The 62396-nt window shown below is 42.3% G+C and overlaps 1 protein-coding gene across 1 annotated transcript; it reads right to left on the bottom strand.

Annotated features, from left to right (window-relative positions):
* Positions 1 to 3118: 3118 nt before the first annotated feature.
* On the bottom strand, positions 3119 to 24044 carry GPR26 (G protein-coupled receptor 26). Its single transcript, XM_081005317.1, has 3 exons — positions 22940 to 24044; positions 11290 to 11403; positions 3119 to 5451 (listed from the first exon to the last, which is right to left on the bottom strand). The coding sequence occupies exons 1-3, from the start codon at positions 23656 to 23658 to the stop codon at positions 5220 to 5222; spliced, it is 1065 nt and encodes a 354-aa protein (XP_080861443.1). The 5' UTR covers positions 23659 to 24044; the 3' UTR covers positions 3119 to 5219.
* Positions 24045 to 62396: the final 38352 nt, after the last annotated feature.

Below are 62396 nucleotides of genomic sequence, written 5' to 3'. Positions count from 1 at the left end.
GACAGGCAGCTATAAGTACATGTTGAGCTCCTACAAGCACGAGCCAGTGGCAGGACACTAGAGCACATTTGTGCGACTTCAAAGTGGCCACACAGATGCAAGAAGACATCACAGACCCTCCAAGTGTCCCTGTTTTCCAGGGACGTTCCTGGTTGAGAGAAGCCATCCCGGTTTTTGGTTTGATCCAGAAATGCCCCACTTTTTATTAGGATGTCCCTATTTTTAGTGAAGAAATGTTGGAGGGTACGAAGTTATCTGAACCCTGAGCCATCTGACAGCAGTCCGGTATAGGGAAGTTTTTTTAAAAAACGTTTAATGTTCTTTTTTATATGTTGGAAGTTGCCCAGAGTGGCTGAATCAACCCAGTAAGGTGTGTGGGGTATAAATAGTAAAATTATCATTATGGAGGGTATGACATCATGTTATTAAGTGTGAGTGTAAGCACACCCATAGGTTCTTTTCCGTTCTCTGATAAGTCTTTCAATTATTTGTAAATCATCTCACCTCAGATAGAAGGTCCTCCAGTAAAGAATCAGAGCATGATGGTTCCTCAGAATACAGAATTCCAAATGACAGATCCTGGGCAATGCAATTGAAGAGGGTGATGTCATCACATAGCAGAGGGTGAAGTTCACCACTCCCTGACATGGCTATAATGCTGTACATGAACCAGGAATTCCATCGGCATGCCATTATCCATGAAGGCCCAGTTTTTGTGATTCTTCCCCTTGTTTTCTTTGGCCACCAGGACTTTAACAAAAATGAAACCCAGCTAATATATATGTATATTCTGGACATGATTCAAAAATCATTGATTAAATTAACTGTGATCAATTTTTGGATCCGGTTTCTCTGAGGTCAGTGTTAGCAGTAGCAACAACCATTTTGGAATACTCAGCTGATCACAAACAAATAACATGGTTAAAACATTAAGGGAATGTTTGGGGACTGTATTCAACTAAGCTCTGCTCAGAGTATACCCATAGAAGTTAGTTGATATAAGTAACTTAGGCCCATTAATTTCCATGGATGTACTCAGAGTAGAACTTAGTTGGATACAACCATTTGACTTTGCACAATTTAGGAAGCATTTTTATACCACCTAGTTCAAAATTAGGGTTTAAGGACTGTCTAGTCCTCTTAGTTTCTAAATCAACGTCTTACAGTTCAGCCAAAGTTAGTTTTGGCTCGGCTTGAGATCCTGTACTTAGCTGTGAATGCCGCAGCTCAGAAAACAATCGTATGCAGGACATTCCCCCCATAAGTTATTTTAACTCATTGGGATTTGTTCATGAGTAAACATAAAAGCCATTCCTTCTAGGTGCTGCTACCAAGCTTTACACATGGAACAAAACCATGTGCTAAAATCAAGTGTTTTCTTATGTGCTAAGATGCTTTTTGTTTTACTCCAAAGGCTGCCTTTCTGTTTCAGTAGAAGAAACTGCTCTGAATAGGTCCTTCTTTGAACCCATGAATTTAGTCCCCACTCCATGAAATTAAAGGGGCACATTTAACAGCTTTATATGTACAGTGGTATACATACAGGATTCTGAACTGAGGCATTAATAAGCAACAATTCTATCCCAATAAGCTTAACAAAACATAGTATCAGTCATACATCTCCTCCCAGTATAGGTCTCATTGTTTCAGTGCTGAGGGTCTGGCTGACAAAACCCTATTCTTCCTTTATATTTATCTGTGGACCCCAATCAGAATAAACATTTTCAGTGTTGTGAACTTGAAAAATAGTTTAGGGGAAGTATTTCAGCAGTGTTTTGTTTGCCACATGCTATCTTTTCTTAGGTATACATGCAATTCATCAAACATACTAAAACCAAAGCAAAATGTTAGTTTTCTGGAACACAGAAAGTACAGAAACCAGGATCCAGCCTAAGTGATACACTTCTAATGTCATTTTGATTTCACTGGGATATCATTAAATGGGCCCTGAAAGGGCTTCACTTTAGCTGGATCAAAAATTCCCAATATTATTTCTTGAATCTCATATCTTTATTCACTTTTACGTTTCTCACTATGCCAGATTTGAAGGTTTGTAAACCACATCCTAATGTTATAACAGGCAAAGCCTGGGGAAATGATTGGCCTATTTAATGTTATTATCCTTTGATCTTGGTAGCAGACAATTTGGGTGAGTGGCACAAAGGGTAAATTCGAGAAGGAGGAGAAGAAGAAGGAGAAGAAGAAGAGGAGGAGGAAGTACGTCTCTCAAGAAATTGTACTGTGGCAGATTGTTGAAACCAAAAGGTTTTGCAGTGGAATCCTATGTATGTCTCCAGAGTAAATACAGGACTGGATTCTTCGATTATTATCTGGAACCGACCACAGCAAAAATGATTTGCTCAAAAGTGCTATCCTTGGGCTTTCCCCTACTTCTGTATGACTTTTTGGCTTGTATTGAGTGCTATTAATAAGCTACAGCATCAAAATAATCAGTGAAGCTACTTTTGTATGAATCACTGGAAGATGGCCTTGTAGGTCAAATATATAAAACCATTTAATTATGAAGTGGTAAGTATGCTAAACAAATACTGAAAGAAAAACGGGATTTACATGGTGGAATATTAAATTAACAGTAGGCAGTACTTGTTTTGATCAAATACTAAGTTGGTTGCAAGAGAACATTTAAGAAATCTTGTTACTAGTATCTTTAGCAGTTTAGCATTAGAAGCAACTTATAACACCAATGAAATCAATTATTCATTTACAACCATCCTCTTACCTACTTTCATTGAAGCTGGAGATATCCCCATGACAGGCTCAGAGATTTGAATTCAGCTTACAGTTGGTAATTAATTGAACAGCTTTGAAAGTGACCACAATAAAACACTTCCATCCACAGCACTGCCATTGTGCTCACAATTCATTTCAAAGGAAAAAGATCATTGTGCCAATAAACGGGGCAATCTATGTTTGCAAACGCTTCTTTGAGCCCTGCAGTTTGTAGGAGTTGTGGACTGAGGCAACATTTTTCAGATCAGACTTCAGCAGTTGAACGATGCATTTTGGAGAAAAGAAATTCATAAACGTTCATGGAAATTATTTAGGTGCATCAGTTCAGATCAGGACATTCATATGTACAGTTTGTGTGTGTGTGTGTGTGTGTGTGTGCGCACACACACACACACACACACACAATGCCACTGAAGAATATACTTAGTATCTCCCTTGAAATCAATTATGGATTAAGAAAAAATAGCCCACACAATTGCCGTTTGTCTAATTCTAAGAGAAAATGATTTTCTTCCTTCCAACTCAGCACAAAGCATAAAGGCAAATAGCCTGTGCATCTTTGACAGAGAAGTCCCTTGTACGCTAATGCTTGAAAAAATCAATAGGAAATATGGGTACTAAACAAAAACAGCAGAACTAGAAAATGGAAGGGAAACTCTCTTACAAATCCTATAGCATTTTTATAGGGTTATTTGCTTGCTTTAAATTAAATTGTCCATCATGGTTACAGAAGGCATAGAAGGTAATCAGAGGCTTTTTTTTTAGGCGTAGTGTTTTTATTTCATCTGAGGCCTGACCCAGCCCCTTCTTTATACACACCACTGGGTACACAAAGCAATATGTGTACAGGAGTGGGATCAGTAATTAAGGGGATTCTCACACTAAAAGCAAACTATGCACAAGAGGAAAGAGAAGATGGGGCTGGTGCCTGAATTGTCCCTTTTCCTTCGGCATTTCTCAAAACTGAGTTTCTATTTTAGAAACTAACTTTTAGAAAAGTAATTCCCAGCATTCTTTAGTTTTGGAGTACTGCGTTCACTGGAAACAAAATATTTCCAGAGATTTTTCAAAAAAATAAATTTGGCTATAAGTGTCATACTTATTATTTTTATAACAAGCATTTTTTTAAACAAACAAACAAACTTCTTACGTAAGTCTTTCTTCCTTTAAAAAAAATAGATTTAGCTAATCCTATCCTTATGGCATCTGTGCATACACTTATATCTAGTTCTGAGCATTGATTAAAACCTATGCAACATTTCTGTACACGTTCTTGAAGCAACCAACCAGGGCGTAACGATCAGACAGAAAACAAAGTTAGCTATTGCATTGTGAAGAGCATTACATTCTAGACTGCCAGCAGCCTATGCTAGCCAGAGCACTGCAGACATTAGACACTGACACTTTAAATGCAACAACACTTTAGGTATTTTCACAGTCAGAAAACCATTACAACATGGAAACATTTTGGGCAAAATGAGACACAGCTTGCTACTGTTTTGTTATAGTTTTGTTAACACACAACTGAGGAGGATCAGAAGTGTCTTGTGAAAAGACTTGTACTCCTTCTGCAAGTATATCCCATTTCCCCCCAAACAGATGCAGACTATGGACTATATCATCTAATCTATTGGTAGTCAACCATTTGGATGGTGGGTCACCAAGACCCATAAGTCTGCAGACGGGAAGCAGTGCAATCAGTAGCTGAAAGTAAGAGTCACCCAGCTGTGTCTCTTTTGATGTATGAAAGCAATTGTTCTGAAGCCTACCACAAGCAAGAGCGTCATTTGACAAATGTAAACGCAGCCATGGCTCAATAGTAGTTTCCTTCTGCACATAGAAAACCAGTGCAAACCTAGAGGGTCTGGATGAAACACCAACATTGCAATCCTATGTATCACTACTCGGAAATAAATCCTATTATGTTCAGTGGGACTTACTCCCAGGTAAGTGTGTATAGGATTGCAGCCTAAGAGTTTTATCTTAACAGGTTTATGTGTAATTAGGTATGTGTGACTAAGTAGGGGCAATCTCAGGAAAAACTAGGAGTGATTGTCTTCACCTGATCACATAGTTGGCATGGTCACAGATGTCAATTTGCTGCCACACATCAAAACTGGCACAAATATTATCCAGTTTTTTGTTTGTTTGGGTGGTGGTGGGGAAATATGTAAACACAATCTCTTATCATTATCCATATCTAAACCCCCTTGAGGTTAGAATGTTGCTTTTCCCACACATTTTGTGAAATTGGTGGGGATCTTTGCAAACAAGATACTATCAGTACTAAAGATATCAGTACTAAAAGGCAGCCAACTTTGCTATGAAATTCGTTACCTAAGTTGCTGAAGACTTAAAAGGCAGGCTTTCCAAAATATTGTCAGCTGATCATCCTAATGGCACCAGCTATTGTTCCTCGACTGTTCCAGTATTAGGCTACATTGAATAAATAGTTTAACCTCAGCTCTTCAATCAGTTGCTTGCAAAATGTTTCGACTCTGTGATTCACTTGTGAGGGCTGATGAATTTATTGAGCTTCTTTTCAGCATCTTGTTTATTATGTCCTTCCATGTCTTCTTGTACTGGTGTCGTAACAAAGAGTACACAAAGGGATCTGAAACAGCTTTGCTATAAGCCAGACACTTGGAAATAACTCCCCAGTGTGCGTTGATGGGGACTATGGATGATAATTCTACCAGTCTGTCAAGAAAAGAGTAAATATGATTGTCAGATAAGCATATCAAGGACTAGAACCTCCTAATTAGACCAAAATTCAAACATTCTATTCCCACCAGCATTAAAGCCTCTGAGAATACTACAATTGTCCATAGTTATTGCTTGTCCACAGCATCTGGTATATAATAATAATAATAATAATAATAATAATAATAATAATAATAATATACTACTTATACCCCGCCCGTCTGGCTGGCTGGCTGGTTGGCTTCTGGGCGGCTTCCAAGACGATATGAAAAGCACAATAAAAGATCAAACATTAAAAATTTCCCTAAACAAGGCTGCCTTCATATGTCTTCTATAAGTCAGATAGTTGTTTATTTCCTTGACAGCTGATGGCAGGGCATTCCACAGGGAGGGCGCCGATACCGAGAAAGCCGTTTGCCTGGTTCCCTGTAACCTCACTTCTCTCAGGGAGGGAACCACCAGAAGGCCCTCGGAGCTGGACCTCAATGTCTGGGCTGAATGATGGGGGTGGAGATGCTCCTTCAGGTATACTGGGCCAAGGCTATTTTGGGGTTTAAGGGTCAGCACCAACACTTTGAATTGTGCTTGTAAATGTACTGGGAGCCAATGTACTGGTAGGTCTTTCAGGACTGGTGTTATATGGTCTCGGCAGCCACTCCCAGTCACCAGTCTACCTAAATTGCTTCTGAAAATACAGGAGACACCCCCAACGTGGTGCCCTTTGGATGCTTTGGACTACAATTCCCTTAATCCCTGACTATTTGCCATACCATCTGGGTTTTGATGGGACTCAACAACTGGAGGACATGAGGTTGTGGAAAGCTGACATAGAGGTTCCCATTAATTAACTTGACTGTATATGTATAGATACAAAAAACCAAAAAACCACCCATACTTTTATATCTGAATACCTATATCATCAACATGATATAGTTAGCACATACAAACAAATTGTGCTTATTGTCTCTGTATCTACTCAAGTACACAACTGCAGAGGAAAACCATACTAGGGACTGGCAATTTTAAGCCATCTCTATAAATGTACCTTTCCTTATTTCAAGAAAAAGATTATCCAGAGAAATGGGTATAGCTGACTCAATTGCATTTGAAATAATTCCCATGTGAAGGAGCACATTTATTATTCATTTAAAATATGCTGCTTATCTTTGTAAAACCAAGACAGCTTCAGTTAATTAAAACACTATACAAGATACCAAAAACATATAATAAAAATGAGACTAAAACAAAACAATTTCTGTTGGAGATGGGGGGGGGGGTTCCTTGTCTCTGAAAAGGCAAGCTAGCACGAAGAGCAGTGAATTTCAGAAATGGTATTTTGAAACTGGTAATCCATATGCAATTTTCAGGATTGGCTTCAGGACCTGTGGGGAAGCAGGTATTTGAACCCCCCCCCCACCTCCTAATACTTCCTAAAAAATCCCCATAGCAATGTTGTCTGTGTGACATATATATGTTACTCAAGGAATAATTCTGAGGACCCTCTGAACTGGATAATGTTCTCAATCCTGGGCTGACCTAGTGAATTGCTGGAGTGTGCACTTGCCTACATAAACTACAGTGGCCAGATACAAACAAGGACAGGGTTCTGCTGTTTTTATAGTTTGTATGGCAAGGTACGCCTGTTAAATTTCTTCTTCTTCACAAGCATTAAAGGGGTGGGAGCCTGATGCTTTCCCCCCTATCTTGTCATCTTAATATAAACTGCGAGTGGGGAGGAGAGATGAAAACAGGATACTTTTGAACCCTTGTGGATCCTTCCCCCACATAGATGTTTCACCTGTGTAGGGAAGAGTCATGCCCTAGGTGAACACTAGTCCCCTTGCACACCATTACTGCTAGTGCAGAGGTAAATCAGAATGGACGCAGGAGCTGAGCTTATTTATAGGCACTGTTACCCAAGGGGAACATTTGAAGGTAATGGTATACTATTGATTTTAAAGTGAACAATTAGTTCCACTTTCTTATAATTACTTTCTGTCAGGTTCCAGATGGGATTTTTCTGTCACATGCTATGAGTGCCACTCTTGTGTGTAAGATCTCCATTAAGAAGCATTTCAATTTATGCAGGCCATTCTGTGGTTTTTTTTTCTAGAAAGGCTTTCACTGAATAGGTTAAGGAAGTCACAATGTAGGAAAAAGCATAATTCATACTCTCATTGCTATCTGAATACTTTCCCCGCTCGAAAGGTAGAGTTATTGATATTCTGATGGAAGTTGATGAAAGCTCTGTGAATACCCTGAAACACTAAGATGCAAAGTGGTTTATATCTTACTTGCTATCAATCAATGTTATGAATTCCAACTAACCTTTTATAAAAGAACATCAAGAAGAAATGGCCTTCAAAGGGGAGGGGGAGTTTAGACACTTATTACTACATTTCCTTGAGTGCCCTTCCTTTCCCCTCAAATTTTCATACCATACAACACTTGGAAATACAAGTAATAATGTTTTCATTTTTAAATTGTGCCTGTGTCTTATATCCCACTGGATATAATTTATATATTTGCACTCTAATTGAGATAATTAGCTCTACGTGCACAAGCATATGCTCATGGACTTAAATTAGATGCTTATCCAAATGCAGTTGTCATTTACGGAACCAGGCACAGTGTGCCCAGGCCATCAGGATGGGGAGAGGAAATGAGAGATAAGGAGAAATAATGACAAGGGATCACAAGCACGGGATCAAAATGGCCCCAACATTGTTGATTGCAGATATCAGTAGGTTTTGGCATAAGCATTGGGTGTATATCCTGAACCAGCTAACCCACTTGTTGGTGATTTCCCTTCAGGGTCAATCCCTATGGTGCTAATCAATTCTGGGTAATCCCTCTGGAACGCAAATTTGGGGAGTTCTATGGCCCATTAGCCCTTGTCTGGGCATTTGGACAGAATACATCCCCCTGGACTCTTTTAACTGGGTATCCTGAAACTTTGACCAATGAAACGGGGGTTAATGAAATGGGGCTGAATGAAGCCAGGTTTGGGGAGGCTTCTCCCAGGTCTGCCCTGACCTTCCCACCCCTAAACTTGCCTGCAGTTGGGCAATTAAAATTTTAAAGTTTCACGGTGGGACCTGCCCTCCCATGCAACCAGTGGAGGAGTTTCGTGGGCTGTCAGGTCTTGTGAGGGCAAGCAGATGCCGCTCTGACATACCTGCGGCCACACTGGGCCACAACTGACACACACACACACACACACACACACACAGACACACACTTGTTGGAACTGGTAAGCAGGCTTTATTCACCCTATATTGTTTTCAGTCGGGTGTATGCTCAGATCCACATCAAAATGCACATTTCCATCCATATTCTGATGCAATTGATCCTGTATGACTCCAGCTGAATGACTCCAGTTGAATTGTGAAATATCCCTATTTTCCCCATACATCCATACAAACAGTTTTTAAAGCAGTTTTTCAGCTAATAGTAGATTTGGGGCAGGTTCATTGCTCAATGGTAGAGAATCTGCCTTGCATGCAGAAGGTTTTAAGTTTAGTCCCTGGCATCTCCAGGTAGGGCTTTTAAAAATGCTTTTTAAAACAAACATTTTGAAAAATACATTGAAATTGCCATAACTCACCGTTGCCATCTAGTGTCACATTTGTATGCTGCAGTTTACAACAAACTTAAAACGTTTTATTTGCAGCTGTATAGCTGAGTCCTCAGTTCTGGCACCTCTCAGGTGACCGCCATTTCCATTATAAGAGAACAAGGGAAGCATTGTTGGTGAGTTCCGGTACCTCTTTTTCTAGAAAAATGGCACTGCATATATGTATTGGATTTCACTACCAGTAACACTACCTAGCTTGTAAAATCAGTAGCAACTTACATGTAAATTTAAAGGTGGCTGACATTTAATAAACACTTATTTAATAAGCACCTATAACACTGACGTTTAACAATGGATTGCACGGGGTGGGCAGTCTTTCACACTGGAATCAATGGACCTTGAATGTGGACATATTAAGCATATATTGAGTCAGACTGTGAGTTCATCTAACCCAGTATCGTCTATACTGCCTACAATGACTGTCAGTGGCTGTTTAGGGTCTCAGACAGGGATCTTTCTTAGCCCAACCTGAAGATACCAAAGATTGAATCTAGGTCCTCTTGGGTACAAAGCATTATTATTTATTAAATTGTTTATTAAAAGTGTTAGCTGCTTTATCTTGCCCAAGGCAACCCAAAGCTCTTTCAACCAGACAAGCACATGCTGTATTGCTGAACTACATCCCCCCTCCAAGTATTTGATTTTTATTTAATAAGCACTTCTGAGTATCCATCCACTAAAATAAAAATAAAAAATGGAAGTGGAAGTGGAAGAAAGGTGAGTGACAAGCTTCCTACAGTCTTGACTTTTATCAGGGCACTGAACATTGCTGTTAATCCCACTCCAAGTTTAATGGGTGCCAAGATATTATCATTTTTTCCATGAAGCGCTTGGTCAAAAATAAATCAACACATTCCAAATGTTCAGAGAAGCTAACATAGCTTTTTAGCTCATTCCCTCTTATGTTGCTTCTGAAGCACAGTAATCCACATTTCAATAATTCATTTCCACCAGGCCAGTTTTGAGTGAGGTTTATAAATGCAGAGGGTTGGTTTTTTTTCCTTTTTGCTTCTTCCTAGCGACATAGCAACAAAGCAGGGGTTTCTGTGAACCTCTCTGATACTGGATGCAAAAATGTTCATAATTCAATAAGGAATGTCATAATATCTATTATTTATTTATTTCACAATTGTCATTCAAAATTAACATTGTTGTGCATCTTCTAGCACTTATTAATCAGGAATAAGCTGTGAACAGCAATACTGCTTTTGTAGCTCCAGGTCTGAAAAACTGTGATATGACCTGTTTGTGGTGAACTTTTCCCATAAGACTGATGCATCTTAAGAATATGGAGAGGCAACCTCAAATGTTATTCCACAATGGCTTCTAAATGTTGGGGTGGTGTGCCAAAAAATGGGTATCACCAGTTATAGCTGAAGGGGGCCAAGAAACATTGTGGAAGAGAGCAGATACAGTAAATGACAAAATTCAAAGGGCTCTTGGATATTATCAGAATTAAATTGTCCAAACAGTCTTTTCTGTGCATGGGTGTTTTTTTAAAGAAAAATGTGTTGGGATTACATTTTTCTACCTCGTAGTAATCAGATACCGTGGGTCCTGAATGAAAACCCATGCAGTAAGCTCTTCTCCTATTCAGTATATTCCATCCATCCATCCATCATATACTGTGGAACAAGTCATTAGTATTCTGTCACTACTAAGGGCATTTTGGGCTGTTTTTGTACTTTGGCAAAACTTGGAGTTTCTTTAAACTGATGATATCTCCCCCTTATGCATGGAGGATGCCATTTTGATAATAAGGACCAGGACTCAGTAACTGCTGGCAGTCCCTTCATTCAAATGCTCGCTGTAAACTTGGCACATCTGTGTGCATTAATTTAAAGTAGCCACCATGTGTCCCAGAACATCTGCTCTGCATCGCACAGCACAACATACCCACTGAAATGTGCGGACAACATTCTGAATTCTATGTGATCTTCTTTGATGAGAGTCTCACTGTATTCTCCTTAATCCATATCAAAGACTTTCCCATTGGGATGCTGGATTTGATCCTTTTCACTAACAAATCTTTGGCCACAGTGGGGACCATAAAATGTGGGCACCCAAGATGGCAACGCTTCTCAGCACAGTGAAAAATGCTTAGCATAATTTTGACAAGCAGAAGTTTAATCGTCTGCTGATACAAATAACAGGAGTGCGTTGCAGATGGAAATGAGAAAAGACGAGCTTAAACCTACCTTGTGATTACATATGGCGCAAAACAGAGTATAAAAGTGCCAATGAATGTACTGATCTTCTTGGTTGCTCGTTGTCTCCGCCTCTTCTGTTCTTCTAGGCATCGCTCTCTTACACTGTTTTTTGACATAAAAACATGAACGCAAATTATCATTTCAAACAGCATTTCATCACCTTGACTTAGAAGCGTTGACTCAGGCGTTTGCCTGAAGATGCACAAAAACAAAGAGCCATGACGCGGTAAAAGGGGCTGAGGGGGAGCAAAGTAGCTGTGAGCTCCTTTTTGGGAGCCCACATACTCACATGGCCTTGCTGAGTCAGGGGTGGGGAAAACCAAGCCTGAAAGCTGACTGTAACCCTCCAGACTTCTCTGTCTCATCCTTGGAATTCTTCCCAAGCCACACCATTCATTGGCCCTGCTTGGTGCCCCAAATGTGTTTGCCTTACTGGAATGTGTCCTTGAACTCTGATAATGCCTCTTTCTGGCCTGCATGGGGGAAAGGTTGGGGTGTGCAGGTGTGTGTAGAAGACATGCCTGTAAGCATAGTAGAGGGCTCCTCCATAAGCAGCCCAAGGGGAGGATTAGCTATAGCATGCCCCACCCTGGGTGCTTGCCTTGCACCACGCCAGGGCTCAGTGCTGGGTTATTCACATGGAGAGGGCCTGGGTACCTCCCTGACAGAGTGTCATTCCATTATCAATGGCTGGTGGAATAAGGAACAGGATCCTCACCCTACTGCCATGCCAACTCTGGTTTCTACCATAGTCATAAAGATTTGGCCTGATTTTTACCCAACCCTGCATCCCACCTTAGTTCTTTCACTGGGCCACAGAATGTGCCTGCCTGGGCAATCCACCTTTGTGATGGATTGGGGCCTAACGTTGCCAACTACTATGGCAATTAGCCTCATGGATTTGTAGTGAAATGATTATTTGCTTTAGATTAGAGGAATTCAATGCTCTTTTAAAACGTGACACTCAGCTGGGACATAGAAAATGCATTGATACAAGCCCTTTTGTAGAATTACGTAGTTTGGGGAAAATTTTCACCTAACTCAGATAGAAGAATCTTTTGAGCAGTAACATATTCATCTCTTAATATAAAGCAATGCTTTCAAACTATACCTTTTCAATAAGCAGGCTTCTAGTAAGTAAACCGAACATTTGACATACTAAGGAAAAGATCATATTTTGGAACATTATTAATACATTCTTATAGTTGTAATTCAGTTAAAAACATAGGTGAAAGAGTTTTGAAATCTGAATCTGATGTAACTCAAAGAATTTCAGCCGGGGAGCTCAAGATCCAGATAGAAGGATGCCACAAGAAGTTTGGCACTGGGCATTGCATAGTGGACTTTCAAAATTAACTTGGCTTAATCCAACAGAAAATGTATCTAAATTCGGTACTGGTGACAAGAGATGCTTCCTTCCCAGGGCTAGTAACTTCTTTAATTGGTATGAGGGGGAATTGGCATACCCTCCATGTGTCCTTATTTTCCAGGGACAATCCCGGAATCATGAAAGGCATCCTGGCTTCTGATTTGACCATGGAATGTCCCTATTCCCCCTTCCAGTACCACCTCCAAGCTCAAAGAGAAGGATGAGCCAGTGGCACCAGAAGTGGCGGCTACAAGCTGCCCACCTTCTCTCTTGGACAGCTCATAGGACCATAGGAATGGGGTGCGGTGGGGGCGGGTCACCCCAGGTGTCACCACTGAGGGGGGTGACAAAATGCCGGGCAGCACTCACCACGGGGCCTGCAGCGCACCCAAGCCACACGTCTCTCCTGGGAGTGATGCAGTGGCTTGGGCACCTGCAGGCTCCATGCTGCCCCAAACGGTCCGCCTGCTGCCTCCTCGTCAGCTGTAGGGTAGCCAGGAGGAGGCAGGCAGACTCCTCGGAGGCCCTGCAGGGTGTCCTGCCCCGGCTGGCCCCACCCCTGGGTGCAGGGCACGCATGCCGCCCCAGGCGCCCAATCATCTTGCTCCGCCGCTGGCCAGCTCTGAGGTATAGGCAGAGAGCAGGGTTGCCCTGGGCAGGAAGAAAGGGAAGTGTAGCCCAAGGAGTCTTTATTTATTCATCTATTTATTTTTTTAAAAAATCCTTTGTAAACTTTCCCCTTTCTAAAATTTATTTATTGGTATGTGTTTTTCTTTTTGTAAATCTACCATAGGATAAAATAATAATAATAATAATAATAATAATAATAATAATAATAATAATAATAAATAAATAAATAAATAAAAACGGGATTAAGGGGTTTTCTCGGGGTGGTGTGTTGTTTCCCATTGGTGAGGTGGTGGTGGAAATGCTCTGTAAGGTGGGGGAGAGAAAAAATGGGGGGTTGAGGAGGGTCAGTTGCAGGAATGAGGGAGAAATGTCCCTATTTTCATCCAAGGAATGTTGGAGGGTATGCAATGACGGTACCTTTGCATCGAGGGAAAGGGATAAATCGACCTGGCCTACATACTGTGGTTCTGCTCCCCTCATCTCATGACTGCTATTTAAAGAATAAAAACATGCACTTTAAAAACTCACACACATTTAACGTCACATGAATTTTGACCTTAACGCAAAGTATTGAATGAGGTTAGGGGTTAAAGATGTGGAGACCATAACCCCAACCAGCCATATTTTGTGCTGTCCTTGCCTACATGCTTGCTTTGCAGTCTGCAAAATCTGAACATTTATCCAGCTCCCCTCAGGCTGTCATACATAGCTGGAAGGCCCTGGCCAGGTTGATAGGTTAGAAATTGCACAGGCCTGACAAAAGAAGAGACTTGGCTGTGAGCAGAGCACTGTGGATTTTGAATACTTAAATAATAAATGATCATATATTATTGTGCTGTCCAAATGAACTGGGTTTTTTAATGCTTTCATTTAATATTTCTGTTAATAATTGCTAAATGAACACTACCATGTCTGATTTCTTTCTTTGGGATGTTATTTGAAGAGCCATGAGGGGCAAAAACACCTTGGAGATTGAATAGTGTATATGATTTCTATGTTGCTACATTTGGTGCAGGAATATTGAATATACATGGCATGCAATTGGCCTGAGGTGGTCCAGAGTTGAGCCAATTCTGGGCTGTTTTCAGCCATGTGAAAAGCTATTAGGGTCTTAAAATAGCCACGATGTCCTGATAAAACACTTGGCTGAAATCAGTGCTATTTCTGTACGCAGAGTAGAAAGGTAGCTGAAGAGAAACAAGCCTCTTAGTTCAGGTTGCCTTTGACATTTAAATAGGGTTAAATGCAACTCTTTAAATCAGTCACACGTATTACATTAGTCATTTCTTTAGGTGTGATGTCATAATAGATTGCTGCCCCCGAGCTGCTCCTTTCAGAATTGGATCTCAGTACATTTTGAGTAGGTTTGCAGGAAGACTGTGGACACTTGCAACATATGTCTGGGCAATGTGTAGGGCCAAAATCTTACTCTGCTGATTAAATCAAGAAATGTCTACATGACTGATGATGCACATTGATGATGCACATTGATGGAAAGAGGTAGAAAAAAATATATGCTATGCTTATTATTCCCAAGCCAGTCTCTATGCAATAGATAATTTAACAGATCACATTTTGCCTGATTGACGTAGCTTTTCTTGGAATGAGCTGGAACAGACTTGTTAGTTTTGGGTAAATTATGAATGCTTGGGCCAGGTTTAAGAGCAGATGACCCAGGCGTTACCTGTTTCAGAATATGACTCCTGTAAACATGTATATATTGCTCCTGAAAGGGACATGCCTGCATAGATGATTTGGTTCGCTATTTACTATTTTGTCCATAGCAAAAATATTTGTTCAAAGCAAATGTGTGCCTGCAATATTGACTGGGCGGTTCATATAGGATATAGTGGTTCATATTCTGAGGAATCTAAGCATAGATCTTGCCAAGCTGCCTTATTTGCAAGTATCTTGCCCATGCAATGGACTCATGGGAAAAATAGCTGTCCCATGAGCCCTTGCAAAAGGAAGGGAAAGACTATATAAGGCTGCTTCCTCTGGTGCTCAGGGCCATGTTGCCTTGAGAGCTTCCTGCCCACCTCCCCTCGAGCTAGAGCCTTCCCAGAACAATTTTGGGTTGCCGGTTGTCAGGGCCAGAAAGGATTTGTTTTCCCTCTCAACCTGATTGGCACCTCCATGCTTGGTTTGGGGTATCTACCTGGTTGGAATCTGCACCTTGGTCGCCCAGTGAGACCTTGCTTTTTTGGCGTACGTTTTGGCAAGGTTCAGCACTGGCCAACTCCAATGGAATGTGGGTGGCGCTGTGGGTTAAACCACAGAGCCTAGGACTTGCCGATCAGAAGGTCGGCGGTTCGAATCCCCGCGACGGGGTGAGCTCCCGTTGCTCGGTCCCTGCTTCTGCCAACCTAGCAGTTCAAAAGCACGTCAAAGTGCAAGTAAATAAATTGGTCTCTGGTGGGAAGGTAAATGACGTTTCCGTGCACTGCTCTAGTTCTCCAGAAGCAGCTTAGTCATGCTGGCCACATGACCCTAAAGCTGTACGCCGGCTCCCTCGGCCAATAAAGCGAGATGAGCACCGCAACCCCAGAGTCGGTCACGACTGGACCTAATGGTCGGGGGTCCCTTTACCTTTACCTTTGGCAAGGTTCAGCACTGGCCAACTCCAATGGAACGGGTTTGGGGTGGTGCAAGCCTAGCGGACCCATCAATGTGGGTTTTGTGGAATGATGAACCAATCCTGGCCTCAATGCCATGCCAACCTATGCCTGATCCAGCAGGTTTATGACTTCTTATGAGAAAGACCAGAGATTGCATGATCTCCAATGCACTTTCAGTGAGTGCAGCAGCTCCCATCTCTACACCAGTAGAACGCTGTGAAGGTGCCCTCAACTAACTCCAAGCAGCCGCACAGATCAGGGGTTAGGGTTGTTCTGCACCTCTCTAAAGAGCGATGCAACCATTTTCATTTTTTCCTGCATCTCCTTGAAATCTATGCTGCGTAAATGTGCAAAGGGGGGTAAGGTTCATAGACTTTCCTTTTTAGGCCTGGAATAGTTTAAGATCCTATCATCTCTTGGACCAATAGGTCTGTGTAACAAAAATAAAATGAACCTTTGAGATGGCCACAGATTTCTTTTTTCCTGTCTAAAATAGGAAGTACAAAATGCAGAAGAGCTGTTGTGGCAGCTGAGGTCACTTGGCTAGCCGGAGCACACTGAAAACTCCGATAAATGAAGTTAGTTCAAGAAGGAGGTTACAAGATCATGGCAATTAGCATCCATGTTTTGCTCCTTAGACTGGCTAGAGAACATAATCTTGTTAATATGTGACATTTCTTTCCTTTTGCTCTGCTCAAGCTGCACAAAATGTCTGTATTTTGGCAGTGCCGTAAACATAACTAGAAAAAGAAAAAGAAAACCACACAAGTGTTTATTGGATAGCCAAGTCTTTGCAGGTGTTTTCCTCGCAAGAACTCTTAGTGACCGGGCATAACATGTTTAAATATTGTGCAATTGGCTTCAACACCCAGTTAGAACTACTGTAATGTGCTCTCTGTGGGCCTGCCCTTTAAGACAGCTTGTAAACTGCTGGTGGAAAGCAAGACAAGGCTCCTGTGCCTTTCATAGTTGCGTAGCACAAAGAATTTCATCAGGTGTAATGAAAGTGCCTCGTTGAACAAAAGTGAGTGTATACATGGTAAAGTCTGCATGTGGCTGCTGTGTCTTCAGCTAGCTTTTATGTATGAGAGATTGTTTAACACAGGAACCACACCCATGAAGGCTTTCATTGGTGCCTCTGGGCAAGTGCCCAGACCTCAGACCCAGGACTCAGTACACAGCAGCAAATACAACATCTTAGATGTGTTGTAAAGTGCAGTGTACAAATGTGACACTAGATGGCGAAAGTGAGCTATGGAAAATTCAATGTATTTTTCAAAACGTTTTTTAAAAAAGCATTTTCACAGCGTTCAGATCAACTGTTAGTTCTCTGTTTCATATCATGAATGAATTTAGTTCTCTGGCTTCTGGTAAAACTAAATCCTCAACTTCTCATTTGGCCAGCTGGAAAGTTCATTCGCAGGAGATAACGAGTAATTGCTTCTGTTTCATGAACTACTTCTATCAAGAAAATTCTGAGTTTCGTACACAGCTCTAGCATTACATCTCCAGCATAAATTCTCTGGGCACCTAATGAAGTTTTATAAAGTAATCTTTACAGCTGCATTGGAACTATTTTTGCTTGTTTATACATATGGATTATTTTGCTTGCTTGCTTGCTTATAAATTATTATTATTCTTACATATAGATTATTTATTTATTTACTTTTGTATGGAACTGTTTTTAATTGTTTCTATACTTTTCTTGTTTTGTAACAGTTTTACTTCATTATTTCTTTTATAATGATATATTTTATTTTTGTAACCTGCTCTGGGATCTTATGGCTAAGGATGGTAAGAAATAAAATAAATAAATAAATAAATAAGAACGCAGGAACATAACAAGAACCTGCTGCATCAGTCCAAAGACCCATTTAGTCCAGCACTCTGTTCTTACAGTGACCACCCAAGATATCCATGGGAAGAAGCTTTCAGGTAACAGACTTTCCCAACCCTATACAGACACATCACGAAATTGAACCTAGGATCTATTCATAAGCAAAACATGTCCTCTACTATTGAGCCACAGCCCTTTTCTGAAGCTCGCTGCTTTTCAACATTACCCAAGTTCTTTTCCAGACATATTGGAAGAGCCCAGGATCTTTTATCCTTGAACCATTCTGAAGGCTTGGAAAAGCTACCTCCTGCTTTCTTCCATTCTTTCTACCCACCCCTAAGTTGTTCCCTTAGCATTGGAGTACAAAGCATCTGCAGGGGCAAAATAAGAGGGTAGGTAAAGTCTAGCTCAAACAGTTTCTCCCGCTTAGATTTCTTTGAAAAAAGAAGAAAGAAAATGCAAAATCTAACAGATTAGCCAAATTGAGTTACTCCATAAGATTGTGTGTGTGTGTGTGTGTGTGTGTGTGTAAAAGACCAGATGGAAACAAATTCCAGGGGAAGTAGATGCTCACCACTTATGGAGGACCCTCACAAGTGGGCTTCCCCACACCATCAGATTTTGCTCAGATGCAAATCTAATAGATTCAAACTATTGCTTTATTTAAATACCGCAGAACTTCTACTGTTCAAAACCATGTTTATCTGAATTCATGGTGTTCCTTATGTATAATCCTTATAATTAGCTGTCTTTACAGTTCTGTGTCTGCATGTTCCTGTGAAATCAAAGCTCCCGTTTGAACAAACTTTAGATAGTGTTATTGAACGCCTCCCAAATCATATGGAGAAGGAAGTCTGCATTATACTGCAAAATGTCAATGATCCAATCCAACCTTTGCAAAACCTAAATCCATAAGGGTTTTTTTATTTCTCAGTTATCTCATTTATATACTTTGTTCTCACTTCCCTTCTAGGTGTGGACCGAAAATGTGCCTAAGAGGCACAGAAATGCTGTGAAATATGATTGGTTATGAAAAACATATGGATTTCAGTGGCATTTATGCCACCACATAACAAAGAAGGTTAGTCCTACTGATCAGCTTTGATTTAAGCTTCATAATGTGGAGGGGGTACAGAAGGTGGAGACAACTAGTGCTTTTTTCTGGGGGTACACATACCCCTAAACATTTTGTGAATCTAAGTTTGGCCTCATTGAGGAGCAGTATTTCAATATGAGTAGGAAAATGAGAGTACCCCTAAACTTTTTTTAAAAAAGCAAAAAAAAAAGCACTGGAGACAACCCAAGTCCATTTAAACCCCACCTGTCCAAACTTGCTAGCTTGATGAAGTGAGTATTGGAAAGCAAAAATAAGGGCATAATCATCTAAGACTTGTGTACGTGGGCCCATACACACTGATGAGCACTGTGGCTTTGTTGACTTTTGTGCAGCGTGGGCTATGGAGTCATGCATTCAGAGGACAACTAACCTGCTTATCCTTAATGTGATCACTAAAGACCCCATGCTATGGCTGAGGAAGACCATAAGTAAGGCTTCACTCATCTGGTGCCTTCTATATGTTTTGGGCTCCAACACCCATCAGCCCCAACCAGCGTGGCCACTGGGCAGGGATGATGGGAGTTGTAGTCCCTAATGTCTGATGGGCACTAGGCTGGAAAGGGTTGATATAGGAGTTTTTGAAAAGGTGATGCCGTCGAGCTTAGCTGCAAAGCTACAAGTGAGAGAGATCTGAGTTTGGAAAGTCAGAAGGATCAGTTTTCTTCCATTTCCCTCTGATCATAAACCAAAGAGTGGGAGACAGAAGTGTTGAGTGAACCTAGATCTGCCTGAGTCCTTCCATATGCCTCCCAGTCATACTGAACGGAACTCCTTTGACCATTCCAATTTAAGGCACCATAAGGCATCTTCCTACTTAACATTGCTCAACTGCCGGTTGCTGCATAGCCCTAAACAAAAGGCTTGTAAATGACTTTGCACCATGATGTACAACCAATTCTGGAGGCGGGGCAGGGGGAGACATATCCTGACATCTGGCGTAACATCATTCATTCTGGCTGCACAAATTTGGTCAATGTTTCCTTTATAAAAACGACTTTTGGGAAGGATTTACAACTTACCTTAGGTGGTATGCAGGGAGTCTGGTATTACAGAAAGACTATAATTAAGGACATTTACGATGATATAGTGCATATTAACAAGAGAAGGAATATAAAATTTATAACACCTGGAATTAACCATGGTTACCAGAAGTCACACTTTGAGCTGAATGCTACACTTCAAAAATAAACTCCCATTATCCATGTAAAAATAAGATCCACTAGGAAATTAGCATAAGGAATGATTTGGTTTTTCAGAGACTTGATTATTTATCACTTTGCTCTATCCATTTGCTGTTTTGATACTGACTGGTCACAGAACACCCAGTTTTATTTTCAAGCTAAATGAAATATATGTCAAATATCAGTGAATGTATTTGATATATATTCGATATCAGCTCTTTAAAAAGTACAATCTGATATGCATTTACTAAAAAATAAGCTCCTCTCTTCCTCTAGTGCAGCCAGAGGGGGCGGATTTAGAAGCTTACACTTCTACTTTAGACTAGCTGCACCTATGTGCTATTTCTGAATCCAGGCAAATTGCAGTTTGTCCTATGGTTAGTTGAAACATGCTATTGTCCTGATTTAAATTGGCAACTGCTTTTAGCCACAGTGAAGACAGGTGCTCATATTAATTTGTAGCTTTCATTCCCTCTCCCTCAGTGAGGCTAATAGTGATTGAAACTGGAGAAATGACCCTGAAGGGATGGATACAACTACCCCCTGCTGTGCTACAGCGTTTGTATCTCACCTCTGCCCTTTTAAGCCCCCACAGCTATTTCCAAGTAAATTTGAATCCATTCACTGGTCTGCAATGCCATGCATAGATGGGCCATAAGATACTGGGATATGGATAAAGCAACTCCCAGTTTGCATCTCATCTCTGTCACAAACTCACTACAGTGGTACCTCGGGTTACAGACAGCTCGGGTTACAGACGCTTCAGGTTACAGACTATGCTAACCTGGAAGTAGTACCTCGAGTTGAGAACTTTACCTCAGGATGAGAACAGAAATCGTGCGGCGGCGGCGCAACGGCAGCGGGAGGCCCCATTAGCTAAAGTGGTACCTCAGGTTAAGAATGGTTTCAGGTTAAGAACAGACCTCCAGAACAAATTAAGTTCAGTAGCCCAAAGTTGAAAATGAGCACAGTTGCTCTCTGCGCACTCCTGATTACCAGCTCCTGGTATCCAGAGACATGATAATATAGCCATTACGACTAGTAGCCCTTGGTAGCTTTATCCTCCAACAATTTGCTGAATCCCCCTTTAAAGCAAATCTAAGTTAGTGGACTTGTCTACTTCATGTGATAGTTTAACCATGTGCTAGTTGAAGAAGTACTTCCATCTGTCCATGCCAAATCTCCCATAATTCTTGTTCAGTGGATGACTCTGGGTTCTAGTATTATGAAATAAGGATAAATACTTATCTCTATTCACTTTCTCTATACCTTCACTGTATACTTTTCAACGCCTGCTGAAGAAATTCTTATTTAGGCAAGCTTATTCAGATGTTTCAAAAGTTTGTATGAGCTTATTTAAAAAAAAAATAGACTACTGTATTCTGGTTTCAACTTTCTGTATGCTTCAAATTATGGCTGTATTCTTTTTTAGTGATGGTTTTATTGTTTCATCTTATTGTGCACTGCTTTGAGGGGTTTTTTTTTGTACAATCAAGTGGTATGTAAATTTTATGAAATAAAAAGAAAAGAAAATAGCATGCAAAATTATATATATTCCCATCAAGTCCTTGCCTCCCCGCCTCCTCTCCCTTGACCAGCTGCTATTACTCACAGTGAAGGGAAAAGATAGGCAGCTACATTACTTTGTTCCTGTCTTCCACAGGTTCTAAATGATCGAAATTTAACTCAGCCTTTTTAGGAAGCCACCACACCGCATTACTATTGCCTCATCAATGTATAGATACAGAGAGGGGGGTGGGGGAGACAGAGAGAAAAATTATGAGTAGCTGCGTAGCTGGGACCTTCATTAAACCCATCTCTCTTTCCTATATTCTTCCAGTGAGGTTTCCCCCCCACCCCCCACATCCATGCATTCCCACTCACACCGGAATCCTTTTTTCTCCCTGTCACATACTTGGTTACACTTCTCCCTTCTTTTTTCTCCCCCAACTGAAAATCTCAACAAACTCATTGTACCTTCATCTCCCACAAGCAAAATCTACTCTAGCGAAGTCAGTCAGATGACATTCCACCTGTCAAATCTTCTCACATCTGATATCTAAACCTCCACTACAAAGATCCCCTGGTTATATTTCTTCTTCATTCTCTGTGTCATTCCCTTTTGTACCTCCCCCTAGTTATCCCTCCCCATCCTAGTCATTGCTTGCTTCCTCTCCCCTCCCTTGTCTTGAGACTCCCATACCTAGAAAATATGGGTTGATTTAAGGTCTCTCGAACAAGTCTCAAGTCTCCTTTGCTTGTCAGTACTAATTTGAATCTCAATGCTATTTTGGATGTATTTGTACCTAGTTGGTTGCTCATGCTTCTTTTGGAAATATTATTTCTCTGGGCATCCTTCCTTCAAGGAAAATAAAGTTATTGACTCCAAAGTGACATTCACAAAGTCACAGAAAGCAGAATGGTATTCAGTGTGCTATCTCCCCACTGCAGTTTTAAGGAACACAAGGAATTTCAGCCTGAACCAGTTCATCAAACACCCATGGACGTTACTGATTAACTTTAATGAACAGGCATGATGCATCTGTTCATGGTAAGTGAAAACAGCAAAGATTCAAGCACACTACCTGAAAGGACATGTATGCACATGCAAACCTTTTAATTCCACTATAGCCCTCAAACACAGCCAAGGATTCCTAGATGACATATTTTGCTCTTTGCAGGATATAATTGGCAATTAATTTTGTAGCTACAAGGAGACCTGAGAATATAAGCATGCAGATTAGAATTAGGCAAGTGCTACATTTAAAAAAATAATAATTACAGATGGATGGCAATTGAGTCTGATAATAAACATAATCTTGCCTCTCCGCAGGTATCCTCAGAAGTGTGTGCCCTTGGCAGTCAAGGACACAGGTATCTCCTTACCTGGGATGGATGTCCACCAGCAGCACGAGGGTCTGCATAGTGATCACGTCAATCCTTTTACAGTGAAAGCGTGCCACCTTCAGCACTTTTAGATATGTGAAACACAAGACTACGAGGGAGAGGAGGAAGCTGAGAGAATGAAAGACCCCTGTGAAAACCACAAACTGTGTTCTGTCCTCCAGTTTCTTGTTGTAGAGGGTGCAGGAGGCATAAAGGTGATGGAAACCCACCCAAGAAAGAGAAGTTGCCACTATAGGAAAAGACACTGAATGCAACCATGTATAGCTCAGTATGAGAGCAGCATCTTTGTAACGCATCTTGGAATGGTAGTTGAGAGGAAACACCACCGCTATCCACCTGTCTATGCTTAGAGCTGCCATGCTCAGCATGGAGCTGGTGGTCAAGAAAGTCTCTAAAAAACCCATGATGTGGCAGAGCTGGTCTCCTCCAGGCGGCTTCTTGTAAATGATCCCAGCCAGGGTCAGGGGCATGTTCAAAACAGTCATCAACAAGTTGCAGAAGGTCAGGTTGAGGATAAACAATCCTGGGACTTGCTTGCGGATATCTGCGCTGTACAGAAAGCAGATCAGCACCAGCACGTTGGACAGCAGTGAGACAAGGATGAGTACCACAATCAAGAAAGCCAGGATCACTTCCCAAATGTTCATGGTGCCTCCATTCACAGGAGGAACATTTCCAAAACTGCACCCAGCTGGCATCCAGAAAACATGGTGTGAGGCACTCTCACACCCTCCTCCTCCCCAGCCTGCTCACACTCCTGCATGCCCTCAGTATTTTTAGAAGAGCTGCAGTTTTTTCCTCTCTGCTGCTGCTGCTACTGCTACTGCTGCTGCTTCTTTCCACGTCAACGCTTTTTAGAGACATGCACAAAAAGCATTGGGAATGCCTATCAAACTATGAGGAGGGTTTTAAAAAATATGTATCTCAGCAGCACCAAGCCACAGTCTCCTTCTAAAGAAAGCAGGATGTTCACAGGAGCAGTTCGTCCGAGATCCCTGATTATTGGTCCTAAAGCTTCCCAGCAATTCAACCAGTGTATTTATTCTCTTTACCTCTTTTCCTCTGTCTCTCTCTTGCTCTCTCCACGCTCTCTCTCTCCCCCTCCCACCTACACGCTTCCAGGCTGACTAACCTGCTTTTATGATCACAGATAAATCCCCCATTAATGGATTAAAGCATGCACGCTGCTGGTGATTTGCTGGTGTGATTGACATACCAGCTTCCTTTCCCTTTCCCCTTTTGCATCCCTCAGATGATATCCCCCTGATATCTGGGGATCTTGGAAGTCTGAAAAAAAATCCCACCCATCCATTTGATATCTTTAGCAGTTACTTTTCAAATAACAGATGCTAAAGCCCCATCTTTCAGCCTTTTTTATATTTTTAAAAATATATTTCAGTGCATCCTTAACAGGAATGATTCTTCTTTTATTTATGTTGACTAGCTTGGGTCCGGAGGATGGTGTTATTTTATCTTATTCATTTATGTTTACAGGATTTCTATTATGTGAATTTGAAAGTTTTCTCAGACTCCTTTAGAGAATGAAAGAAAGAAAACACAAATATTCAGAGAATAAATATACTTTCTTTGTAACTCCCCAGCCCAGCCCAAAGTCTGAAATAAAGAGAATCCATTTACAGTCCTCTTATATACATGCAGATTAATATGTATTTGCTTTATTTGCACGTATGAATGGTTTCACAGAAATCAGCATCTTTTGTGAAGGACTGTGGTTATGGAGGAGATAAAAGAACATCAGGTTCGAGGGAAGAGAAGAAAAGGAAGATACAAGTGCATAAGGTGAGGGGAACATCAAAAACATTGGGGAAGGAAAGAGGATATAGGGTTGCTTTCTAGCCTCCACCATCCACACTTCTGGAAGTCCTGTTGAAAGTCTCCTGTTGACTCACACTCTAGTAAATACTTTGTGGTCCATAACATTTTTTGCAGCCACAAGGAACTATCATCTTGATTTTTAAAAACTTGCAGACTCCAGATTTTGCAACTTTCACAGCTTCTTCAGGTATTCTTCAGCTCCTATTAATGAACTGGTTTGGGGGTGAAAATGCTGGATGCCTCCTCCAGTTCATAATGGTTTTAAACATTCAGAATTTCAAAGGAGTAAATTATGTGTACATTGTCTAGTTTCTTCTCCCAAAATCACCAGCCTACATTTACTCTGAAAGTTGGAGCTCTCTACTTGAAACAGGTGCCTGCCAATTAACTATCCCTGAATCATATTCAGGTTTGTCTCATATCGCATTGTGCGGCAGAGCTTTGTTTTTGAGCAAATCAGAGCAGTAAATTCTCCAGATCCACCTGAATCTAAATATCCTCCCTGTTTTCCACGGTTGTGCAGAGACAGGTGTGGAGAGATAGGCCAGCAATATCAGGAAGGTTTAGGAGAAATAATAGGGAATTCTGCTTTTGATATATTGATAGGCTAATGAGAGCACATCCAGGCAAAAATGTCTGTGAGACGGGGGAAAGGGCAGAAGCTGACAGAGAATAGAATCTTCACAGAATCACCAAACTATAGAGTTGTAAGGGACCACAAGGTTCATCTAGTCCAACCCCTCGCAATACAGGAATCTTTTTGCCCAGTGTGGGACTCAAAACCATGACCTTGAGATTAAGCACCTCATGCTCTATCAGCTGAACCATCTATAGGTAATAACTATCCTAATTTACCACAAAGAAAGCCGTGGTGCCATGGGAATGCTTGTTGTCATTATATGGCTGTGCACTGGGTTAAAATGCAGCAAGGTCATTCTTTTTCCAATTCAGATTAAAGCTCGTTTTGTTGGGGGGTGGATAATGCATCAAAATGCAGTATTTAATAGGAAGCAATGCTGTGTGGTAGATGCAGATTTTGCCTAATGTTGTGCGCACACCACTTCCCAAACCAGTGGTGGGAATGCACTGGATGCAGAGTAAATGGGAGTATAATAGCCCTTGTGTGAAATATTGTATTTTGTGTGAGAGAGTGGGGAGAGGGGTTTCTGTGGTGAGGGAGCAGGAAGCTGTATGTAGGTGTGAGAAATCCCCTTCACACATTCTGAAACCATATGCAGCGAATGAGTGAAAACATGCTCTGCTTGTAAGCATCATTTATATACACATATATAGAACCTCTGTGCACACAGAGCTGACGGAGGGGCAAGGTTGTGGGTAGCGACAGTATGCACGAACCTGCTCCGGCTTCCATGCATTCGATTACAGACTTGTGAAAAAAGAGAAGTAGCAAGCCTGGATAGTGAAATCTGTGGATTGGGTAAAGGTTTTGTACATTGGGCTATACGAAACACACATTTCTAGATGACCGTGGGCAAGCCATTTGGGAAGCTTTAGCCAAAGGCTGGATGCAACCATTGTTTCAAAATAATAAAATGCATGACTCTCTTGAAGCTTCTGTCCTTGTCTTAAGAATGGGAGCAGTGCTGGCTCTCCCCACACAAAGAGCCAAAAACCTGCCCCCACCTGCCCCCAAGGCAGAAAGGACAGTAATACAATAGCTAGTATTTACCTTATTATTCATTCTCCCAAATAAGTATCCTAATACCCAGGTTTAGTTAAGTAAGTCTTGCTTTGTTTCATGAATTATAGGAACTCCAGCTTTTTCAGTATATACAGTTGCTGTCTCTAGATGCTCTGCCCTTTCTGGGTTTTTTTTTCTTTTTTTATATAGCTTTTAGAGTAGACTCGAAAATCAAATCCATCCAGCAGCAGCAGCCCACACAAATCTTTGACTAGGAAATTGTCTGTGGGTGGATCTGTGGGGGCGGAAGGCACTGCTCTTTCCTTTGGACAGTTTTTCTGAACACTTTCTGAGCTTTATTCCATATGACCAATTAGGTGTTGAACTGTGTTCATTTTCAGTTGCATTATGTGCATACACAGCCACTTCAGGCACATTCTTTCAATGGTATATACACACACACACACATTTTCTCTCCACACGATGCAGCTATCAAGATTTCTCTTAAGTGCCCAATATTTATGGAGTTAGTAATGGAAATATAGGGATTTCCACAATGTAGAAATAAGTATATTTTTTCTGAATGTGAATTATATAGCTGAAGACTGTCATTAGTTGTGTGTGTGTGTGTGTGTGTGTGTGTGCGCACGCAAAATCCCAATCATCTGTATGTTTTTTTCTATAAGATTTTATTAAAGCTTAACCCCTGTCACACACAGAAAGTGGTGGACCCTTCCAGTCTCTCACCTGGGAGATCTTCCCTTCCCTTCCCTGCCTTCAGGGTCCTTCCATCCACCACCTTCTTGTGCATGTAATCCTTGGACCCAAATAAAGGCCCGGAGCAGAGGACACCAAAGAAAAAAGAAAGAGAAGAAAGAAAGAAGAAGAAGAAAAGAAAAGAATATAAATAAAATGGACTTCCGATTTTCCATCTCTGTTACATTTAAATAATTATCCCCCCCCCAAAAAAAAATCATTCTAGGATGACATCCAAATATTGCTTAACAGAACGTAGAAAATTTTCCCAATCTTCAGATCCAGAAGTCTCAAATTTGTTCATTTCGCTCTTCACACAAAAAGTGCAAAAGGACTTCTCTAATTATTGTTATTAATAAATGTCAGCAATGGTTTTTCCTCTAATCAAACATATCAACTTTGCCTCCCATAACTCCAGCAGCCATTCCTCCATATTAAAAAATAATCAATTCTTCCATTTTCATCCATATAAGAGTCTCTCCACTGTGATCTTATATTGAGATAGTATTCCTTGGTTATTCTCTTATTATGTATCCATTACTTCTCACCCATTTCTGTATCTTTCATTCCCATTTGTTGTTGTGCTTGCCATGGTTTTCCCTCCTTCTCTAATAAATTATCTCTTCCATTTACACTTCTTCCATTCTTTTTCCAAGAAAAGAGCCAGAGGTTTCATAGCTTTTTCCTCTGAATTCACTCCAAGTTGTACACAGCGCCCTTTCTCTCTCAGTGCTATCGGTGCCATCTCCCCAATTGAATCCACTCCTCTAGAATCACAACCCCACCATTCGGCTGTTTCATTTTTCCAAACATCTGTGTGAATGACTTTTCCATTTCACCATCTGTTCCTTCCAACTCTGCACTTTTCACTCTCTGGTTCTGCCCGTCCTTTATCCATATTATTCTCCAGAGCCTCTGTATAATCTTTGATTCCACTTTTCAGTTCATTTGTCTCTGGTTTACTTTCATTCTCCATTAGATCTAACTTTAATTCTATCCATTTAATTTGCTCATCAAACATTTGCTGAAGGATGCCAACAGAGAGTGGAATGTCCAAAGATATACTTGCCCTATAGAATGTTTTCGATCTTATTAACAATTCAGTCTCATTACATCTCCCATCACCGCCTTTAGATCGCCACAGCATTATATCTTTTTAAAATAAACACATTCCGTTCTCATTGTGAGTGGCAGAGTTACTTTTGATTTCTAAACAACACTTTCATCAAGCAAACAAAACAAAAATAAAATAAAATAAATTTTCTTAGCACACAGAACTCCCGTGCTGATATAAAGCTTTATTGACTGAAACCATTAAAGGATGCTTCTTGTTCTGCCTTCAACCCTTTAATGATCAACTTCCATTCCCTTCTTCTTGAAGCCAGAAATCAGCTCATGCACTGAATGTAAATTTCCACCGGCCGACAGATAAATCTCTCCCAGTTATAAATTATAACTGTCTCAGAAATAATTAAGAAAAGGGGGCTTTTGGAGATACCATGCCCATCAGGGCTCTTATGTGGTATTTGGGAGCGATGTTAGTTCCTCAATTCACAAGTCCCTTAACCCCATCAAGAATTCCTAGGAGCTGAGAGCTTTTTGGTCTCTTGACACAGAAAACAACCATTTCAGAGCATCAGAGGTTAATCCTGTGTTCGCTCTTTTTTCCAGAGTGACTTGAACCAAGACTAGCTATCATCTAGCTATCATCAATCACCATGTAATTATCTCTGTCAGCAGCCTGCCAACAAAACTGGAATTAACCCTTTATGTCAACACATTAGAAATAATTGATTATCTCTCACCCCCTCCAAAAAATATATGGATACCAGATCAATTGGGAGCCTTGTTTTATGGAATTGTAGAGTTAGAAAGGACCCTGGGGGTCATATATTCCAACCCCTGCAATGCAGGAATCTTAACTAAAGCATTCATGACAGATACTTAAAAACCTCCAATGAAGGAGAGTCTACCACTTTTCGAATGAGTTCATTCCACCTCTTACCATCAGAAAGTTTGTCACGATGCTTAGTTGGAATCTCCTTTCTTGTAACTTGAAATTTTAGTCTATGACCAAATGCGTAACATGCCACAAGATTTTAGTCAATGTACCTTGAGATTTTAGTCAATGAAATGGTTTCTTTGATTGATTGCTCTTACTAATTAATCAACTGCACTTTTGCAAAGACCCTAAGTGCTCCCACTGAGCCAGGGCAAATGAAGGGATTAGGTAGGATAAGCCTCTGTCTTTCCTCTTAATTCTGATAATATCAGGAGCAGGGGGGGTTTCTGCCAGAACTCAGTTCCGGCACTTCTCAGTTGGGCACCATTGCCATTATAAGAGAACAAGGGAGGCATTCATGGTTCCAGCATCTCTTTTTCTAGAAAAATACTGTTGATCAGGAAGTCTACATGACATGGAGATTGAAGTGGGAGGGAGCTTAAAATGAAACAATTTAGGTCTGATCCAAATGAAGCTCATATTCCAGACTGAACCAAGGGAAACTCACCAATCATGATTCTAATCAGAGAAAAGTACAAGAGAAGCTTTTGACAAGGAGCCTTTAAAATCGACACCTAAATTATCTGAGTTTTTGAACACATTGTATCTGGAAAGTGCTATAATTTTACCTCTTCTAACCTTTACTCATCCCCCTCCCATTCCAGAAGATCATGGGGGTAGTTGTTATCTGACACTGTATATCCCTTATAACTATAGAGATAAGTGAATTTAAATTGCAGCGCAAGGTTATGATAAAGAGTTCTCGCTTTTGTGCTAAATAAATGTCAGTATGATTGTCTGGATACAGTCAGTTCCCAAGAGAGGAATTTTGAGCCTACAGGGAGATAGCACTTGTAAAACCCAACTCTCCTTATAAGGAAAGGGACAGGAACTAAGAGACAATAGTGTCACAGAGACTGCAGGATGTCAGTTCCCCTCTTCTCAGGTGTAGGAGCAAATCATGCACCTTCTACACAAAGGCAACCACAAAGCATGCTCTCCCTGATCTTAGGGAAGAAAATGGAGGTGAAAGGGTAGTGCAGAAGATGGGAATTTTCTGACAATATGAGTGATTGTAGATATTGTAGATATTTGCATTTGTGTGGACAGAGTTGGCATGCAACATAACTCAGAGGTCATGATAGTGATATAGGAAGGATGAGCAGCACCATTTCTTCAAGTTCATTTACATACCACTGCAGGATGCAGCACCCAACGACTCTTCAAGGTGGCACACTCTGTGGACATGTGAGCAGGTAGGACACAGATGACTTTTAAGATGCAGCATTCTAAGCACACTGCAGTCCACAAAAGAGCTTGCAATGGACAGGATGATACAGCAATAATAAGATTTAGCCCTTTTTGAGTCTTCACGGAGCTTCCAAAAGATTATCACAGTAATCCTTAGCTAACAGCTCTGTGAGTTAGGCCAGAATTATTATCCCCGTAGAGTCATGTGTAATGCAACCCTATGTATGTTGACTCAGAAGTAAGTCCCACTGTGTTCAATGGGATTTATTCCAGGGGAAAGGAGAGGGGGCCAGAAATGGTGAGCTTTGTGTGGTGTATGGTAGATGGAGCATCTGATTGGCTTCATTCCATGCATCACACCAAGCTCTATGTGCCATGGCCCTCCCCTCTTCCTCTCAGTAAGTGCCAGCTACCCATGTTGTTGGGAAGCTGTGAGCAGTGGTGCCCCATTCACGACACCTTATGGGGCACTGCTGGCTGCAAGGTCCATTCTGGCACTGGAAACAAATGTCTGGAATGAGCTCTCTGTTCCTTAGGCCTACTGCACAGTGACCTGCCTGAGAATTATGTTGTACCTGTATGTAGTTGAGATGAGGCCTGGGGGGTGTCAGTGAAAAATACTATACACTAGGATATATCTGTTGTCTTTGTCCATGGAGGTTTCTTGGCAGGGATACTGGAGTGGCTTGCCGGTTCCTCCTCCAGGTGGATCACGTTTGGTCAAAACTCTCCACTATGACCTGTTCATCTTGGGTGCCCCGCTCGGCATACTTCATAGCTTCTCTGAGTTATTCAAGCCCCTTCACCACGGCAACGCAGTGATCTGAAGAACTGATGCTTTCGAATTATGGTGCTGAGAGTCCCATGGACTGCAAGAAGATCAGACCTATCCATTCTTAAGGAAATCAGCCCTGAGTGCTCACTGGAAGGACAGATCCTGAAGCTGAGGCTCCAATACTTTGGCCACCTCATGAGAAGAGAAGACTCCCTGGAAAAGACCCTGATGTTGGGAAAGATGGAGGGCACGAGGAGAAGGGGACGACAGAGGACGAGATGGTTGGACAGTGTTCTCGAAGCCACAAACATGAGTCTGACCAAACTGCGGGAGGCAGTGGAAGACAGGAGTGCCTGGCGTGCTCTGGTCCATGGAGTCACGAAGAGTCGGACATGACTAAATGACTAAACAACAACAACAAAGGATATATCAGCTCTCCTTCCTAGAAGCTACAGTGTTTCATTTTATTCTTCCCACTATTCCAGAAATGAATATCTACAATTAAAGCAAGGGTGGGGAAATGTGGACCAGGTCCCTATATGTCCCCACCCACCCTTAACCCTACCTAAACAGGTCAAAGTCCCTTGTGCAGCACTTCCAAAATGCCCCAAAGCCAGCTGGTTGCCAGGTGCTTCAGTACTGCAGCAGAAGAGTTTTGCCAGCCCAAAGCCTGCCAGCTCTAAGCACAGGGCTGATGAAGTTCTTTTTTGCAGGCATCAGCTGCACAATCAAGTTTCCCCACTCAGTCACACAGCCAATCCAGCAGGCTTGAAGTCATGCCCATCAGGGATGGAAGGATGGGATTGGTTCCCCACAGGAAACTCTGTCATGCAGCCAATCCAGGCACATCTCTCTGCCCTGCACCTGACATCAGCTGTGGGACAGGTAGCCATAGTTTGGAGGTAATGACTTCATGAGCTGAATTGGGACCCATTTCAAGCCAAATTTGGCCTGTGGGCTGAAGAGTCCCTACCCCCGCATTTGAGTGTTATGTACAGCCTTTCGCTGTTCTGACCTGTGACACAACCACCATTAAACCTTGTATAAATTCAGGTAAAATAGTGAATCTATTTCTATTGGAAACAGTCTATTTTAACATCCATGTTTTATTTATTCTGGACTCTTAGCTGCAGCCACCACCTGGAAAACAATTTAAAACTTTTCCATTTCACATGCCTAGATGGGAAATGAAAACTGTCATGTGAGCTTGGCTATGAGCCAAGATGTCAGAAAGCCACCAAAGATATAATCTATCCATCACATTTATTTTGGAATTCTGTGTCATTGTGTTTTCTGTATTTTTTGTTTTGCTTTCCCAAAGCATAGAGATCATTCAAAATAATTATTTTCTTTTTTTAAAAAAAACATTAACAAGTGAAATGAGGAGAGGAACACTCTACATGAATATGGTTAAAATGCTTGGTGCCTGTACATATATTACAGAATATGCAGTGAGACAGAAATGGGTTTGGCTCTAGGTCCTTTTCTATTAAGACCAAATGACAACTGAGGTGGTGTGTGTGTGTGTGTGTGTGTGTGTGTGTGTGTGTGTGTGTGTTACTTCAAAGCAATAGAAAGATCAAGGGGAAATGCCAATTGGACAAATAGGTCAGCCTTAGAGCACTTCAAAGAGTCACAGTTCACAGTAGATATGTGGAAGTGTTGGGCTTCTAAGGGAGAACTTTGCTCTTCTAAACACTTTAATTGTGCCTGAAAATCTCCACAAATGACCATGCCAAGGCTACAGTTCCCACCCCAGAGCTATGGATGGATAAAGCCCACAAAAAGAAATGGAGCTGATGCAGGCACAAATGTGGGCAGGATTAGAGCAATACATTTCAAAACAAAACAAAAATGGGGGAGGCAATCCACGCAGTCATTCTTAAAATAGCCACAATGGGAGGAAATGACTAATCTGTGTTGTGCTCCTTCTTTTCTATGTGTTGCTATATTTATCATTTGCATTACACGGTGACTTCCTTTGTGACTAAGAGGGAAAGAGAGAGGGAGGAGGATAAAAGCAGTGGCAGTAATAAACAGCACATACACATTGCATAAGGCACATGTAATATTAAATGTATCTTGCAGTGATTCAGTTTAGACCACTACAAGGGGCACCTGCAACAAAATGTTGCAGCATAGAGTCTGCCTGCTCAGGGTTCCAGCCACTTCATTCCACCTACAACCCATTACCTGTTTCTCTCCTCTTCCTCCAGTTAGTCAGCATTCAGTTTCCACTGAGCACGTTAAATTCTTGTTGCCCTATTTTTTGGGGTGGGGTGGGGGGTCTCCCCCTTTCTATATATTTGTAAGTATTTGTTGTACTTCTGAAATTCTTGGGATGCTGATAAACCTCCCTCTTCTAGCTCCATATAAACATAGGAACCCACAGTCTGAACATTGCAGGAGGGGAGATCATTGACTCAGCTTCACCTCTGAAATGTCCAGCAGAGTTTTAGATCAATTAATACACCTTTACTATTATATGTTTGGTCCCATAAGTGTCATTTCTGCCATACCAATCTCATGTACTAATTTTGCCTTTTGCTTTTGCATGACAAATTTGTCATATCTTCCATTATGACATTCCAGGCTCCCTACTTGTATTCCCCAGCAACCGGTATTCAGACAGTGGAGGAAGAACATAGTGATCCTGGTTAGTGGCCATTGGTAGCCTTGTCCTCCATGAATTTGTTTAATTCTTCTTTAGCACTATCCAAGGTCTGGAGAAACACCCTGTTCATTCCTTAGCATCAGACAGACTACAGGGAAGGTGTCAGGTGAGCCTCAATGGAGTGGATATTCCATAGCTGGGGTTCTACCACTGAGAAGGTCTTTCCCTAGTAGTTTCCTATCAGTGTTACACAAGAGTGTGCTGGCAAAAGCCATGCTCTGTTCTATCATTCCATCAACAATGTCCATGGGAGATGAGGCGCTATTAGTTAATATGCTCACCTGTCCTAAATGAGGCCTGTGCATTCCCAGAGAGCGTTGAGGAATCCATTCCAGATTCTATAGTTCACTCCAGAGCTTTAGTACGATGAAATATAGAGATAGCCAACCTGGAGCTTTCCAGATGTTTTCAGACTACAGTTCCCATCAGTAGCCTATCAGTTTGTGTGGGGCAAAGGGATAGAGTTGACCTAGGCAGGAGAGGTAAATTGCATGGTTTTGTTAGAGCACATTTTGTAGCGGGTGGTTCCATGGACTTTAAAGGAAATGGATAAAGACCCACCTGTTATAGAGTCATCACAGAACTCTAGAGCATTTGCCAAAATCCTCGGGAGCTATGTACAGAACTTTTAACTTAAACCTGAAGGATCAGTCATTCCATTGGGAGAGGAGCTAAGGAAGACCACTATCCCCCTCGGTTGCATCAGGGACCTCTCTTGATCAGCTGTCCTCTAGCGAAAGCCATACATCAGGAACAGAAGGAAAGGAGGCTCATTACTGGCCCACCAGGAAGACCAGCATCGTTTGGCTTCTCCTCTCCATGATTGCTTTCCATTCTAGTTGGTCGTTTTAAGACGTTTGTAATAAAGAACTATTATCAGTAATTGATTTTTTTCTCCTTCTTGCCAATCAATTTTCCTTTTTTGCCATGCCTTTGGATTGCATTGCTACTTCAAGATACTACCTCCAATCTATCCATTCCTTTACTGCTAGCCTTGGTCTATGGCTGTCCAAGCAGTTAATGCTAAAAATCCTATATTGTATCTGAGGTCTTGAGAATTACAGCTGACATGATTTTAAAGTCCTGTGTGGAAGCTCAAGAACCCTTTGTTCCAGGAGGAAAAAAATTATTTGTGGTTTTTCTGCTTTTTTAGGCAAGTAGCAAAGTTTAAATTCTTGAACTGGTGTGTGTGTGTGTGTGTGTGTGTGTGCAGTAGTGAGGCGTTGGACCGTGGAACATTAGAACAGAATTTAGAAATCTGTTTACTTAGCCTTGCAAATGTTACAGAAGCCATATCCAAAGAGGGGGGACAGATCAGCCCGTCAGGATGTTATTATGATTAAATGTGGTGATTAAATGAGTCTGTAGTTTGCCCGTATTTAAACTAGAATCTGTCTACAGCGACTTATAGAGCGTGTAATTCTAGAAGTAGCCTCCTTCCATTAGCAGTAAGCAGATCCAAGGCAAACATTTTTCAGAAACTCAGAATCCTGGCTGCGTTCACATTTTTCCACTGAGTTATGAGGCATCTGAAACCAGTGTTTTGATTTGAATGACATTTTACAGAGCACAAACGCTCCACAGACTGAAAAAAGCAATGTCCCACGTTTCAGCCTGAAAAAATAATGTTTTTAAACAAGGCATGCATCATCAAAAAGAGGTGCCCATCCAGTTTTATAGCCCGATAATTCTGTAAGCACCGTCTGATTGAAAAATACAGGAGAGAAGATCACTGAAACAAAGCAGATTCTGCGTTATTTACTTTAGAGCAGATCTGCATAACATACAGACCCCAGTAATCTACGAGGGAACATATAGAGTCCCATGCTAAATTTTAAATCCCACTAGGTACTTGATGAATTCCTTCACATTGTACCATGGCTTGAATGTCAGCCTATTAAAAAGGAGGGGGAATCATCCCCCAAGAGTGATGGTGATGATTTAAATTTCTCATCTGCCATTCATCAGGACAGATTAGAACAGTTTAAAAACACAGTATTAAAATACATTAAAATATATTACAATCAAGAGAATAGGGCGAGTCCTAAATATATTTATCTCAGGTGTTGGATGCCAGGGATGAAAACTACATAATGAAGGTGGCAGAATCACCTCTGTGGAGAGGGAATTGCACAAATTAGAGGCTGCCACAGAAAATGCCCTCTCCAGAGCTGCTCCACCCCTTCCCATCCCACCAGACGTATGAGGGTGATGGAACTAAGAACTAAGAAGAGGTCTCCCCTCTGCTGATATTAACTCCCCAGAGTGTCTGTGGGGAAGGACACAGTCTTTCAGATATTCAGCACCTAAGTCTTTTAGGACTTTAGAAGCTAATATGAGTACCTTGAAACAAACTGGCAACCAAGATAGCTGTTTTCAATCAGAGTTATGTGGGTTCTAAATGGAACTCCAGCCAGAAACCTGGCTGCTGCATTTTGCATCTGCTGGAAGTTTCCAAGTGCATTGCAATAATCCAATTTGGAGGTTACTAGAGCATGGAATACAGTGGTCCAGTCACCTCTGTCCAAAAGGGACTAGAGCTGGCAAACCAGCTGAAGCTGGAAATCGACACTGCTAGCCACCAAGGCCACCTGGACCACCAGTTACCCTGATGTTCTTGGTGAAGCTTTCACTTGGGCTTACTATTGTTCTGGCATAACCAAATAACTGCACTAGGGTACCTGCCATCCAGTGACCTTTTTTTTCTGACCTTCTACCTTACTTGATGGGCAGATGTGACAGGAATCATTAGGAAGACTGGATTGTGATAAATATTGTAATGGAACTGTTTGATTGTGAAAAGATCACCAAATGCAGAGACTATGTACCAATGATCTACAGATGTGGGTTCTCTGTAGACAAATATGGGTATCGCCTAAGCATCAACTGAAAGGATGAGTAGAACAACAGAAGCTCCTATATGTCCTATATCTACAACCTCGCCTGGACAATGACAGTTCTCTTTCTCAAGCTCTGGGAGGAAGACCTTTCATTGCCTACAGACAGCCACCCAATCTTAAACAACTCCTAACCCACAATAATACTACAACCAGACTTAACACGGACACTGGCACCAGAGCCTGCAATAAACCCAGATGCCAACTTTGCTGCCACATACACCCGGACAACACCATTACTGGCCCCAACAACATCACACATACCATATCGGGACTATTCAATTGCTCATCATCTAACATTGTGTATGGCATCAAATGCCAACAGTGTCCTTCAGCTCTCTATATTGGACAAACAGGCCAAACCTTACGCCAAAGAATAAATGGACATAAATCTGACATCAAGAATCACAAAACAGAGAAACCAGTAGGAGAACACTTCAATCTCCCAGGACATTCTATACAAGATCTCAAAGTAGCTGTTTTACTACAAAGGAATTTCAGAAATAGACTGGAAAGAGAAGCTGCTGAATTGCAACTCATTACCAAACTTAAAACCATGGAGAGACCTGGTTTGAACAAAGACATTGGATTCTTATCCCATTATACATGACTAAGCCATTTCTCACCTTCTCACCCCTTGCCTTTTCCTGTAAGACCTATTACAGTCGTTAAGAGTCGTCAGCAGGCTCATCTCAGCTATCTGCCAATCTCCCATTCCCACCACCCTTCTGAGTAATACCCCTCCCCACCTTCTCACTATATAGAAGGATCTGGCAACTTCTGTTTCAGTGTATCTGAAGAAGTGTGCTTGCACACGAAAGCTCATACCAAGAACTAACTTAGTTGGTCTTAAAGGTGCTACTGGAAGGATTTTTTTTTTTTCCTATATGTTTCTCACACATTTTTATTTTGATACAAACATGTACCTGCCTCTGGAACATAATGATGTATCCCTTCCTTATATAGTCCTTCTCAGCAAAGCCCTCTCTTTTATCTCCTTGGCAATCCTACGGATCATAGCTTTATCATTTCATCCATTAATTAATAAGATTACTTGCTGTGAGACTTTCCTGAGTGTCGTGTCAATGGCTTTCACTGCTGGAAGCTGTACTTGATATTGTTTAGATGAACAGAAGAGTGCATATCTTGAAATTAGCTAAATTGAGCTTTTAATCCCCTCTTAAGAACATTTACTACAGTTGTCATGTCTTCTCAGGTGGAATCTACACCCATATAAAAAAACATTCTGAAACTGCTTCCTTTTAAAGCATTTTTTAAAATATATTGAATTTTCCATAATGCTCACCATCGCCACCTAGTGTCAAATTGTATGTGGCACATAAAACACACTTAAAATGTTTTATTTGCAGCTGTATACTGAGTCATCAGAGAGTTGTTAAAATGAAATTATAAATAATAATAATAATAATAATAATAATAATAATAATAATAATAATTTATTACTTATACCCAGCCCATCTGGCTGGGTCTCCCCAGCCACTCTGGGCGGCTTCCAACAGGATACTAAAAACACAATAAAACATCAAACATTAAAAGCTTCCCTAAACAGGGCTGCCTTCAGATGTCTTCTAAAAGTCAGATAGTTGTTTATTTCCTCGACATCTGATGGGAGGGCATTCCACAGGTGGGCGCCACTACCGAGAAGGCCCTCTGTCTGGTTCCCTGTAACTTCACTTCTCACAGTGAGGGAACTGCCAGAAGGCCCTCAGAGCTGAACCTCAGTGTCTGGGCTGAATGATGGGGGTGGAGATGCTCCTTCAAGAAGATTCTCCTCTTACACATGCACAATTAGGAACAGTCAGGAGTTGGACTAGAGTGGGATTAGATTAGAGAATCACAGTGGTATACTGCACTGGAACATGAGTAGCTGCCTTATACCAAAGGTGCATCTAGCTAGTATTATTGGCACTGGCAACAAATCTCCAGGGTTTCTTCCAGCCCTACCTGGAAATGTTGAACTTGGAGCCTTCTGCAGGCAAAACAGATGCTCTGTCACCGCACAACAGCCCTTCAGTACCCATTCTTCTGCCACTTAGCTATGGTCCTGAAGACATTGATAGAAGGAGACTGGAAATAAATTGGAAGGATTTTTTAGGCTGTGGTAATTTGCCTGTAACTTATTCTGGATTTCTTTTACAAGAATAACATTTGGCCACTTTAATATTGTGAGGACAATTCACCAAATAGCAGCCTAGTTCAATTCAGCTTGCCAAATGGAAGATCTCTCCTCTCCTTCTCCTGTGCACTGTTCTAGGGGTTATCCTGACACCCCTCCCAGTCAATTTTTGGGAGTTTGAGGGAAGAGAGTTAAGAGAGGGGAAGGTCCCGTTGCACAAGCAGAAATCCTTGTGCAGAGTTTTTGCTGACGGGGCTGATGAGTTGAATCCCACCCTATGTTTAGAGAGCACCCTACTAACTAGGATATCAAACCAGGATCAAACCATGGTTTGATACCTTGATTGGTAGGAATTGTTCAAATCACAGCTGCCTGATGTGCCAGAACACGGTGGTTTAACAAACCTGGAAGTATTGTATTTAGGCATATGAGAAAATGAATTAGAAAAGGGGGGGGGAATCATTCCAAAGATGGGGAAGGAAGAAGCATGCAGAAAAATAGCTTATTTCTGGTCGAGCAAACCATGGTTTGTTACATCTGAACTAGTTCATTGACTATTACCACAAAAATGATTAGCCATATGACACACACCATATTGTTTCTCTAGTTAGGTGACAAAATTGACAATTGGCAAAAATTATGCTGGAGTTGCAAGATGGATACCAAATGTTGGGAACGTATGGAAATGTAGCTATAAAGATGGGCTGTACAGGGAAAACATTACTTGACTTTCAGAGTGTGAAGACACTTTCAGTCCATCAAGTTTCAATTCAAAGAACCAAGCTCCCACCTTAAGGGCTTGTTTTAGGTCTGAATTTCAGTCAGTTTGCTTAGGACTGGGACTAGGAATCTGTATTTCACAGTTTCAAAAAGACAGACATTAGTTTCTGCACATATTCTAAAACATCTACTTCTCTGCAAAGAATGATTAACTATTGTCTGCTAGTACCATTATTCACAGCAGACAGCCTGTTCCTTTAGCATGCCCAAACTTCACAATGGTCTAAGAAAACTTTCCCCAGCTATCTTGACAAATGTCAGTGCTCTCTGTTTTTTTTTTTAATTCACTCATTGTTATTTTCTTCTTCTCCTGACAGAATTGTGCTTTAAAGACAGAGATAAGGAACAGAAACTCTAGAAAATAACTTTTCCCCTGGATGGTATTGTATTAATTGACAGAAATACTGAAGGCAAATGAAAACATGAAGTGGAGAAAAGTGATATATCATAAATTCAGCTTTTAATACCGTTTGCATTTACTATCCTAAACAATCACTCAAGGGACAGAAAGAGACCAGCTGCCACAGGAGGTGCTTTGAAGGCCAACAGAACTGCTCTGCAAACAGTTGCTACAGCCAACATGGTTTGAAATTTCTGTAAAGGATCCAGTGACTTTTGCCCTTCTGTAATGAATGAATTCTTGAAATATGTTTGGAACTTAACCAGCAAAATATGAGTTGCATAAAGAAACAAAATTTCCCCAATGTGAGTCACAGTAGTGGAAGACAGGTTGGAGCCAGAGGTTTCTGCAAAGCTGGTCTCCTTCACAGGAGGGAAGGATTGTGGGCCGGCCTGGCACACTCCCACGGTGCTGATAACACCAAGGTTGCAGGTTCAATCCCCATTTCGGACAGCTGCATATCCATGCATTGTAGGGGGCTGGACTAGATGGACTCAAGGTCCCTTCCAATTCTACAATTCTGTGATTCCAGAACCTCCAAGTGTCTCTATTTTACGCAAGAATATGTAATTGGCCATTGTTGCCTTCTAATCACGCTTTGTCACTTATTTACTTTTGGGGGTTTGCATTTGGATCTGTGGTCACAGTATTTGTCCACTGGGCTTGTGCGCATGCCATTATCAGTGGTTTGGGATGTAGGCTAGGATTGCCTGAAGACGTCAGAGTTTCCTGGATCTCTAGGTGTGGAATGTGATGGGAAGAATTTTTGCCAGCAGTGAGAGCTAGAGCAGCTTTGCTTTGCCCTCCCAACCCTCTGACCATGCAGCTGGGGGGAGAATGACTTGGCCTTTGGGAAAGGCTTGGACTTGACATGGAATATAAAGAAGGACTTGGATAAGTTGGTGACCTCATACCCTAACATGACTTTGATTTGCTCATCTCTACTGGAGAGGCGTGTATGGCGTGGCAGTCACCGCCCAGCTGCCATCAACAAGGTCAGGAAGTTTGTGAATCGAGCGGTGGCACGGAAAGTGCTAACGCTAAATGGCCATGTGATTGCGCACCCTGACATCACATTTTGTACGGAGAATTTGTTCCGTGGTTATGGTGTTCATCTTTCCGATCGTGGAAATGATGTTTGGCTGGCCAATGTTGTTGAGGGCATTAGGTGTTGGCTGCAGTTGTGAGGGTATTTGGTGGTGAGCCATTTGGCTCATGTGGTGGTTAGGCATTGGAAAAGCTTGGTTGATGGGAGGGGAGGTTGTGGCCATCACCTGCCCCTCCCTTTAAGGGTGTTCCGTTAAAGGAATCCAGGGGTCATGGTTCCTGTCCGAAGCCCAGGTAGAAGCTAGGGCCATGGCATGACCTCACCTGTGACCCTGAGGGGAGATCCAAGTTGATGTACATCAACAGGGCTCCCCCTACTGGTGGTTAACCCTTGTGAGACTCCCTGCATGGTGGGCAGGAGTCAAATATAGTCGGTTCGGGTCCAATGTCTAAGCCAATACCACTCACAGTCTGTAACCAATAAAGTTGTGGTCTTTATTAGCCTATTAACCTAAAATACTGGTGGCCACGTGTCTTATTCATCAAATGGGAGGGGGGAGGGGGGCTTGACACGCAATCCCCAACTCTGCATCCAGACCAGCAAGAGGCATTAACACAGCACAAAGATGCACTTCAGCCAGACAAAAGCACTCAAGGAAGTCATATACAGTAGCAAGACTGGTAAAGGGCCTGGCAATGGGCTGCAACCTGGGGAAAGTCCCAAGGACCAGACAGACAGGTCTGGAGGTCCACATTGGCCCCTGGCAACAAGGTTCCTCACCCTTGCTTTACAATAAAAGTTTCTTAACATACAAGGATATCAGATCCTGATTGATAATCTGGCTTGTTAACATACCATGGTTTGTTGCTGTGTCTAAGCCTGGCTAATGACTTGTCCAAACCACCATTTTCCATATTTGGACCCAACTACAAACCACAAAAATATTATTATTATTATTATTATTATTATTATTATTATTATCCACTCCTTCTCAGCTAGGTGCAAGCCTAAGACTTGGGCCAGTTCATGCATTTAACAGCAAACAATGGCTTGCTATTACATCTTATTCAGGGCATAATATAAGCACAGAGAGGCAAGAGGATGCTTACTCAGATATATGGACAGACACCTTGGCTTGAGTCTGATGGTGATAAGCCCACTTAATTTTTTTACCTAGAAAGTGATTAAGACTAATTACCATCATTAACAGCACAGTTTCCCTGCAATCCCTTTCCCTATCCCCATTGCCCCGTACTCCTCACCCTGAAATACATGCCTTATTTTATATTCCTCCTTTGCCACAGTTGTGAGGAGGTGTGTTAGAAGTTAAACTGTAAAGTTGTTTGCTTAAGATTTGCATTGATTCAAAAGGAAGAGAGCCAGAAGGATGTGCGTGGGTACACACACACACACACACACACACACACACACACTTAAAAAAGAAGTGTCTGATCTTCTCTGTTTATAGACTCAGGGTTCAGGGATATCACTTCTCATTTGAAAGGCACTAGTACCAGCCTCCCTCGCAGATGGTGTTTCTCCTGTCATTTGGTATGCAGAATTTCAGGCTCCAAATTCATTTTCTTCCCACTCTGAAAACAATTTCCACCTATAGTGTGCTGTATCACACTCTGTCTGCATGGCACTCCACTGAGCTGATCCAAGTAGGGTCCTTTTTCAATATTAATTTGCACTAGCTTTTCATCCCTCCTTATCTGTGTATCTCCATCATGGGAAGAAATGGTGAACATGGTATATGCTATTTATTGGGGGGGGGGGCTGCAACAATGGCCATTTCAGGAGAAAGCACAGAGGTGAAAAATAAGCATGACAGCTTGATGCTGATTAAGAGTGTACCAGAGCAACTCTTTCAGGAACAGTTAATCCTTAAGAAAATATTGCTCTAGGAGCTTAGGAAGGAATCGGAGACAAACTGAGTATTACCACTTGTGCTTTCGAATTGTGTGTCATACAGAAGGAGCTGTCTCTGTCCCCATTGTGCAGCTGGCATTTGGGAAATCATCCATTTATTCTGTCACATAAATGCCATTTCTTCATTTTTGCTGCAATGCTCGGATGGCATGGTTCACTGCCATGCTTCCATTTCAATGGGATGCTGTATTTAGAGGACATGTTTTTGTTTTGAAGCTTCTGCCACACCGGACCGAACATCTCTGAGCTCCTGTAGAATGCCTTGTAAAATGACATATTCCTTTGGGTGGAATGTGCGCTTTCCCCATCTCCCAATAGAGGGTACCTTTCTCCTTTACCCATACTGAACACTAGAAGCTGAGCACACACACCCTGGGCCCCTCAGTAATTTCTTAGTGTCTGCACAGTAATAGACCACAAGCAGAAAAACCACAGACATATTGGACAGGGCAGCTAGAGTTCTGCTCCCTGCCTCCCACCCATGGCTCACTCTTCTACACTGGTGGTGCCAGGCGTTGAGATACATGTGGTTCTGGAAACCAGGAAGGAAGGAAGGAAGGAAGGAAGGAAGGAAGGAAGGAAGGAAGGAAGGAGGGAAGGACCTTGTATGTTCTCAGTGGTCAATAGTGGTGTGGAGCTATGGAACCCCTGCACCTGACATCAGCAGTGGTGCTGCTTACCCAAACAGGAGAAGAGGTTAGGACTGTGTGGGTGCACTGGTGGAGGTGCTTTATTAGTGATGGCAGTCCAACCAGTCCATCTGACCCGGCTGTTTCCCCATTCCAGCCCTGTCCGGGTAAACAGCAGTGATGTCAGTGCTGGGAGGGAGGTTCTTCATCTCATGTCCCACCACGCGAAACAGCTGCTGAAACCATAAACACCAGCAATCCTCAATGCAGCAATTTTTGGGTACGACTTGTGCATGCTTGTCTTTTGCTGTCCTATGCTTAAGTCATTACCCAGGGCTGAAAAAAACTAGTCAGATGTGCGAGCATTTACTTCTGAATACTATTAGCATATTCATAATCAACGTATCTCTGGAATGTATTTCACACCTTCACATAATCTAATGGTAAAGGTCACCTTTTATGCATTTTCCATGTCAATGACTGGTTCTATTTGAGATTATGGTTAGCATTTGCATTGTTCTTTGTGTATATCCTTCTGTAAAGAATTTATTTTATTTGTTCATTTAATTTCTTTGATATATTTTTAACTCAACCTTCATTGCAGAGTATTCCCAGGGCAGGATACAATAATATAAATCAAAAACAAAGCATCTGAACTGCAGTCATTGAAGAAACAAAGGGCTTTGCTATTCATTAACATGAACTAACTTCCTAAAGTGTAATTATGTATGTGGGTGGGTTAATCAAAAGTGTTTTATTTATCTGAATTATCACATCTGTTTTGTGTGCTTTATACTTACTAATTGAATAAAAAGGCTTGTTTACTATCTGCAGCAAGTTCTGAGTTCAGAGCTAAATAACCTAATAATAATACATTAACATTTTATTATCCAGATTATTTTGTTTCCGCCAGTGTTAGGATGTCATGGACTCAAGGTAACGTGTGTGTGTGTGTGTGTGTGTGTGTGTTGTGTAGGTGTATGCTGTTTATTAATCTTTCATAGGAACTCTATTCCAAAGAGAATGTTAAGTAAGGATATAGTCCACTATATTTTTTGGAAAGTTGTTCATTTGCCTGTTCTCTATGCATTTGGACTGTCTGCCCCCTATGCTTCAGATATCATAACCAAATTTTGCATGATGGGTCCTGAGATCAAAGAGCAGATTTTCATCTATGTTTGGATTCAACTGGACACCATTTTGAATCAAGACCAAAGCTTTCAAAACTGCTCTGACTTTTTGGGTTTCTTAGAAATCCTTAGCAAGGCAATGTCTGAGGTTGCTTGTACTTTGTAATAGGAACCACCTTTTAAAGGACAACACCCTCTCCCTAAACACACACATCATACTGGTACTTCTGGCATCCTTTATGTCTTTGCATTGGATATTATATTTTACACATAGGTAAAATAATAGAATCTTAGAGCTGGAAAGAATCTTGAAGGTCACCCTAGACCAACTAGCTTCTCAACGCAGGAATATTGCAGGTAAAGCAGTTCTGGCAGATGGCTGTCCAGGAAAGTTCTGCTAATGTTTAGCTGCAATCTGCTTCCTTGAAATGTCTACTCTTTACATCTCCCTTCTACAGAAACAAGCCTGCACCATCTTCCACATGGCAGCTCTACTGATATTATTTCAAGGCTGCTTTCCCTGTTATCTTCCCCTAGGATTTCAACTGTTCCTCAAAAGACTTGGTATCCAGATTGCTATATTTCTCTATTTCTTGTTGTTTAGTCATTTAGTTGTGTCCAACTCTTCGTGACCCCATGGACCAGAGCACGCCAGGCACTCCTGTCTTCCACTGCCTCCCACAGCTTGGTCAAACTCATGTTCGTAGCTTCGAGAACACTGTCCAACCATCTCATCCTCTGTCGTCCCCTTCTCCTTGTGCCTTCAATCTTTCCCAACATCAGGGTCTTTTCCAGGGAGTCTTCTCTTCTCATGAGGTGGCCAAAGTATTGGAACCTCAGCTTCACGATCTTTCTCAATAGCATGGTGCATTGATACTAGACAAGACCTGGGTTCAAATGTTAATTTGGCTATAATTCTCACTGGGTCACCTTGGGCTTCTCAGCCTAATCTACTTAACAGGGTTGTTGGAAGGGACTGTGTGTGGTATTCTACTTCTTGGGTGACTGGGGTGATTTAAAAAACCTCAACTCAATTTTAAAACAAAAAAAGAGATTCATAGTACAGCCATTGCAACCATGTCTGTATGTCTAAAATGGGGAATATTTTTCTGTGCCCTTGCTCTACCATAAAGTTGCCAAATAACCTTTATTTGAGAAGTGTCCTTTACTTCACAGTATGAAACAGAATATAGCGAGTCCTTTCATTCCAGACATCACAGCTTTGAAGTCTCCTTTCCCTTTGAATTGGACCGCAAGCCGTCAGTTCAGAGATCAAACCTGGACCTTTAAAAGCTCCCACCTCCTCTTATACCGGAAACTACCGAAGACAGGGGAAGAGAGGAGGGGAGAGGACTGGGAGCCAACTTTGCAGGGTTAGTTGGACAGTGAAAGGTATGGGCTGACTCTTTCTGCTTGGATTGAGAGCTACCCAATTTTGGCAGAAATATGAGGGGGAATACTTCTAAGATAATTATGGATACCTCCTCACAACCATAAAAACCAGGCTTCCTCAACCTCGACCCTCCAGATGTTTTGAGACTACAATTCCCAGCATCCCTGACCACTGGTCCTGCTAGCTAGGGATCATGGGAGTTGTAGGCCAAAAACATCTGAAGGGCCGAGGTTGAGGAAGCATGATAAAAACCCTTTCCTGTAAAGTAGAGGCGGTCAATGTGGTGCTCTCCAGATGTGGCAGGCTGCAGTTCCCATCAGTCCCAGCCAGCATGGACAACAGCCAGGGATGATGGGAGTTATATTCCATAATTCCTGGAGGGCACACATTGGCTAACCCTGTTCTAGAGACTCACAAAAGCCTCATTTTAAGGATGACAAGAAGTGCCATGAGCCATCCTATTTTTTATCCCTTTAAACAATCAGGTGTGGCAGGTATCCTTGTCTTGCTTATGAGCTAAAAATGTGTCCATGAGAAAAGGATTTGTTCCAAAATCTGCCAGGCCAGGAATAAACTGCATTTCAAGCAACTAGAGAAGCCTGCTCCTTTCTTGCCATGAAACCTTATGCTGGATTAAATGTGTTTGTCTTCTTAGAGTACAGATGTAACAAACCTTAAAAAGTGTCAATGAGAAATGATTTGTTCCAAATTCAAAAAAATAAATAAAGCTTCATGCCTTCCCCATTCACTGTTGGGGTGAACAACTATAACTTTCTTTTTCTGTTTCACAGTAATGGGTGACATTTGTTGGCACATTAGCCCAAAGGCTGCCAAATTACAAACAAAATATCCCAAAGTGTTTGTGCTTCACACCTTTAAAGTTATTATTTTTAAATATGAAATTGTACAACTTTTTTTTTAGCAGAAGTTGATGAAATTTGCAGGAATACTAGCCTTTTCTGTGGGATGAATCCCACCAATTTTCACAGGATAGTTGCAGCCTTGGCAGCCTTTACAGTTTGGGAGATGTTAAAACTGTATTTTATGGGCAATTTGTATGAAAATACCATAAATTCAGGGTAAAAAACCTTCCAAATTACAGTCAATTAGATCGCTGTGTGTGTGTCTTTGGCCTTTAAAGTTGCTTTTAGGGGGAAGTTCTAAAAGGGATTTGATTCTCTTCTGGGATCTTTGTGACCAACAATTTTATTATGAAAATGGCATGTATTGTAGAAGTGCTGCTGGGAAGGTAATTTACTTTTTTAATTTTTTTTTAGAACAATAGGTGCAAGGGCTAGGGATTTGCAATGAATGGGAAGGGGAAGAAAGCAGCTTCAGGCTGATGTTCTCCTCAGTTGGCACCAAAAGTCACATAAACAAAATGCCAAGCTAATTTGACAGGAATGGATGTGCAGGCATGTGACACAGAAGCAGAAGGACTTGAATGTCCAGCATTTCCAAGCAAGCACTGCCAGCAGAACAACCAAGGGCACAGAAAAGATAAGAACAAGGTGATACATTACTTAGACATCCCTTCCACAAAGCATTGTGATTGGAGAGCCCTGGAAAAGGAAAGGTAGACCTGCCGGGTCACAAAAAGAGCTGTCTCTGCCCCCTCTTCCCACCCTGGCATTTTCATTATATGGTGTGTTTGGGGGGATATGCAGAAAAACTGTGTACAATTTCTAACATCCAAATCTGCAAACTGCCCCAAATCACTTTGGAGGTCTCAGCTTCAGTTTGGGGCACTTTAGAGAGATTCTTCTTCAGCTCAAACTAGCCCCCAAACTGTCAAAAGCAGCCTGTTTCGATTTAGGATTCATCTGAATTCACTGCACACTCCAGTTCTTATGATCTTTGCCATCTATGTCCTCTTGCAAAGAGTCTGACAAGAAGAAAGGCCTGTTCTGCTCTAGAGTAAGTAGCCCTATAGTAGACCCGGGGGAAAATCTAGGAGAAAAAGATGCTATACAATCAGTTTCTGTATGTATGGGGGAGAAATTTGATTCACTTCACATTTAAAGATGAGCTTCCCACTTTTGCACTTCCCAAAACAATACAAGAACTAAGACACAACCGTCTTTCAAAATTCACCCTGAATTTTGCAGCGCAGTTCTCCAGCCAGGATATGGGTACAAAAATGCATATACAAAAGTAAAAGTTCACAAAAATGCATATATTAGTGAAACTAAGAAACAAAACTGCATTATATTTAGTGAAATCGCCTTGCAAAAAAATGTGCATCTGTGTATATTAAGATAATTTCACACTAAAATGCTAATCGATTTTCATGAGGACTTTTTTAAAATTGCAAACTGATGTGGAATACTGAATTTAAGAATGGAAAAATGAAAAGATTCACCCATCTCTAGTTGTTTCTGCACATCACATGTGAGAATTGTTTTAGTTGGCAGGAGGAGGAGAAAGTTGTTATTGGCAATCCCAGATCTCTTTTCCCAACCATCCAACAAGGTCATCAGCTAGGCTGGGAAACCTGGTCTTCTGGTTTCCTGGGCTGGATCACCTCTAAATAATAAGGCTGAAATTAATATTTCTAACTGTGCTTCAAAAAAGAAAGGGGGAAAACATACAAGTGTTAGGTTTGTGTTGTGCCACTGTGCAGTGCTTGGAGTCACAAGACTCTGTTTACATTCCAGACTGTTGGAAGTTTAACGGGAGACGGGCGACGGATGTTGATGTTACTGGTTTCCTGTTTCTTTATCCCAGTTGGTTCTGTGGGAATGTTCAGGGATGCAGGAGAGGATATATTGTCTGATTATATCCTTATCTAACTTTTGTTAACAAGTTCCCCAATTTCAGCAGAGTAATACATTCCCCTTTATTTTTAAGTTTGCACCGGCAGCGTTTGCTCAGGCTCGCTAAAGCCTCTATAATAACTATACTGGTAATTTCCCCTTATTCCCTCATAAAATAAAAGAGACGACACAGGGTTTTACAAAAGTATAAAAAGAGTTTACTCACATTCTGTTCACAATCAGATCCCAGAAGGCAGACTTAGCTTAATGAAGTAACATACACTTGGAATCTATCTTATAAGAAGACAGTCCCTTTGTCCTCTCTTGGCTGGAAGCCAAGAGTCTGAAAGAAGCCAGGAGGGCATCTTTCACTCAGTAGATGTTGTTCCTTCGATGCATGTGGTGAAAAAAAGAGAGAGAGATGGCTGCCCTGCCCTGTGCTTTTGTCATTACCTGCACAGGTGAGGCCACACCCACCTCTAGTCACATGCAGAGGGAAACAGGAAGTTTACCTGCTGGCTGGACAAACATCCCTCCCCATGTGTAAACATGTACACTCTAGGAATGTTGTACTTGACTGCTCTTGTGTTTCACATCCCACGGGTTCTCTGTCTCACAGAGAGAGGATGTATATTCTTTCAGACCTGCAAATTAGACGTAAGTCTTCAGCGCTCTCCTCCTCTTTCTTAGGAGAAAAGTAGCCTATGGTGAACAAGGGTTCCTCCAATACTTGGTCAGAGCCTTCAGAGGGTCGCAGAGAGGCCTTAGCACTCTTGAAATCCTCTGAATCATTTGATGATACAACTGGTGCCCAAGGTGTCAGAATTACTTGCTGTCGCAGGAAGCTAGTCTGCAAAACACAGTGGCAGAAATTGCAGAGCAGCTGTTAGTGGAAGGAAAGGTTTGAGGGATTCCCTTTGGCATTGCTGTTCCAGGACCACAGTGAATGTGAGAATTAATTAATGCAATTCTGAACTGGAGCTATCATTTTCAGAACGCCACTTGTAGTCAGTAGGCCAGCATCTCCAAAAGGTGGGCCCAAAGAAACAAAGCAAATACAATCTGCATAAGTATCTGTTTATTAACAATGAGAAGCTGTTCATTAAATGGCACTTTTAATGCATCGGTTCACTTGAAGTAAATCAGCTCTCCACAGAATAACAGCGGCAGCTTCCTTTACTCAGTGATACTGCACATCCTGTCATATTTTGTGTGTGTCTTTTTTCAAAAACCTGTTATTAATTTTAGATTATAGCAAGATCAAGAGAATTCTTTCTTCTAAACCACTGTAACATAAAGAACACCGGCTACCAGTCTCTTAATTAAAAGGTAATTTTAATGAACTGCCTTTCATTATTACGACAAGTCATGTTATGCAGATTATACTAGTTCAGCTTCTTAGCAGATGGCACTTAAATACTTCATTCTGCAATGAAGACAATACCTAAATGCCTAGGGATCTGGGTGGAAATTAACTAATCAATTTAGATAGTGTACCCTATTTGTAACAGTGAATCTCCTGAGTGAAATGTAAGCATCTACCCTTGCGACTATTTACATTTTAATTTTTTTGGGGGGAAAGGAATGATAACAAGAGCCATTTCAGGGCATAACTAGTCATACCTGAGATGTGGAATTTTCCACACAGGCAATTTGCAGTGATGTTTGATTGAATCCTGCATATGAGAAGTCTTCAACAAATGCATTTCCATCCCTCCTCAGCTGGATCCTGGAGGTACTATTGATGCCTCCCTTTTAAAAGTTTGTGTTTTGTGTAGCTTTTTTGAACCTCACATGAGATAAGATAAAGTGTTCTGCTTAGCTGTGCGAGAATTTATGGATAGCACATATGAAATTTGAGGCAGGTTGTGCATTGCAGAAAAATACGATGAAAATGAGTCACAGATGGTATTTAACACCTGCCAAACTAGTGAAAATGTCTTTAAAAGAAAAAGGTAAATGTTGGAAATGCAAGGAAGTAGAGGGGTCCTTTTTCCATATGTGGTGGTCTTGCAAAGTAATCAGGGAATTCCGGGAAATAATTTATAATGAATTGTTTAAAAAAATTTTTAAAAAAAAAACCCTTCCCCCCCCCCAAAAAAGCCTGAGGCATTCCTCTTGGGAATGTTAACAACAGAACTCCCTAAGAAACAGAAGAAAATTATTATTATATGCCACCACTGCGGCTAAAGTCTTACTGGCACAAAGGAGGAGAATAAGTATAGTACCCACAAAGGAAGAGTGGCAGTTTAAAATGCTTCAATATGCTGAATTGGCAGGTATAACAAAAAGGGTAAGAGAAATAGATGACAAAGAATATCAGGAGGATTGGAAAATGTTTATTGAATATTTTAAGAACCAGTATAAACAAGTAAATAACCTAGCAGGTCTTGAGTAAATCCAGCAGAATGGAAGTTAACAGAAATTAACAGAGAAAGAACTTTGAAGACTAAAAAAACCTGGAATACACAATGTAATAGAAAAAGAAAGGAACCAGGAAAATGGTGGAAGGGAAGTCGCCAGACCTTTAAGTTGTGTGTTGAGATTGACATGAAAGTTCTACAGCCGGGGAGTGGAGGGAAGGGGATTGTGGGCTGTGTTGTTTTTCCTTTCTGTTTCTGTATTAAAAATAAAAAAATTAAAAAGATTAAGTGTGCTGCTTTAGGCAGTAAATAAAAGGGAGTGGCAGATTTGGGTGTTTATGCGTAGGTTTGTTTTGTTTTTTAGAGATATACAAATGGTACAACTCCTTCCTATTTGAATACTAGCATATGGGATATGATCCCATTTCTTTGCAACTGATTGGCCATATTAAACTGGGAGTGCTTGTAGATAACTTCACTGTGCAGATGATCTATTTGGTGAAGGCAATGGCAAGGCAAAAACCTGAAGCCCAATTATCCATGCAACTTGAATGTACCTGTGAGCCACCTGCCATTGCTAACCCATCTCTTTTCCTAGTTCCCTGCTCTTCAGCAAACTCTGGAGCTGGGCCTGAATGTCAGCTAGTGTGGCCACATGTAAATTTATATGTAAATTATATGTAAATTTCTATAACATAAATAGAAACACAATGGGTTATGTCCACCATGCAAGTCATACTTGGCGTAGACCCATGGAAACAAATGTATTTTAGTCCATTGATTTCAGTGAAGAAGAAGAAGAAGAGTTTGGATTTGATATCCCACTTTATCACTACCCTAAGGAGTCTCAAAGCGGCTAACAATCTCCTTTTCCCTTCCTCCCCCACAACAAACACTCTGTGAGGTGAGTGGGGCTGAGAGACTTCAGAGAAGTGTGACTAGCCCAAGGTCACCCAGCAGCTGCATGTGGAGGAGCGGAGATGCGAACCCGGTTCACCAGATTACGAGTCTTTCGCTCTTAACCACTACACCACACTAACTCTGAGTATGGGTCTACTCTGAATATGATTAACTTATATATCACCCAATACATGTTACCATAGTGAGCAGGTGACCTGAACACCTGCTTAGTCTGCTGTCCAGGTAGTAATTGCTGATGACCAACTCTAAGGCCCTTGTTTTCTCCCTTCCTATAGGTCCTTATTTTAAACCTAGGCTTGGAATAGACAGCCCCTCAACAGAGGACGGTGTTCTGAAATTAGGACATGTGGCCAGCCACATGTCTATCGCTGTTCTCACTTATGCAACTTTCCTTCCAATGCCTAGCTTAGTCAACGAGACAGTTGATCTGATGTTCTGTCCCCACTTCCCATTAATGAGTATGACAGCGCTCAAGAAAAGCTATTCATTTTCTTTCTCACATATTGAACCTTTCATTCTGAGGTTACTGCAAATTGATTTTGAAGTATTGAATTACAAGACCAGTTATGCAGCTTCAGACTGGAAGCAGTGGAATATTTTTCTCCACGACTTCTTAGGAAATGGTTGATACGAGTAAGGTTAAATAGGCCAACTCTTTTCTGGTTAGAGCACTGTTTTAATTGGGCAGGCAACATTCTTCCTTAAATAATAAAAAGGAAGGTGATTTTAGATGTGACAATCTTTGCCAAGACAGACAACAAGTAAGTGGAAGAGACATACCTTTCCTGGAACTTGTTATTCACAAGTTAACAACTGCTGGCCAAAGATTGCAATTACTTGAAAGATTCCCATTTCCTCTACTAAAAGGCAAGAGCACCTCATGACAGAACAATTTCTATCTGACCAAACAAATTATGTGATGAGGCAGTGGTTAAATTTTGGGAGAAACAAGATGGGGATTTCCATACTTGGGAAAACCACAGCCCACAGAAAGAACAAGATTATTCTTATATTGAATTGGGGTGACGTACAGCAGTTGACCGAGCGTGTATTCCAATTGAGACCATGTCCTTTTCTATCTAATCCCAATTTCAGACTTTACATTTATATATCAGATTCCTACAATTCTAGGAAGAAAAACCCAGCATTTTTTAAAAATCTTGGAATTTATTCATGCGGTGAAATCCTATATATGTCTGCTCTCATAGATGATGCCTTCCTGGAACAGATGGCCAAGCATGCAAAAGGAAGGGAGATAGTAGTAATGGGGGACTTCAGTTACCCGGATATTTGTTGGATGTCAAACTCAGCCAAGAGCATAAGGTCAAACAGATTCCTCACTGGCCTTGCAGACAACTTCATTGTCCAGAAAGTGGGAGAAGCAACAAGAGGAGCAGCCATTTTAGATCTGGTCCTAACCAATGTTGATGACCTGGTTAGTGGGGTAGAAGTGGAAGGATCATTAGGTGTGAGTGATCATGCTCTTCTGAAGTTTACTATACAGCGGAAAGAAGCAGCCAAGCATACTAGGACTCAATTTCTTGACTTTAAGAAAGCCGACTTCATAAAACTTAGGGAAGTGCTGGGTGAGATCCCATGGACAGTAATACTAAAAGGAAAGGGAGTTCATGATGGCTGGGAGTTTGTTAAGAGGGAGATACTAAAAGCACAACGTCAGGCAATACCAATGAGACGGAAACATGGAAGGTGCCTAAAGAAGCCAGGGTGGCTATCTAAAGAACTTTTAACTGAGTTAAGATTAAAAAAGGATGTGTACAAAAAATGGAAAAGGGGGGAAACCACCAAAGAGGAATTCAAACAAATAGCCAGCACGTGTAGACACAAAGTCAGAAAAGCTAAAGCACAGAATGAACTCAGGCTTGCTAGAGAGGTTAAAAGCAACAAAAAAGGCTTTTATGGGTATGTTCGTAGCAAAAGGAAGAACAAAGAAACAGTGGGGTCACTCAGAGGAGAAGATGGTGAAATGCAAACAGGGGACACAGAAAAGGCTGAACTCCTCAATGCCTTCTTTGCCTCAGTCTTCTCCGATAAAGAAAACAATGCCCGACCTGAAGAATTTGGAGCAAATGATTCAGCAGAGGAAACACAGCCCAGAATAACTAAGGAGATAGTACAAGAATACTTGGCTAGTTTAGATGTATTCAAGTCTCCAGGGCCAGATGAACTGCATCCAAGAGTATTAAAAGAACTGGCAGAGGTGATCTCAGAACCACTGGCAGTCATCTTTGAGAATTCCTGGAGAACAGGCGAAGTCCCGGCAGACTGGAGGAGGGCAAATGTTGTCCCTATTTTCAAAAAGGGGAAAAGAGAGGACCCAAATAATTACCGCCCAGTCAGTCTGACATCAATACCAGGGAAGATTCTGGAGCAGATCATTAAGCAAACAGTCTGTGAGCACGTAGAAAGGAATGCTGTGATCACCATGGTCAGCATGGATTTCTGAAAAATAAGTCATGTCAGACTAACCTGATCTCGTTTTTTGACAGAATTACAAGCCTGGTAGATGAAGGGAACGCAGTGGATGTAGCCTACCTTGATTTCAGCAAGGCATTTGACAAGGTGCCCCATGATATTCTTGTAAAGAAGCTGGTAAAATGCGGTCTTGACTATGCTACCACTCAGTGGATTTGTAACTGGCTGACTGAACAAACCCAAAGGGTGCTCATCAATGGTTCCTCTTCATCCTGGAGAAGAGTGACTAGTGGGGTGCCACAGGGTTCTGTCTTGGGCCCGGTCTTATTCAACATCTTTATCAACGACTTGGATGATGGACTCAAGGGCATCCTGATCAAATTTGCAGATGACACCAAACTGGGAGGGGTGGCTAACACCCCAGAGGACAGGATCACACTTCAAAACGACCTTGACAGATTAGAGAACTGGGCCAAAACAAACAAGATGAATTTTAACAGGGAGAAATGTAAAGTATTGCACTTGGGCAAAAAGAATGAGAGGCACAAATACAAGATGGGGGACACCTGGCTTGAGAGCAGTACATGTGAAAAGGATCTAGGAGTCTTGGTTGACCACAAACTTGACATGAGCCAACAGTGTGACGCGGCAGCTAAAAAAGCCAATGCAATTCTGGGCCTCATCAATAGGAGTATAGCATCTAGATCAAGGGAAGTAATAGTGCCACTGTATTCTGCTCTGGTCAGACCTCACCTGGAGTACTGTGTCCAGTTCTGGGCACCACAGTTCAAGAAGGACACTGACAAACTGGAACGTGTCCAGAGGAGGGCAACCAAAATGGTCAAAGGCCTGGAAATGATGCCTTATGAGGAACGGCTAAGGGAGCTGGGCATGTTTAGCCTGGAGAAGAGGAGGTTAAGGGGTGATATGATAGCCATGTTCAAATATATAAAAGGATGTCACATAGAGGAGGGAGAAAGGTTGTTTTCTGCTGCTCCAGAGAAGCGGACACGGAGCAATGGATCCAAACTACAAGAAAGAAGATTCCACCTAAACATTAGGAAGAACTTCCTGACAGTAAGAGCTGTTCGACAGTGGAATTTGCTGCCAAGGAGTGTGGTGGAGTCTCCTTCTTTGAAGGTCTTTAAGCAGAGGCTTGACAACCATATGTCAGGAGTGCTCTGATGGTGTTTCCTGCTTGGCAGGGGGTTGGACTCGATGGCCCTTGTGGTCTCTTCCAACTCTATGATTCTATGATTCTATTCTATGATTCTATGATTCATAAATAATCCCTACTGAGCTCATTGAAATTTAGTAACATTGTAACCTTAATGAAAGTTTCTTTTTCTTCCACTCAAAAATACATTTGAAGATTACTACTTTGGGAAGCAAAAGCCATATGGCATTTTGAGGAAAAGATCTGTAACCAGGACATTAGATTACTGATCATTTCTTTTTTGCAATTCTTATCTGCAAAATCCATGTGGATTTGGTTATCAACAATAACATTTTCATGTGCACTCCTGTATAAAGGTAAAGGTACCCCTGACTGTTAGGTCCAGTTGCGGACAACTCTGGGGTTGCGCGCTCATCTCGCTTTATAGGCCGAGGGAGCTGGCATTTGTCCACAGACAGCTTCCAGGTCATGTGGCCAGCATGACTAAGCCGCTTCTGGTGAACAAGAGCAGTGCACGGAAATGCTGTTTACCTTCCCACCAGAGCAGTACCTATTTATCTACTTGCACTTTGGCGTGCTTTCGAACTGCTAGGTTGGCAGGAACTGGGACTGAACAACGGAGCTCACCCCGTCGTGGGGATTCAAACCGCCGACCTTCTGATCAGCAAGTCCTAGGCTCTGTGGTTTAGACTACAGCGCCACCAGCGTCCCTGCACTCCTATATACTGCACCACAATTTGCCATGCCACAAATATTTATAAAATAGTTGCTTCAAATCAATGTTAGAAGTTCATATTTCTGGACTCAGAAATACAAATTGGAACATAAGAAGAAGCCTGTTGGATCAGTCCAGAGGCCCATCTAGTCCAGCAACCTGTTCTCACAGTGGCTACTCAGATATCTGTGGGAAACCTGCAAGCTGGGCCTCAATACAGAGCACTTTCCCCCTCCTGCAGTGACCATGGAGGCAGAGCGTAGCCATTGTGGCTACAAACTGGTAGTGCCCCAGGTGCAGGCTGCTGAAATGGCCAAGGGGCGGACCCGAGGGAAGACTTCCTACTCTGCTGGCTCCGCTGCCAGCACAGCCCAAGTCCCAGCCTGCATCCCCATTTGCCAAAGCAAGGTGCAGGCTAGGATCCAGCTCCTGATAGGCGACGGGGGCTTATGCCCCCACCGCCTATCCGGAAGGGCACTGAAGCCATGGCTCCCTTGTCAGGGCCCCAGTGGAGCCTCTGCCATCCTGCAATGCCGCCACACCTAAAGGGGTGAGCAGACTTATCCTACATGAACTTGTCTAATCCTTTGTAAAGCCATCCAAGTTGGTGGCTTCAATGCCTCCCAGCGACTGCTCCCAGCAGCTTAATATAGCTTGTAAATAGAATTGGGGTTGAGATCCTGCCCTGCTGCACCCCATAACATAGCCGTCAATGGACCAAAACTCACTCATCCAATGCTACTTCCTGGACTGAGTCCCAAAGGTAGGGCTGGAACTCCCCATTCCCTGGAGCTGGTCCAGGAGAATACCACGGTCAGAAGCTATCATGAGATCAAGAAGCAGAGACAAGGTCACATCCCACCTGCCCCACCCTCTGCAAAAAGTCTTCCACCAAGGTTTTAAAATCTACTATTGATTGAAGAATGGGCATTGAAGGGCCATAGCTCAGTGGCAGAGCATCTGTTTTGCATGGAGGAGGTGCCAGGTTCAATCCCAGGTATCTCCAGGTAGGGCTGGGAGAGATCTGAAATCATGAAGAACTACTACCAGTCAAGGTAGGCAATACTGAGCAAAGATGGACCAGTGGCTTAATTAAGCTTCCTACATTTCCATTCCTAAATGATTAAAAGTGCCCTACGCATTTTCACAATGTGCCAGCAGTACTGAAAGGAAACGAAGGAATAAACTATTCCTGCAAGTTTTGAGACTACTCAGAACTTGCACTCAGTTCAGAGCAGCCTCCCTGCAACACGATAGCATTCAGCTTATTAAGGCCCAGTTAGAAATTCTGAAGGCATGAGCCAAATTGCCACTAAAAATAATTTATTAATCCTATGTCTTCTGGTACTTGACATTTTACATGCTGTGACAGAAAGATCTTAATTAGGAGCTGCTGAGATCTTACTAAGCATTCGATCTGCTGGATTTCACTGAAGCTACACATAAAAAAATAAAAAAATGTTTGATTGCTGACTACCGGAGGAGACGAATTGGAATGTGTCACTTGCTCATTAAATCTGTCTCATTTCCACACAGTGGGTGTTCTACTCTTCCATGCTGGTCACTCACATTTTCTCAGATACCCGGGATGCTAGCAGAAGAATAACTACAAATGCGAAAGTAGGCAGATCAAGGGCTTACATCCCTCATGATTGTTTACCAGGTATTTTCAAGGTGTAATGAGAATTTCAGTGGGGGGGGGGGAGGGAATACAATTAGGGCACAATCTACCAGTGGGGGACAAGCCATTTGGGTGAATGGGATACTGCCTCACCAACCTCAGTCTGCCATCAGCAAGCTCCCAACTACCTGCCTTCTTGCTTACAAACAGTCCAGGGGATGGCATTGCCTGTCAGCTTCCTCCTCCACAGTTTCAGTGTTGCCCTTGTAGAATTAAGCCAAAGGTAGGACTGGGACAAGATTAGAGTGAGTTGGCTTTGGTGCCACCGGCTGTTAGTCTCTCTAGCTTCTGCCCTACCAGTCTCAATGGGCACCAGCCACTGCCACAGTCCACACAGAAGTTCTTCCATGCAAGGCCTATTGAAATCCACAAGAACAGTGTGAAATGACTCCCTGTACAGCTGGGGTGATTTCAACCATGGTTTTGGTAACCCCATACAAAAGAAGGCTTTCACGGTTGAAATAGTTGCCACACAATGGGAAAGTGCTTTACTCAAAGAGCTAACACATGGGCCACCTGCTTTCAATTTTCTTTCAAAGATATTATCACGCTACATAGGACAAGCCCTACTTGAGGCAAATCTTTCCTACTCACATACAACCCCACAGGTCAAGGGGGGTTGTTAAGAGACAGTTGCCCTATTCAGGCATTATGTACATGGGTACATTGTCACATGAGCAGCAGGGATGAGCTTGCTAGCTCTGCCCTTCTGTAGCCCATTTGCACAAGTTGGAAGTAAGTAAAGAGGCCAGTTGTACCCGTGGAAGTTTCCGGTGTGTTTTGGAACCTTGATTTAACCTGCACCTTTAGGGCAGCTCTCACAGCCCCTCAAGCAAGCCTGGTCAGTTTTGTATCGCAGAAGACAAAACAGTGGATTTCAGCTTTCCAATAAAATTAGAGCAGTTTCCTAATTTTCTGTTGCAGCAAAACAGTCCTAGAAAACTGGTGGGAAGCATTGTCAAGGGCAAATTACCATGCACACAGAACAACAAGGCTTGCGGAAGTGGATGTTGCGATTGATTTATTGGTTTGGCGTGACCCCCGCTAATTGATTTACGATCCACAATTAGCTCTTTATGCCCGGCGCGCTTCCTCCGAGCTGCGCCACTCAGCTCCGTCTCCAGTAGCTCTCCAGTCACGCCTCAGCAGAGTTAAACACAGCGGTGAAACTGTCACGTAGCTTCTACTTAGCTTCCGACAAACACAGACAGAGACCAGGTTTGTCTATTTATCAGTATCTTTATTCCGACTTTCCCCAGGAAACTCCTGGGCTCACCGCAGCCATGACAAACTGCCACCTTCTCTCTCAGAGAACCAGAGAGGAACAGAACGTAGCTCCTCCCAGACTCCTCCCAGCTTCGAAAGCTGACGTCAGAATGTTGAGGCATCATGGGAACAACTTAACCTGTTAAGTTCCAAACCCAACACCCCCTCTTGCCGAACCATTCTGACAAGACCTTTTTGAGTTCAACACCTTTCTCTTTGCCTTGTGCCCCTTCCCGGCATCTTTCCCAGGCACCTGTTGAACCCCTTCAACACTCCCAGAATCACACTGTGCGACACTTTTCCACGCACTTGTGACCTGATACCCTACTGACCCATTTGGGCCAGCAGTTGTGTCTTCTCCGTCAGATCCTTCCCCCTCTGACTTGACACCCTGTTTGTGAGCTTTCTCCATTACGCTAACCGGAGATGAAGCCTCACACCTGGACACTCCTTTCACAACCTTTGGAGATGCCCAGACCTGCCCTGAACCCTGATCTTGGACCTGGTCCCCATCACCGGGTTCTGAACCCTGATCCTGGACCTGGTCCCCATCACCGGGATCAGCCTCTGGCTCCCCTTCCTCCTCAGAATCAGACAGACATCCTGAGAGAAAAACAGAACTATCCCTGAGTCTTGAACACCCATCCTGTTCACAGAACTCAGCCTGCTTACTGACCAGCAGCTTGGTTTGATCACCCTCTGGGTATGCAAACTTCCACCCATTGGTTGCAGGATCATATCCACAGAAGATCATTTCCTGAACCTTTGGACCACCTGCCTCAAAGAGCTCAAAGGACTCTTTGGCTACCCTCCCAAACCCGGGAAAACCATGTACCTTTGCACCCTTGCATGCCCTGCACCCTAGGGACCTCCCACATTTCCGGAGTTCGTACCCTTTTGTGCACCTGTGCAGCTTTTGCACATGACTGGGAACCTTAGCACACTGCGCCTGTGCTTTTCCAGCATTCCCACCACCCTCCAGAGGTGACTCCAGAACAAAGAGATTGTTCTGCCCCCTTTTCACGTTGGCCACTTGTTTCCCCCCAACGTAGACCTCTAGCTCCTCCTGTAAAGGAGAAAAAGACATGTTAGCCACAGCAGAAACCGACTTTCTCATTCCGTCTGCTAACATCACAGTTGTGTCCTGTTGAAAACAGCCCTGCAGTTCCGCATTTCGCCAGCAGGCTCGCTTAGCAGGTGCTGACCAACAGCAGTATCCAACACCCAGCGTGTCACCGTGTCCTGGCTGGAGTTGTTCTTCACAGTTGCCATAGAAGCAGTGATAAGAAAACAACCCTCCCCAGCGTCTGAACCACGTCTTTCCCTTGCGTTCCCACGCTGGCCTCCTCTCCGAGACTGACTCCCATGGGAACTCAGCTGGTTGACCTTGGGACCTTCCTGCCCAGCTGTCTCCGCTCTCCATGGGCAGCAACGACGAACTCCAGTGGAAAAACACTGCCCGGGGCTCCTCCCAGCTGGCCTCCTTCTCCTCCTTCCGGAAAAGCACTCTTTGCCAGCTCCGCCCCCTCTGGCCTGGCTCCCACTGCGGCTTTCTGGGAACCTGCTTTGTTGACATTCCACTCCAGCACGCACAGTGGACAAGCCTTTACACTTGCCTTTGGAATCCTTCGCCCCCCCGATCTGCTCACTAGCACTCCTTGAGGCTAAAACATCAGGAACAGGGGCTGCAGCCATCTCCAGGCTTTTCTCAATACTTCTCCGGGGCTCTGGCCTCCTGCTGAAGCTTCACAGCACATCCCAGCAGCCCTTGCTCAACTTCTTAGAGTGAGCTGTTCAAACGCAATGTCCTCCAAGACCTGGCTGCCTGCCATTGTCTTCCGTTCTCCCAAGGGGCCCCAAGCTGTACTCACAGATTACAAGCTCCTCCGGCACCCATCCGTGGAGAAACGATTTTCCAGCTGCTCTCAGCTCCCAGCACTTAGCTCTCAGCACAGGCAACCACTTAGTGTCTTTCAGCTGCTCTGAGCTCCGCAGCTCTCCTTTGCCTCTTAACACCAGGCAAAAACTCACCGCCTCCTGCCTCAGCTCCAAACGCATTCCGGCACTTCAAAGCGTTCCTGTGACAGTTTTTACGATCGGTGATTAAGGGTCCATAACCTGTTGCGATTGATTTATTGGTTTGGCGTGACCCCCGCTAATTGATTTACGATCCACAATTAGCTCTTTATGCCCGGCGCGCTTCCTCCGAGCTGCGCCACTCAGCTCCGTCTCCAGTAGCTCTCCAGTCACGCCTCAGCAGAGTTAAACACAGCGGTGAAACTGTCACGTAGCTTCTACTTAGCTTCCGACAAACACAGACAGAGACCAGGTTTGTCTATTTATCAGTATCTTTATTCCGACTTTCCCCAGGAAACTCCTGGGCTCACCGCAGCCATGACAAACTGCCACCTTCTCTCTCAGAGAACCAGAGAGGAACAGAACGTAGCTCCTCCCAGACTCCTCCCAGCTTCGAAAGCTGACGTCAGAATGTTGAGGCATCATGGGAACAACTTAACCTGTTAAGTTCCAAACCCAACAGTGGAAACAGCATGGTTTCTGCTAGAGTAAGACCTGTCTCAGGAACTTTGAGTTGAGAGTATCAACAAACATAAAGATAGATGTGAGCCAGCTAACACTGTGTATTTAGACTTAGAAAATGCTTTTGATGAAGTATCTCACCAAAAACTCCAGAGTAAGCTTAGCAATCACAGGATAAGAGGAGAGATCCTCTTTTGGATCAGTAACTGGTTAAGGAACAGGAAGCAATTAATAGGAATGAATGGACAGTTATCCCAAGGTAGTACAGTATGTATAAATTGAAGTCTCCCAAGGATTGGTATAG

This window comes from Podarcis pityusensis, assembly GCF_964106645.2.
Source record: "Podarcis pityusensis genome assembly, chromosome: 5".
In the NCBI taxonomy this organism is placed as follows: domain Eukaryota; kingdom Metazoa; phylum Chordata; class Lepidosauria; order Squamata; family Lacertidae; genus Podarcis; species Podarcis pityusensis.
This window is presented reverse-complemented; position numbering and strand designations above follow the sequence as displayed.

Coding starts and splice junctions, on each gene's coding strand:
- GPR26 (XM_081005317.1), bottom strand. CDS start 23,658: ATGCCAGCTGGGTGCAGTTTTGGAAATGTTCCTCCTGTGAATGGAGGC. Junction 11,404..22,939: donor CTGGTGGACATCCATCCCAG/GTAAGGAGATAC, acceptor GTCAAAAAACAG/TGTAAGAGAGCGATGCCTAG. Junction 5,452..11,289: donor GCGCCATATGTAATCACAAG/GTAGGTTTAAGC, acceptor TTTTCTTGACAG/ACTGGTAGAATTATCATCCA.